The sequence below is a fragment of the Meriones unguiculatus genome, chromosome 6 (assembly GCF_030254825.1).
Source record: "Meriones unguiculatus strain TT.TT164.6M chromosome 6, Bangor_MerUng_6.1, whole genome shotgun sequence".
In the NCBI taxonomy this organism is placed as follows: Eukaryota; Metazoa; Chordata; class Mammalia; order Rodentia; family Muridae; genus Meriones; species Meriones unguiculatus.
This window is the reverse complement of record NC_083354.1, coordinates 30,571,415-30,640,946: the sequence shown is the minus strand read 5'-3', so window position 1 is coordinate 30,640,946 and position 69,532 is coordinate 30,571,415. Positions and strand designations below refer to the sequence as shown.

The following is a 69,532-nucleotide window of genomic DNA, read 5'->3' as shown; positions in this document are numbered from 1 at the left end:
AGGGCCTGCACTGTGCAGCCAGGCGACCTTCCCAGCCTTGCCTAGCACCAGGGGACAAACCCAGGTCTCCACACGCTCAAGACAAACCGCTGACTTGTACCTCTAACCTCCTGTTTAATGTGGTTTTTTTTTTTTTTTAATGTATATCAGTGTTTTGCCTGGGTGTATGTATGTGCACCATATGCATGCCTGGTGCTGTGGAGTCTAAAATTGGGCATCAGATCCCTTGGAACTGATGTTTTCCGGTGGTTGTGAGCCACCATGTGGATGCTGGGACTAAACCGACGCCTTCTGTAAAGGCAGCCAGTGTGTTTTTGTTTGGTTTTTCAAGACAAGGTTTCCTTGTGTAACCCTGGCTGTCCTAAACTCATTCTGTAGACCAGGCTGGCCTCAAATTTACAGAGATCCGCCTGCCTCTGCCTCCCGAGCACTGCGATCACAGGCGTCCGCCATCACTGCCCGGTTCAGCCGGTGCTTTTAACCATTAATCTCTCTCCAGCTCTTTTCTTTTCTTTTCTTTTTTCTTTTTGTTTTCTTTCTTTTAATTTGTAACATTTTTAAAGAGCTATTAAAACAATAGCCAAAAGAATTTCAGGCACCAGTAAACCCTTCAAAGGTTAAAGTTTTTCATTGGGGAGCTGAGGAGGTACTTGGGTGGTAAGAACAGGTACTGCTCTTGCAGAAGACCCAAGTTTAGTTCCCAGCTCCCCAAATCTGCCACCCCCCAACTCCTTTAACTCCAGCCACAGGGGATCCAACACCCTCTCCTGGCTCCCTCAGACACCTACATCCATGTACACAGAGATAACTTAAAATGAAATGAATCTTTCAGACATAGTGGTGCATGCCTTTAGTCTCAGCACTTGGGAGGCAGATCCTTGTGAGTTCAAGGTCAGCCTGGTGTATAAAATGAGTTCCAGGACAGCCAGGACTGTTACATAGAGAAACCCTGTTTCAAAAAACACGCAAAAAAGTTATTTCTTGTTGAGCTGCTTACAGAGCTAGTAGGCTGGCTTCTAGTTGAAAATAATAAAGCACACCTAAATTCCAAACCAGAGACCATCTGTATGTAAAAATCTGTCAAATCACTCATTTACTGAATTAAAAATAACTTTTCAGCTAACAGTTTTGGCTCTACCTTACTAGCAGTCCATCTAAATTTGGTGACAAATTATCTTCATTTTTATCAGCTCTCTTGGATCTCAGATTGGAAAACTATAAAAGGAGTGAAAACACATAACAGTCTTCCATATTAAATTAACATTTGGAAACCTTTTTCCAAACAATGAAATCTTTTTTGTTTTGTTTTGTTTCTTTCTGTTTGAGTTTTGTTGAAACAGAGCCTTGCTATAAAACCCCAGGCTAGCTTTAAACTATCAACAATCTTCTTGCCTCGACTTCCTAAGTGCTGAGCATATGGGTGTGAGCCACATGCCCTATACTGTCTTGAGGGAAGACACTTAATGCATAAGATCAACAAAAGGGGAAGTACGTGTTGGTTCAGGGAGGGGATGGTTAATATGAGATACAGTTCTTCTCCTTTTCCTTCTTTCCATCTTTGTGACCAAACAGGAAAAGCTTAAGCAAAGTCTTGGTGCAGTCTGACAACTGTCAGTCCAGCGTAGAGCTTCAGACTGGTAACTGTCTTCTGCATGGTGACACTGACTTTGTGTCTCACATACTGTAAGTGAAGGATATTTTGTGTTCTTTATTTTATTCCAGGGAAGGAAGGTCTTAGATATACTGTATGAGCTAAAAATACATTTTACAAGTTTAAAAGGACTTATAGGACCTGAGAAAGTAGCACCAAGATGTCAAATTGTAAATGTTGCAGCAGAAATTTTTATCAAAAGTGGGAGCCTGGATGGTGCCATCTGGGTGCTGAGGGGTAAGTTCTGACCTGAGTGGACACTCGTGACTGTTACTCTCCTTGTCACCTGTCTGTGTAATTACTCTCCTTGTACCCTGTCTGTGTAATAATTACCGTGGTTGATCCTGAGCTTGAGCTGAAAGCTTGGTCTGAGCTTCAGTGAATATGTAGACAGGAAAAATCACTGTGTATAAAATGATTGAGAAAGTAGCTTTAACTTAGCCTTGGTTGACAAAGTTTGTTCTTAATATGGCCTAGTTGTCATAGAAACCCTAAGTCTGAAACTATTACAGTTCCATTCTACAGATCAAAAAATTGAAATAGAAGCCAGGCAGTGGTGGCACACACCTTTAGTCCCAGCACTTGGGAGGCCAAGGCAGGTGGATCTGAGTTCAGGGTTAGCCTGGTCTACCAAGCAAGCTTCAGGATAGCCAAGGCCACACAGAGAAACACTGTCTGGAAAAAAATGTAATTAGATGTGTTAATACTTTGAGATATAAGCTGCCACATTGAACCCAAATAGTCCAGCTTCAAAAGTCCAGGCTCAGCTGCTGTGGGGAATGTTGACCATGGCTTCATAGCCCCTGTTCAAAAGTGGCATCAAGCCAAGATGTTCATCTTCCCAGTTGTGATTACCCTGAGGCGTGTCATCTTCATGGTGTGCTTGTGTTTTTCTTTTGGAGAATCGGAATGGATAATCAACACACCACTTTGGCCTTGTGATAGATTGGATATGCGTAATCGGTATCATTTGCTCTGCACCATTGCCCGAGAAATCCTGGGAAAGAATCTCTATAGACAGACATTTGAGGTTTTGCAGAATCTGCCAGGCTTTCAGGATTCTCAAGGTATGTGTTTTAAAGTCTACATTATCTTAGAAGAGATTCATTTTTATTTTATATGTGTGAGTGAGTGGTGTGTGTGTGCGTATGGTATGTTTGTATGTATCACATACATGCCTGCTGCCTATAGAGGCCTGGAGAGGGCATTGGATCCCCGTAGAACTTAAGCCACAGTCAGTTTGTGAGCAGCCTGATGTGGGTGCTGGGAGCAGAACCTAGATCCTCCATAGGAACAGCAAGTGCTCTTAACTGTGGAGCCATCTCTCCAGCACAACCATCCTTTTTTTTTTTTTTTTTTTTTTTTTTTTTTTGTCAATCTGGTACTTAACAGTTAATAAGAGATAATTTTTAATTATTTCAGTTCATAAGAAATAGATAGGTTTTATGTCCCAGTGTTTTTAATGAAGTCATTTTCTACAGTGTGTTCTGCTTAAACTGAGCACATGGTTTTAGATGCTTCTCTGGTTGTTTGTCAGCAGCTCTGATCAGCGCATCCTTCCTCCCTCTTCTATCCTGTGTACACCAGGAGCATGTTCATGCCTTTTGTTTGTTTAGTGGTTGGTCTTTGAAGACGGGGTTTTTTCTGTGTAACAAAGCCCTACTTCTCCTGGAATCAGTTTGTAGACCAGGCTGGCCTTAAAGTCACAGAGCTCCTGCCTGTCTCTTAAAGGGTACATGCTTCATATCTTATTCTGTTTAGTTAGTATTTCTCAATTTATAAATATATGCCTTAGTAATCTTGGAATAAATGACTTCTCTTAAAAGTTCAAGTTCAAGCTTTAAGATAAGAGAGGAGTGAGCCTATGAGTAGAAGCTTTGGTCAGGAAAACTGACAGGTTTAGAGGATGATTTAGGACCTTCTCCTGATCTCAACTCAATCCTCTCAACCTCATTTTCCATTGATTCATGGAGATGCTGTTGGTAGCTAGCAATGGCAGGAAGTGCCTTCCTCATAGTGATACTTTCTTTAATTCAGTGTCCCTAAGGCCTGCCACCCGGCATGTCCTTACTTTATACAGTCGTGTTGATAAGGTATGGAGATGGACAGACAGTTGTGCGAGATTTTAGAAGTCCATGAGTGACAAACTGAAGGAGCTCCTTTCTCCATATGTAGAACATGGTGAGGAGTGATAGATTAAGTTTGGGGTTTTAGAAAAGTGTTTAGGAAGATATTAAAGGGAAAGAGATTCATTTCCTGATAAAGTCTGGACCACTTAAAGATCCTACAGTGACATGGACCTAGGGCATAGGTCACAGACCCAACCGAGTAAAAGAAGTAACAGAGTTGGAACTCTCCGAGGGGACTTTTTACTCCTAGAAATTACTACTGTGATAATAATTAAAGGGTTGGTTTGGGGGTTTGGTTGTTTGTCTGTGTGTTTTGAGTTAACATTAGGAGCAAATATATTTGAGTCATGAAAAACTGAAGGCTGAGGTGTAAACTGTTCAAGCAGAACCATGAAAATTTTCAAGATTGCATCTTTAACCCCATGCAGAGAAGCTAGTGCACCTTCTGAAGTCTTTGTCAAGCTTTTTATGTTATTCATTGCAGAGGAAGTTATGGTTTTGCTTTTGTCAAAAGGTTTTCTGTTTCTTACTTGAAGAGTATGAAAGATGACTGTAGTTCTGTGAGTCTGATTCCTGTGGTGTGAAAGGACTGGGGGAGGGAGGAGGGAAGGAAATTGAAGATGAATATTGGTCTTTATGTCATGAGTCATGTTTCATTTTATTGTATTGTTATTTTCATTTCAGAAGCTGTGGAGGATTCCCAGTGTAGCCTTCTTTTCAATAAACTCCTTGATGCCTGCATAGAGAGTAACAGCCTGGGCATGTCATCTTCTGTAGCAGAGTTCATGGTCTCTAAGAACATCCCAGTCGACTTCTCCTTTCTCAGGAGACTCATCACTTCCTTAGGAAGGAGTTGTTTGTGGCTCAAAGCCAGAGCCCACTACAAAAGTAAGTTCCGTTGACACTTCTTAATATGTTGCTTTTGATTATTTTCTAATGCAGGATCCACCTATAATATTTAAAACCTGCTTTATTATTGTTTGTTTGTTTGCTTGTTTAGTTTTTCAAGACAGGGTTTCTCTGTGTAGCCTTGGCTGTCCTGAACTTGCTTTGTAGCCCAGGCTGGCCTCACACTCACAGAGATTCGCCTGCCTCTGCCTCCCCAAGTGCTAGGATTACAGGTGTGCACCACCACTCCTGGCCTAAAACTAGATTCTAAATACGCAAACACAATAGTTGGTACATAGTCAAAGGCAAAAGTCTGACAGATTTGTGTTGTCTTTCGAAACCTGCTTTTTTGTCTTTTGTTTACAAGAGCCATTTTTTTTCTTGGTATGTTATCAATTCCAGTAGAGGGTAAGTGAAGGAAATAAAGGACAAAATTTGAAATTGTTTGACATATCTTACAATCCAGGACTAAATGAGTTGGGTAAATTAAAATTAAAATTTCAGATGTGAGATAGCCTAGCAACCCCACCTGATGAGAAATGTTTTCAAACTCCCAGCTATGATCACTTTAGCAAGTGGTAATTCTTCCCAATAATATAGAAAAATAATTAGATTGCATCATAGGTAATAAGTTTAAGTGTTTAATACACTTTTTTGTTTTTTTGGGGGGGTTCTTTAGGTTTTGATTTTTTAACAGGATCTCATGTTTTATGCACATGCACAGACAAACACAACAATAAGTAAAGTTTAAATGTTAAATTTACTGGACGTCTTTGGATTATGCTTAGAGTTGTCGAGGTTAGCATCATCACCTATACTGGAGTGGTTCCTTGAAGGAAAAACCAAACATCTTAAACAAAATCTACACATACATTTAATTTGATTATGATAAACTGTATGTAATATTGTCTGTGTCTATCTAGGTATCCTAAGAGTATCAACTATCATTTCTAATAATTAGACAAACAGTTTAAAGCTAAATCTGTTCTCTTGAACCATGAGGTTTTTAGATGTGACCTGGTGAGTACGGCAGCCATGTAGAGGATGGACCTGCTCGCTTATCTAGTGCTCAGTGCTTGCCAGGCAGAGTGGGAACAGTAATGGCCATGTGGTATGATGGCACCTCTAAGTAAACACAGACTGACACATGAGGTATTTAACAGCAAGTGGCACCCTTACACTACAGTCTTTTTTATTATTCATAATTCAAGGTAGACAGTGACCACAAAAGCATAGTTGTTTATAGATCAAATCTCATTAAAACCTAAGTAGCTGTTCTGGTTGGGAATATTTTTTTCTTCTTGTTCTTTTGTTTGTCTTTCTGCTTCAGCCTTCCAAGTGCTGAAATCACAGGCATGTACCACCTGACACCTGGCTACTTTACAAACTATTCTGAAATTATGTCCTATTTTTCACAGTAAAACTCAAAGGCCATTTATCAAAGGTCTTGTAAACAGTCGTGTCAGATGTACCAAGATGCTTACTATGGTAAAAGGTGCAGTTAATCCGCAGCTGCGAAAAGTTACACTGGCCCATAATAGCTGCCCGTGGTGGACACTTAGAACCTTAAGCCTTACCCTTGGAGGTTTGGGGAAGTGTAACCTGTTGTTTGATTTTCAGGCGCTCTGTCACTGGGTTGCTACCCACTCTCAGAGGGGAACGTACACCGGAAACTCCTCCTGGTTCCCTCTTACCTATCCGAGATTGAAATGCTTTTAGCTATCGAAATATTTCTGGTGTCTAATGCTAGTAGTATTCAGAGCGCGGGAGCTCCCACACAGGTGCTGCAGATCGTTTTGAAAAGGTGAGTCAATACAAGTCCAGCCGTGTTCTGAGCATAGATGTGGCTCTACCCCTGCCTTGAATGCACTGTGGTCATGTGGTGTTTATTATAAACTTGGTGACATTCAAACTCACAAAGAACAAGACCTCCTTGAGGCTTAAACCAAACAAGTTAAGGAGCCAGGAATGAACTTCAGGGGTAGAGCATGCTCGTCAGAGCCTTGGCCTTGATTCCCAGCTAGTAAACACTTCAGCGACTTCAAAGATGTTATTGCACGTCTTAAAGTACGCATCTTCTTTAAATAGCAACCTTTCTTCTGTTACAGAGTGTGGCATCATAAAGGGTCTTAAAAAAATTTAGCAGTGAATCTTTTCCTTATACCTTAAAATCCTGAATGACAGTCTGACATAAATGCCATTCCAGTGTGGACACTTATACAACCCTTATCTCTGGGAAATGCTTCAGGTTTTCAGCTATAGAATCCTAATAATTCTTAAATGTAAAATTTAACATAAAACACTCATTTTAAAAATAAAAAGGCAGGGAGATGAGAGGGACTGGGAGGAGAGAGGGGACAGTGTGATCGGGATGTAAAGTAAATAATTAAAAAGAAAGAAAGAAAAAGGCTATTTGAGTGCCACTTTCTCCCAGAATGAGTAATACAAGAGAGAAAGGGCTAGGAGAAAGCCAGGTGCCCTTCTCTCAAGAAGGGACTGTGGAGGCCTGAGGTTTGACCCTTTGTAGCTGGCCTGCCACTGGTTGGTGCCTGCTAGCTTAGAACACAAGCGTGCTGTGCTAGAGACACTGCAAAGAGCCAGATGGTCCACTATCCACAAGATTCTTTCTCACCCCAGAGTCCTACTGATAGCCCTCAAGCACTCCTGAACATGTGGAGGTTCCCTGGCAGGAAGGGAAGGCCAGGCCTAAAGAACCCAGTCTTCTTTCCATTTCTCTACAGGAAGACACTGCCTGAAGGTGTCAGCAAGCCTAACTTTTGCTCCAGGAGAAACTGTCTTTGTCTTCCAAGGTTCTTCACTATTTAAAGATCCTTGAAAATTGGAACAAGAAATAGTTTCTCTAACAGAAGTATCCCAAATCTAACTGGCTCATGGCAAATGGCCCCCTAACATCCCATACTCAGAAATGCTGAATCTGCTTTCTTTGTTTGATTTAGTATAGGCCCCATTTAACAAAGGAAATCATTTTACTTGCAGTTTTTGTTTTGTTTTGTTTTTTGAAAACCCATTTAAACTATTGTTCTTGCTGCTGTAGTTTCATAGGGGATGGGTTTCCTTTATTTGACACTGTACAACTGTGTGACATGAGGGGGTCTAGGTTTAGGTTTTATTCTTAAAAGAATTTGATTTTCTTCTTGTATTTCATTTCCCACACTTGCAGCCTCTCAGTTCATTGTTAAATATGATGGTAGTTGTAGCCCTCGTCCATAACTAGTGACATACCTAGATCTTGGATTTTATAAAGGCCAGTATGTTTTGTCTCGCTGGTGTGCTGAGTTCTGCCTCAGGGTAATGTTAACCTTTACAGAATTGTATTCGTGTTCAGACATTGGGAACATGCCACCTATGCAGTTTTCAGGCTGTCGGGCTCTAAAGTGCCTCATCTAAGTCAGGAGACCCTAGAAGGCATTTGGATTCTCGTTCCTGTCTTGAAGTGGAAGCCTCACCTAGGTCACCCCGTGGTCTGCACTGATCTTGATTTAACTAGAATCATTCTTAGAACCTGATGCTCATGGACACCACCTCCCCCTCCCCGACCCCACCCCACCCCGACCCCTGCCACAAGGTACCAAGAGTAAGAAGGAGTAAGCAAGAAAAACATTGTCTCATATTTTAAATACTTTCAACCATTTCCAAACAGAGGAAGAGCTACCGTAAATTAAGAATTTTGTGTCAGCAAACACAGTCACACTTGGTGGCAAATGGAGCTTGAAGAAAATTAAAATAATGAAGTGCCCATCAGGACCAAAGAAAACTATGCAGCTCTACAATTTGTTACTAAATGTTAGCTACATATTAAGTACTTGCTTGAAACTAAAACCAACTAATACCAAGAGAAAACTAGTGAAACTGTTAATCATTCAAGCTGTATTGTACTTAATACTAACCTATACAGCTTACTATTTATAGTTATTAACTTTGTAAATACAGACATATAGGTAACTATCTGTGTTGTAGATCCGTGTTTCCTTAACCATTGCTACTGGGTCCTAACATAAAATGCCTCTTGGATTGCAAGCCATGGTCCAAAAAGTTTGAGTCACTGATAAAATGATAGTTTGGAAGGATAAATGCAGGAACCTTCCTACAGCAACCACATTGCTTCTGACTTTGTGTTTTTCTGACTTTGTGACTTTCTGAATTTCTGACTTTGTGTTCATGTTATAGATGTGAAAAAAGCAAATCTCGAAGCAAGGATGACTATCAAGCTGCAGTGGAAAGACTGATCATGGCGGCTCGCATATCTGACCCCAAGCTTTTCATCAAGCACATGACAGTCAACATTAGCCAGGAGCAGGTGTACAGTCTGGGGCACTGCTCTGCCCTGAAGTGGCTGAGGGAGAATATGAAGTGGGCTGGGAAGGTTTGGCTTTCCACTAGCCGTTAGTTCACAAAGGCGGTGGTGTTGGGCCTTTTTTTCTTCTTAAGTTCAAGTGGTCATTGTTGAAAAGACAGATAAACATAGTTTGTTGTATTCAGCATTTGTATCTTATTGACACTAGAAGTTATCAAATAGTTTTCAAGCAATAAAAAAATCATTTGTTATGGGTTCAGGAATAGCCGCACACTAACCACTCGAACACCAGACTCAAGACTGATGGAAGTTTATTCAACACTAAACAAAACTGACCAGCCAGGGCTACCTCTAGCCTCAGGAGCCAGACAGTGACACCAGTCTGCTTCTAAGGCAGGTATATATATATATATATATATATATATATATACACACACATACATATAAATGTGTGTGTGTGTGTGTATATATAACCATAACCAGGTAACAACCAGGTAACCAGATGTAGGAATCGAGGGCTGGGGGAAACATTACATCATTTTGACTAGCTAAATGTAATCACTTTTGTTCCAAGTATATTGTATTGTATCTAGGTAGCTAACAAAGTACTTTAAGCTGATTGGCTGGGGCTAGTGTAGGGGAGCTTTCCAGCTTTCTGAGAGTAAGAAACATAGTAGCATGTTGGGGTCTTAACTCCAAGAGAACATGCATTTATCATCTATTGTTTTATTCTGAGCAGTGAGTATTGAACTGTTGAATTGTATCCTAGTCTCAGGCACATAGGGCCTGAGAACTTGAACTTAAATTTCACCTTATAATCAAAATGGAAACTTGGGAGGCAAAATGGCTTCTGATACGCTAAAGATGATGGCAGGTGTTGACAGAGGAGCTACAGTTAAGCTAAGAATTAAAGTAGCTCTCAAAGGGGCTCCAGAGTTCAAGCAGGTTAAGCAGGTTATGACACATTTGCTTGCAATGGTTTTATTAATAAAAGGTGATTTTTTAAATTGCTTTTTTTACCTAAGTATGGTAAAGTCCCCTTTCAGTAATGTAATTCGAAGAGTGAAAAGCCACACACCAAATGCTACCCAGCACTTAACAGGGGTGCCCACAGAGTGCTTAGTGTGGCAGCGAAATCACCAAATGCTCTGACTTAATACTAGTCAGGGTTACTATTGCTGGAATAAAACACCATGACCAAAAGCAGCTTGGAGATAAAAGCACATTTGCGTATGCTTCCACGCCATAGTCCATCGCTGAAGGAAGTCAGGGCGGGAACTCAAGCCAGAAACTGGAGGCAGGAGCTGACACAGAGGCCATGGAGGCCCCATGACTGGCTCAGTCTGCTTTCCTATAGAATCCAGGGCCAGCTGCCCACGGGGCTGCCACTCACATGGGCTGGGCCCAGTCAGTCACTAAGATGATGCCTACAGGGTTTCCTGTGGAGGGCTCTCAGGAGCCTTTCTCGGTTGAGGCGAGCGGGAGGGAGCACACATCATGTGGAAGTTGCAGGACAGCCTTTCTCCGCCTTTATCTGGCTCTGGTGCTCAGATGCGGTGGTCAGGCGTGTGGGCCTGCCAGTAAATGGCCTGAGCAGCGCGCTGCTGGATGGTCTTTGGCCATGTGTGCCTAACGTGTGTTAGGTTAGATATTGCTGGAGGAAATACTTTAAACAAACATGCCAAAACTTAAATATCTATCAAGAGTTGTCCCAAAACACTTCGGAAGGTAAAACTTAACAAGTCGCTAGGCAGAGGCAGGCTGATCTCTGAGTTCAAGGCCAGCCTGGTCTACTGTGAATTCCAGGATAGCCAGGGCTACACAGAGAAAACCTATCTCAAAAGAGAAAAACCTTCAAAAGTCATCTACAGTATCTGTAGTCTGTTCTCTTTAATGAAATCTTCATTCTTGATACTGAAAGCCACAAATTCAAGTCTTTTGGGGGAAAAAAGCTCAGAATAGGGTAACAGACAAGTGGTGCGTACAGGGGCAAAGTATTTAAAGGAGTTCTCAAAGCTGGAGTGAAGTGTGCGCGCACACGGCCGCGCAGACACGAGGGCATCCGCGTGTACAGCTCTAAACCTCACTCCTACAGTGGAGGCTGCAGCGATGCGGACCGACCCGCAGGTCGCCTCCGGGAGAACGAACGAGGGATGGGGCTGGACATGGCGCTGGAAAACAGGCTTCCTGGCCTGGCAACCGAGCCAAGACACAGCATAGCGAAAAGAGCAGCTTCCGTCCCCTGCGGTAAACACAGTAAAAGGCCCAGGCTGAGAACACGACCTTTAAAACTAGCCTAGAAGCGAGGCCTGGCGGGTCAGGCTGAGGCCGAAGTTCAGGGCCAGCGTCCGTTACTGTGAGACACCGTCTCAAGCAACAAGTAAATCCAGAGAAAGCTTGAGGTAAAGTGGAGTGGGAAGTGTAAGCGGAAGAACGGGATCTTCCGCACCCAGCTACAACTGCGAAGCCGACCGGTACTGCCAACGGCCGCTGGGCAAGGCCCTGCTTCAGCGGATCGCCCGGCCCCGCCCCGCCTCGGCCCCGCCCCGGCCCGCCTCGGCCCCGCCAGGCCCCGCCCCTCCTGCCCCGGCCCCGCCCCCCGCGGGCTGCGCGCGCGTTGGCCCCGCCCCACCAGCAGCGGGCTGCGCACGCGCGCCCTGGCCCCGCCCCTCCGGTCCCTGCTCCTTTAATTTTGCTCTCGGTCTTCCCACCTGCCCGCTAGTCGTCCTTCTGCCTCCGACCTAGTGGGCGCGGACACCCGCCTTGTGTCTCCCGAAGCGCCCTTCGGAATCCCGCAGGTAGCGGGGTAAGGACACGGCCCAGCGGGGCTTTGAAGCGGGTGGGGAGGGCCCCACCGAGAGCCCACGTCCAGGCGCGGAGCCCTGAGGAAGGCCGGCCCGCCCTGGCCAGCGAGCGTGGTTCCTGCGGCTCCGAGTGACAGGCACTCGGGACCCGGGCCTGGGCAGCGCTGACGCCGTGGGCCAGGCCTGTCAGGAGTCCTTGCTTAGCCCAAGCTGTCCAGGGACTCCACGCTTTCCCAGAGGCCTTGGCCTGTGAGTGCCTGAGGTGGGACTCTTGAGGCTGGCGGCGCCTTGGGAGGAGCGCCACCTCAAGGTGTGGGCCAAGACCTGTAATCAGACTCCTAGTCCATGAGGCGGTGCATTGCAACGCTGAAGAGCTTACTGAGTTTAATATAGAGCTCATCTAGTTTTTAAAGGTGTCAAAAGGTTGGCTGGTTGGTTGGCTGAAGCATTTGTCTAAAAGGAGCTAGAGGTGCCTGATGTCCCTTAGCTTAGTGTTGATGGAGAGATTTTAAGGTCAGGGAAATTGCAGTACTAGAGTGGATATGCTGAAAAACCTAATCCTCCGAATTGGGAAGTATAAAGGTATTTTAATTCAGAACGTGGCAGCTCTGGCAGGAGATTCCATTCAAACACTTCCTAGGTCTGTGTGACCCGGCTGGAATAGGCATGCCTTTAGTCTCAGGAGGCCAGCCTGGTACAGCAGGTTCCGGGTAAAGAAATCCCAGCACTTAGGAAACAGAGGCATACAGATCTCTGCGTTCTGTCAGTTCTATTCAGGCAAGTCAGCTGAGTCAGTGAGTTGAAAGAGTGCAATAAGGATGACTTTGTGGAAGTTCAGCTCTTGGAATTCAGAGGCAGTTTTTACCAGGAGAGTTTTACAGAGACAGGTTGAAAAGAGAACGAGCCAGAGAATGAGGAGCCAGAAGATTAGAACAGGTTGCTAGAGTTGGTTTGAGGCCAAGCAAAGCTCTTCAGTGAGAGATTGAGAGAAGCCAGGCTGAATCAGTCATCTTTGGAGAGGAGTTTGAGCCAGAACAGCTGAGTGAACCAGCCAGCCAGAGTTCAGAAAGAACTAGAAAGGGTGAGTTTATTCAGCAGTAAGTGTCGGAGGCTGGAAGCTTCCAGGACTAGGCCTAGGTGAACAGACAGATGCAGAGAGACCACATAAAAGATATTTTTAACAGGGAAGGCCCAAAAGGCATCCCTACACTAGTCCTCTGCAGTGCAGAATGGTTTGAGAGACAAAACAGGTTTGAAGAGCTTTGTCTTTTTATCGTGCCAGATGTACTGAAACATTTGGATGAATTAAAGTTAGTGGATTTAATCGGACCCTGGTGTAGCACCAAGGCCTGTATATAGGTGAGCCTGGGCTAGAAGTACCTGTATCCTTCTTGAAACTAGTATTTTTTCCCTGTACCTTTAACAATCAAGATGTAGTTATGATTTAAATATCCAGCAAGAAAAACAAAAGGAAAATTTAAAAAATAACAACAACTTATTATCCAGCCAGGCGGTGTTAAGGGTTCCTTTAATCCCAGCACTCAAGTAGAAGCAGGTGAATCTCTGAATTTGAGACCAGCTTGGTCTAGAGAGTGAGTTCCCAGACAGCGGGGGTTGTTACATAGAGAAACCCTGAAAACACAAAACAGACAAACAAAACAACTGTTATCCATTGATTTTTCTAATACTGTTTCCTGATTTTGCTCTTTTTGCTTTACTTTTCTTCCCTACTGTAAATAGGAAACCTAAAGGCAATGTGGGAAAAAGCCTGCATCTGGGTGAGAGGGTTCCTGCTTTTAATCCCAACACTCCACAAGCAGAAGCAGGCAGATCTCTGAGTTGGGTGCCAGCCAAGTCTGCAAAGTGAGATCTTGTCTCCAAAAACAAACAAACAAAAAAAACCTTGAGAGATCATTTTTTTCTAAAACTTTACAAGAGAGTTACAAAAGAAAATTGTAAAATGAAAGTAGAGTGACATTAACTTAGTGGAAATACACATTGTGCCAGGAGTGCAAAGCTCAGTAAGGCCTTTCTTTGCCAATTTCTGTACTTGTCAAAAGTAAAGGACAGAGGCAGCTGCATTTACATACCAGGTTCTGGACCAGCCTGAGCTACAGAGAGAGTTGCAGACATCAAGGGAGGAAGGGGAAGGAATAGAACAAAAAATAATACAACTATGAAGTAGATTCAAATAGTCATTTATAATGGTTTGTAAATGAGTTCTCTCCTTGCACATCTATCCATACAGTAAACCATTTCTTTGAAACAAGGCTTTCCAGGGTGTCCTTCCTCCTCTAGGTGTTGCCCCAGGGAGGCTCCCATTGCTCTGTTCAAGTCTCCTCCTCCCCTACACCTTTCTCATAAACTAAGTTTGGTGAAAACAACAATTGTCCTTTTTTTTTTTTTTTTTTTTGAAACAGGGTTCCTCTGTGTAGCCTTGACTGTCCTGGACTTGCTTTTTAGACCAGGCTGGCTTTGAACTCATAGAGATCCACCTGTCTCTGCTTCCCTAGTGCTGGGATTACAGGCAGGCACAGTGTCAGGCCTTATTCACCAGTTGTCATAATACTCTATTTTTAGTGCTTCGCCCTGGACCAGGAGTACTGAGTAAATGCCTATTGATAAAATGGTGAATTGAGGGCACAATACCTTCTAAGTCAGATTAGACAGTGAGTGAGTGTCTTTAGTCATTCCGTAGTGTGCCTGAAGTTTTCTCTAAATAGAAGGGTGGTGTATTCAGTGGAGTATACAGGGATCTTCAGAACTCCTGCTGGCTGACATAGCTACACTAGGCGTTTGGAGCTAGTGTCACTAACATACCACAGCACCCAGTCCATGTTCAGCAACAGCGTGTCTTCAATCTTGAGATTGAAGCTAGCTGTCTGCAGCAGTGGAAGAGACAACCCTTTGCTGCTAACTGTGCAGACTGAGTTCTTTCAGGGATTTTACTCGGTTGAAGCTGAGGTCTTGATTTACGCTGCTGTAAAAGTATCTTTTATTTGCCTGGTGTAATTGTCTTCTCCGGCTGCTAACCTAGGCCTAGTCCTGGCAGCTTCCATACACTCTTACCTAGGCCTAGACTGTTTTCAGCCCCTGAGACATACAGCTGAATAAGCTCATCCTTTCTAGTTCTCTCTGAACTCTGGCTGGCTGGTTTAACTCAGCTGTTCTGGTTAAAACTCCTCTCCAAGCTGACTGATTCAAAATGGCTTCTCTCACTTCTGACTAAAGTGCTCTGCTTTACCTCAGACTAACTCTAGCTTTCTGGCTCCCTCTCATTCTCTGGTTCGTTCTGTCTTCTCCTGTGGTAGCTGTTCTCTCTTCAGCCTGTTTCTGTAAAACTCTCTTGGTAAAATTGCCTCGTCTCTCCCTCTGCACTTCTCTTTCTTAAGTTGTCTTTCTTTCCACTCAGGAGAGTTGGGCAAATCTTTATCTGATTCATCCTTTCTCTGCCTCTCAATTAGACATCACTTTCAAATATTGCTGCTTCCTTCTGTTAGGCCCATCATGAGCCTAATTTTCAGAAAGGATGTAGAGAGCTCAGGAGACCAGATCTCATCGATGTAAAATCGCAAGAGGTTTATTTTAACCATTGCACAATGGGGTCACCCCTGCCGGTCAGCAAAGAGTGGCAATGGGAGACAAAGACCTTGGTTTTTTTAAAAAGAAGGCGTGGGGATTTTGAAGTTGCAGTCTTGACAATTCAGGATTGGATGAGGAAGCTATAAAGTAAGATAATTGGTTAGTCTTAGGTGCTCAAGGTTGGCCAGTCCTGCCAAGTGTGGATGCAGCTGCAATTAAAGGTGGGGGTGGTTAGCTCATCCTTGAAGATTGGGGCTGCGGGCTTTTGGCTGGTGGTCAGGGTCTACTCAGAAGAAGGATTGAAGCCATCTAGGTTGGTTGCTAAGAAACACTATCTCGAAGACCAGGGTCTGGTCATTCTTTTTGCTGAGTAAAGGTCATTGCTTGCTCGCTTTTTTTATATCTGTCCTCACAGATAGGGTCACATTCCTCTGTTCTCTGGAAAGGTACTAAGAGGCCTTAACTTGGACCTAAAACTGAAAACTATATAGGTTACAAAGTTAGTCTGATTTTCTCTTCCTTCTACAAACTAACCTTACGTACATTGTTTGTGATTAAAGGTTTGTAATAAGAACATGTCTACATTGCAGCCAGATCACACAGACCTAAAAGATGTTTAGAAGAGATAAGAGCAGCCATGTTGCTGGATTAAAATTACTCTGTACAATGCAGGAAAAAAAATTTTCAGCATAAAACAATGTGAAGACAGAAGAGAGTTTATTAATAAAAGGTTTTCATATATAGTTAAGGGTGTTAACAGAAAACATCTCTTCCCGCAAAGGTAATAATAATAGCAGTTTTATATTGTATATTAACTGTGAATGACCATAGCCTAGGAAGATAGATTTATTTTTTTCCTGAATGATGTGTTACAATACAGAAGCAGTTACATGGTCACAGAAGAAAAGAAAGTCCTGAGTAGCTGTGGCCCTGAGAAAGTTATGGAAGGTTGGAAGCACCTCAGCAGGGGCAGCCATGGGAGTCTGTAGTCTATCCCACTTCCTGTTCTCTTCTGCTCCTCCTGCCACGTGCTTCCTCTGCCTGTGTCTACCCTAAGAGGCCGTATCCCCGCCTGGGCCTAACCAAAACAGACACTCTACCTTGTGTTGCTTTTGTCCAGGTATTTTTTTTTCCAAAGCAACAGAAAAGTAACTAAAATACATCCTCACATGTGTAGTTTATAAATACCTTTGTTTGTTTGTTTGTTTGTTTGTTTTTCAAGACAGGGTTTCTCTGTGTATCAAGCCCTGGCTGTCCTGGACTCACTTTGTAGACCAGGTTGGCCTTGAACTCACGGAGATCCACCTGCCTCTGCCTCCCAAGTGCTGGGATCACAGGCGTGCACCATCATCACTCGGCTAATAAATATCTTATTAGGTTAATACCTGAGCATTTCTCTTTGAGGATAGTAGCATAATGGTAATATGTAATTATTTTTAATCTCAAATTTCACTTGTTCAGTTCTTCTGTTCTCTTAATCTGTTAGGCAATTAATGGGTGCTTGGAAGTTGGCGTGCATATTCAGAAATGTTTTGCCACCTGAGGCCTTTAAGGAGGTAAGCTCTGTGGTCCACTCTGTGTTTGTTTAGGGGAAGTCTGTTATGCATTGAGCTGATTTCAACTTGTTTTTCAGGTCTTATTCTATGGCAGGAACAAGAAGAAAGAAAGAAAACTCATATGAGCAGCTAAATTGGCTTCATTGAGGGCTGGAGATAATAGATCCTAACAGAATGATTCTATATGAAGTACTAAGAAGAAAAAGCAGATTAGATCACCCTAGCACAGTATTATGTTCCCAAACCCCAGAGCACATAGTTTGATGTTTTAGTGTTGAAAAGAAAGTAGCTGTAAGAAGAATACAGATTCTTCCTCCTGGTGGTAGATATGCAGCAATGTCATAAATAAGTACAACTCTGATAGGTGGGAGTTTGTGGCACAGGGGCAGTATGGTGACTTAAAATCATGTAGAAGGGGAAGAACAAGGAAGGTCGGAGGAGCTTGGCTGAAGGGTCTGTGGAAGTGAGGCAGTCTCATGTAGCCCAAGTTCATTCTGTCACCATGGCTAGTCTTGAATTCCTGATCTTCCCTCTTCCACCTCACTGGAACTTCAGACTTCTGTCACCATGCTTGATTCAGAGTTTTTATAAGGAGTATTTGAGAGCAAGTTGGAAAGATTGGTTAAATACTGAGTCTCTTAAATATAAGACTCAAAACCATGTAGGAACTGTGGAAACCATCAAACGTGTTTGTATAAGAAATGTAGTTGCTGCCCCCTACCCTTCTCCTGGGAGTGTCGGCCCTGCTCCTCGCTGGCTGCAGCACTTGGGGGCCTGGGCATCACTGTAGAGCTGGCCCCAGTTGTGAAGATGCTTGTGAACTGGACTCAAAGACATGAGAGCAGGACAGCTGACCCTGCCCCTTGTCCCTGGCGGTGTAGGCGTAGGGGAGCTGGCAGGCCAACCAACTGAACTACCTCCCAGGCCCACCCCAACATCTACCCCACCTGTAATCTGCTTGAGCATGTGAAAGGGCCAGTCTGCAGATCCAAAGCTGCAGGGTCTCCATGACACAGGGCATCAATAGGCTATTAAGAGGAGGCCCATGAGGATCCAGTACAGATAGTGCAGCAGAAGCCAGAGGCCTTGAAATAGGCCAGTGACTCACTGCAGGGAGCATTTACAAGTAAAGCTGTTAGGCAAAAAGGGTATACTCTGTGACTCACTGTGACACACTGCAGCTTCCACAACCTGATTTTTTGATTCTATTTTATTTGTTGGGGGAGGTTGCAAGGGCAGAGAGTAGATATGAAGAGACAGGGAGATGGGTGGGATTAGGGTGCATGATGTGAGAGTCACAAAGAACCAATAAAAAGTTTAAAAAGAAAAAAGAGGAAATACAATGGCATGCAACCCTACATGGTTTGGGAAAGCCAGACAAGTAGACTGGTGAGGAGGCTGTGCAAGATGCTTCAGCAATAACAGTCTGGCAGCAAAGAAAGACAGGACCAGTTTCCAGAGACAGAATAAAGAGAAGTTGCCAGGCTAACTTGAGAACAGGTTTAAGTGGTGACCTCAGGATTTTGTGCTTTGGCAGCATTGAGAAAGGATGTTATGCTAAAGAATCAAAGCACTGTGAAGCTGGGGGATCCAAAGCAGAAAGATCTCAAGTTTGAGACTGTCTAGGAGAAGTTTAAAAGGTGGCGGTGGGGTTGAATTGTCTCCTTCCTTGCCATCTGTCTGTCTGAACAGGTTCTCACTGTGTATCACTGGCAGGAGATCAGATTCAAATTTTCTTGAATAGCACTTTACCAGATATGCCATCTGTCTGCCCTCCTTTTCTTATTAAACTCCTGCTATAATACCTACTGAACCACCTGTATACTTACTTCATAAAAGGTTCAAATACATGCAACAAATAAAACACAAGGTAACCTGAAAATATGCTGGTGTTTTCCAGACTGATAAGAAATTTTATGTAGACTAGAGGGATGGCTCAGAGGTTAAAAGCTCATGCTGCTCTTACAGAGGATCTAAGTTTGTTTCCCAGCACCCATGGCAGGCAGGTATTCAGTGAACTCTTCTGGCCTCTATAGGCACCTGTGCTTATTTCTCATTCAGTCGCACACACAAATACACATAATGAAAATGGTAAAAATCAACCTTTAAAAAAGAAATCTTCAAAGTATAGAATCTCCATCACAAACAGTATAAAACATTTCCAAGGACTCAGCATACGTGATAGATTGCAAAGAATGCCCAACACCTGGAGACTTCTGTGTAGTATAAGTACAATGAAAGATGTAAATTGGAGTATTCAAGGAGTTGTTCCCCGAGAATCAAGTCATTTACTTTGGACTAAAAACCATATTATTATTTGAAGTAAATAAACAGTACTTTAAGAACAGTCCCGACAGTCTGAGACGTAGATTAAGAATTAGAATGTCTGCTGGCCCACCTGTAATCCCAGCACTCAGGGAGGCAGAGGCACTTAGCTCTCCGTGTTTGAGCCAGCCTAGTCTACAAAGCAAATCCAGAATAGCCAAAGCTACACAGAGAAACCCTCTTCCTCTTTCTACTTCAATCCTCAGGGCATTCTCCACCGCACAGGAAAAGTCCACTGCTGTAAACTAAAGAAAGCAAAGCAGAACTTCAGGGGGAAAGCGTCATCTGCAGCAAAGCAACTCTTGGAGAGTTGTGTAGGGAAAACTATTATGGCTTACCACTGCTCAGATTGCATTAGGGGGGCCTACAATCACTGTTCCGAAACCAGACAAATTGCAGCACATCAGTGTCTGTCTTGTTGCTGTGGTTGTCTCTGCGGGTAGCTCTGGGTTGGCTGTGTGTGCGACGCTGAATAATCCTCCTGTCTCTGACAGGTTCTGCCTGAAGAAGACCCTCCCACCGTGGCTGCACTGCTCTCGAGCTTTATCAGGAGCAGAAGCCGTCAATGCCTTGAGGCCTTTCTACTTTGCAGTTCATCCAGATTTCTTTGGCCAGTACCCCAGGGAAAGGGTAAACACCTGTTTTTTTAACTTGTTTATAGTCTAGTTGATTTACTTGAGCCAATATAATGCAGAAAGTTGTGTAAGTTTATATTATTCTGTCATGATAATGTTTGACATAAAAACAATACTAAATTGAAAAGTAATAAAGTTTCAAATTAATACATGTAGTGAATATTTGTAATGTTAGTTGAAAACATTTATTCAAAGCTGTCATTACTTATATAAACAGTAAAGTTGCCACATAAATTCAAGAGTATACTAATCATGTTTTCTCCTGGTTTTTGGAGTAAACTAGAAAGCTTAAGAGAACAAAGCCTTTCTGCACTTCATGGAGTCTGTCTTCTAAAGACGCCCTAGGTGGATTTCCCTGCATGCTGCATGCACTGCTACACACTCCTGCCAGCCTCATGCTCCGGAGTGCAAACTGAAAAGGCCCTGGGGCAAACTCGGAACGGCAGCATTTTTTAACATTAGATAATATTACAGAGCTAAGTGCATTAAAGTTATCTCATTGGTTCCTTCGTTTTCCATTAACACTGATCTCTGACTTAACCTGAAATAATAAAGCCTGGTACCAGGCTCAGGCACACACACCTTGAACGTTACGGCACATCACTACTGGGGAAGCCCTGGCTGTGATCTGCACTGTGGAGCAGCCAGGACTTGCCTTCTGCTCTGTGTACTTGTCCACTGCTGGCCATTCTTCTGCTTTAGTAAACCTTGACTGAGCACGACAGCTTTTCTGAGTTGTAGGAATCCTAGCAGGCCATTGATCCTGAGTGTGGTCTTGGGGACTGTCACCCAGTGTTTCAGGTCTGATCATGTGTGTTTTCACTTACCCTGTCAGCTGGTGTGCTCTGAGCACTTACTGTTTGCCAGGCCTTTGTGCTCGTTGCTCCCTCACCTTGGACTGCCTCTCTGGACCTCACAGAGACAGTTCTCCTCTGCCTTTCAGTAGCCTCTCCCAGGCTGCTTCCTTTCCAGTGTTTCCCCTCTTACCTATCAGTATTTTCTCTGTGTCTGTTTTTCTTCCCATGCTGCTTATTTAGTAGGTTTTTTGTTTGTCTACTGCCATCAGTGAATTGCAGCCTCTAGGAAGGCTTTCACTCTACTGACCATTACCCACTGGGCTCTGCCTCAGTGCAGGCATGCCCCTCTGCTGATGACAGGCTTGGGGCTGCAAGTGCTCCATCCTGCTCTAAAGCCAGCGTTTCCCACTGGCGCTCACTGCTGTGGTTCTTTTAATACTCTAATTTTAAATTATGGGATATTAACAGATTTCGAAATTCACAGCTAAATACAAAGCTCACTTAAAAATCTCAATCTGGTCCCTATTTCCCTTACCCCATTCCTCTTCCATTTCCCAGTGATCATTGTTTTTACTGACTTCTGAGTTATACTTCCATTATTTCTTTTGGCAAAAGTAAAAACATCAAAAGTAAGTTTGAAGCTTTTAATTTTATTTTGGGTAGATTTTGGGTTCGGTTTTTGGTTTTGAGACAGGGTGTCACTCTATGGCTCAAATCAAAACAATCCTCCTCCTGCCTTAGCTTCCCAAATACAGGACTTTCTGGTTTGTACCATCAAGATCCAGCCCATTTGCTTTGTTTGTTTGTTTGTTTGTTTGTTTGTTTGACAGTGTCTCACCATGTAACTCAAGTTGACCTCAGACTTGCTGTGAATTTCCAATTGGACTGAAACCAGCAATTCCTTTGGGTAGTCTCACTCTGACGTCTATCACACCATATATGATCTGCCCAGTTAGGCAGATGTCCTCTTTCTCCCACTGTACTTTATATACATCCCTCCCAAAGCTAAGTGCTTGGTTAAAAGGATGATCTTCTCTGATCCAGGTAGAGTGTTTTATGGTCAAGGATATCCCAGTAGCTATGCTTTCTAACTAGAACTTTCAAACAAACTCTCAAGGTCCAAATGCTGGGATTCAGGAGTGCACCCCTGAATTGTACGAAGCAATATTTAGTCTCTCAGTGGCAGGAATGGACCCAACTTGTTTAGGGAGTTTCCTGACCAAGAATGTCATATAATAAGTTCTAGAAACAAAGTGCAAAATAATTTCTACTCTCAAGACATTGTATGCAGGAAGAGAAATTTAAATAATCAAAAGCAATTGCACATGACTTTAATTCCAGGATGGCAGACAAGGCCAGCCTGATCAACAAAAAGTTCCAGGCCAATCAGGGTTACATAGTAAGACCATGTCTCAAAACTAGAAACAAACAAACAAAAAAAAAAAATAAAAAAACAACAGATGTTATTAATCTAGGATTAGAAATGTGCAGCTTAATTGAACTCTGGAGACTCAGGCCTACAGACATTAATTTTAGCTCAAGGCCATCCTAAGCTTGATAGAGACACTTAAAATAAGGCCAGAAAAATGGCTCACCCAGGTGCCATTGGCTCAACCACTGCCAAGGTGATCAACCTGAGTTCGGTTCCTAGGTTCCACATGGTAGAAAGAAATAACGAATTCTGGGAAGTTGTTCCCTGACCTCCATACATACACATAACATGCACACAACACACACACACACTTGCAAATAAATTTAAAATATAATAAAGGAAGCAGCTGCTGCTCATGCCATTCTGTTAACAACATTTCTTCTTTATATAACTATAAGAAATGAAGCCCCTCCGTGTCTGCTCATCTATACTCTCTCTCATATGCTTCTCTTCTTTTGGGGACTATACAATGCTCCAGTAATCAAGAAGTTGTCATATACATCAAAGAGCACATTACAGACCTTTACTATAAAATTAGCTATATTTTCTCCTATTTAGTTATTTGTCTATGGCTTTGTTTAATACACACATACATACATATATATATATATATATATATATATATATATATATATGGGGGTTCCTAATTTTTTTATAAAAATGAATCTCGGTCTATCATGGAGGTACTGTTAGGTATAATAATCACTAAGTTCTTGCCTTGGGGTAGTCCTGGAAAAGCTGCTTTTACTGCTAAGTGATAGACTAATGCCTTCGACCCTGATGCTTACATGGTTACATGTTCTGTATCTCAGCTTCAGTGCTAATCCACTGCACTCTAATAGGAAGCTAATTCTTTACCAGATAGTGGGAAACCCCAGTGTTCCTTGAAGTGCTTATTTTATGCTCTGTGATGTTCGTGTCTGTGTTGGGGGAGTGAGGGCAGGTGCCCACGGAGGCCAGAAAAGGGCGTTGCATCCCCAGAGCTGTCGTTACAGGCAGTTGTGAGCTGCTGTGTGGGGCCTCGGCTCTCTGCAAGTGCCGCCCCGAACCATTAAGCGGTTTTTCCAGCTCTCAACTTTGATTTTTCAGCAAGGTCTCAATGTGTAGCCTTGGCACTCAGAGATTTGCCTGCCTCTGACTCTGAGCGCTGGGATTAAAGGTGTTTGTCACCATGCCTGTTCCCTTAACATTTTTTAACAGTAGATTACTTAATATCTTCAATATATTTAAAGGCAGCATATAATTTCTTCTTTCTTTATTCACATGTAAATGCCCTTAATATTTTTTTCTAGGAAGTCAATGAAAATTCTCTGAAGAGATTAAGTGTCTACTTAGAAAATCTCCAGAAACCAGGCTTGAAGTCTCTGAAACCAACTCAGCTTACATTTTATATAAGGGAAAAAACAGCCCAGAACTGCCCTGAAGGCCAGGAGTCTGTTAGTGCTTCCGGTGCGTTGTTTTATTTCTTCTGTGTCCCTTGCCAGCTTCATGTGAAATGTGTTCATTGATTCTGATGTTGCCAGAATGCTTTTGCATTCAAGCCTTTGATTATTGAAAAGTATTTTCCTAGAATTAGTTTCTGCTCCTAGCTGTATGAGTTTAAACAAGTTATTTTTGTGTGTTTAAGCAATTGTTTCCTGAAGTATCCCAGTCCAGTGTTGGGGTTCATGCCTTTAATCCCAGCACTTGGGAAGCAGAGGAAGGCTCTGTGAGTTTGAAGCCAGCCTGGTCTACGTAGTGAGTTCTAGGCCAGCCGTTATGGTGTATAGCTGAACTGTATTGTGAGGCCTTGTCTCAAAACAACACAGAAACCCCTGAAGTATTCCTGTTTTTGGTGTTTCAGATTCAGTGTTGGCATGAGTGTTAGGCATGTGTGTTGCATTTACACTCTGAAATCTACAGTGTTTCTTCTCTTCTGTCCCTGTGAGGAGAGAAATGTTTAACCATATGTGACCTAGTGATTTCTGCCCACTTTTCAAAGATCCCAGAGACAGAGGATGGTTCTGAAAACTCAAGTCTCTAACCTCCACCTAATGCTTTTTTCTGCATACCCTTCTTTCTAAGCACCTACTTCTATCTGGATGTAGTAAGGTTAATAGCTAGCCCTCTAGCTGTGGGTGTGTAGCTATAACCCTAGTCCTTGGAATATTGATGCAAAGAAGACTGAATTTGAAGCCAGCCTGGGTTGTCAGAGCAAAACCCTGACTCAAAAACAGATAAAAAATGTTTATGAAAACCTATATATGTTAGCATGCTTATATCCCTAACACTCGGAGGCTAAGACAGGAGAATTGCTATCAGGTGGAGGCTGGGCTATATAACAAGACCCTGTCTTGAAAGAAAGGAAAGAAAGAAGGAAGGAAGGAGGGAGGGAGGAAAGGAAAGGAAAGGGGAAAGAGAGAAAGAGAGAAAAAGAAAGAAAGAAAGAAAGAAAGAAAGAAAGAAAGAAAGAAAGAAAGAAAGAAAGAAAGAAAGAAAGAAAGAAAAGGGGTAAAGAAAAGAAAAAAAACAGGTGGAAGTAGTACATACCTGTAATCTCAGCACTCAGGAGGCAGAGGCAGGGGGATCTCTGTGATTTCCAGGCCAGCCTGGTCTGGACAGCCAAGGCTACACAGGGAAACCCTGTCTCAAAAAAAAAAAAAAAACAAACAAAAAAAAAAAAACAAACAAACTCAAAGACTTTACTAGGCCTTTGAGACACAAAGCATACTTGTAATTCTTCCCATGATTCCTCACTTGATCTTTGATTATGAAAATGAGAATTGCAGTAGTTTGTAGAAAACTCCTCACAGTACCTCAGGACTTCAGATGGAAAGGAAAGGCTCTGTCACAAAACCAGGAGAAACACCATGATCAGGAAGGTGGTTTCTCAGGGTGAAGGTCATCCATTGAGTCTTGAGTGTGCTCACCCTGTGATTTCCCAAAATTCATGAAAATCAACCACATAATTTGTGACAGTAGGGGACTGCATTCAGGCTCTTCCCTTAATAAATAAATAAATAAAACAAAACTTCTGTCTTTTGTGTTAAAAACAGCTTCCTGTCCAGTCTCTCTAATGTATTTTCTTGTCTTTTATTTTCTCAGGGAAAATAAAAAGTCAGAAATTTCTCTTCTCAGTGGTTTCTCCATCTGACTTAGGGTTTTATTCAAAATAGCCTCAGCCAGGAACAATAGCTCTAGTAATCTCAGTGTGGGGAACTTAAGAGAGAAGGACTATGAGTTCCAAACTAACCTGGGTTACAGAGCAAGACCCTTTCTCAAAGTTTAAGAAGTTTTTTAAAAGATTATGAATGTTCTTAAGAGTCTCCTGAGATGTATTGTTTATCATGTCAGGCTGAATGCTCATAACTATTTAATAGTCAGTGTTTCTGCTCAGTATCAGGGTACAGCAGGAGCTACCACATTCTACATGATGACCTACCCTGAATTCATGATTTCTCCAGACATGGGATTTATAGAGACAAACTTCACCTTCTCTAGCTGTTCATAGAAAATAGCCTCACTTTAGTTTTTATTGCTAGGTAAGTCGTAGCCTCTATCTTTATGACAAAGATTAACAGTGGCAAAGATTTGAAAATTGTATTTCTTCAGTATTTTTGGTGGGGGGTGAGATAAGGGAAAACAGGGTCTGTCTACATAGCCCTAGCCATTCTGGAACTTACTGTGTAGACCAGGCTCAAACTCACAGAGATCTGCCTGCTCTGCCTCCCAAGGGCTGGGATTCATAGTGTTCACTGCTGTGCCCAATTTTCTTCAGCTTTTTTATCTGCTTGTTGTAAGGGAGGATACAATGGAACCATTGAACTATGTCACTCTGAAGGTAGAAAGAAAGAGTTTTTGGGGACTAAATTGCTAGGGCTGTCTCTGGAGTAGAGGAGTTCAAAGAAAAACAAAATGGTGGAAAAGCAAGCGCATTTTATATGACAGCAGGGTGAGGTCTTTGAGCTGGTGCAGTCTGTTCAGAGAAACCGGAGACTAGATGCACTTGCCTGAGGTAGTTGACTTCTGGGTGGGTTAAGGGAGGTCTTGTAAACAGAAACCTATATTAAAAGAGTCCCTCTGTTTACCCAGTAACAGTCCTCTGTTTACCTGTCAGTCCTTCTGTTCAGGACATTGTTACCAGCGCTGCCATTTTTGGAGGACCACTGTGGAACTAAGGCTTATTAAATTAAAGTTGTTCTTTTTCACTACTGAATTTTCATGAACAGTTTGACATTACTAACACTGACTTTTTATTCTTTGTCAATTTCATGCATATATAATGCATTCTGGTCATTTAAACCACTGATCCTCCTTCCCACCCCAGCCATTTCCACAGAGCCTGCTTTGATGCCTTATTTCATGGCGATACATTAACCTCCGAAAGGCCAAAATCATGTCTCCAGCTCTAGGTTCTTTTGGTCCAAGAGGAAGTGAACTTTGTTCTCAAAATCAGCATTAGAAGGAGAGAATCCTCTGAGAATGTCTAGGAATCAATGCTTAAGAAAGCAGCTGTGGCCCGGCTGCGCAGTCCAGAAAGCCTGCCCTGTTTTTTTTTTTTTTTTTAAGCCTGCCCTGTTTTGAGGATTAACTGGTTCACTGACTATTCATAGCAAGAACAGGTAAAGAAAGGAATTCAACTGGAAATGGGAAAAGCATGATTTTTAAAAGATATATATACCAGGAGAAATCAGATTGCCTTATAAGACGGGATGTAACAATAAAAAGCAAACGGAAACGGTCAGGTTCTGTCCAGCGCTCTGCTGCCCTCTTTACATTGATAATGGTCCTAGTGTTTCTGCAGACCAGCTGTGTGGGCTCACACCTGCCATCCCACACTGGAGGAGAGGCCAGCCTGGTCTACTAGTGAGTTCCAGAGCAGAGCTGCATGGTGAGACCCTGTCCAGACAGAGAGAGAGAGGGGGGGGGGGCAGGGGTGCTCTGTGGTGGGCTGTGTAAATTCACAAACTTCCTTTTCACTGCTGGGGATTGATCCCAGGGTCTCACCTACTTAGACACGTACTTTACAAAGGAGTGGTATTCTTTCCAATCTCACATAAGCATCTAGAGTGTACCTTATAGTGATCATACCCAAAACAGCAAAACTGTTATTCTCAGAGGAACCCTAAGGAACTAAAGGGCATGTCCTGTCGCACGGGTGAGGTAGACTCAGTGATCAGAGTTTATAAGCTAAAATGGAAACTACGGTTTATTTGACTTAGTTTAACATTTTTATTAGATTTCATTTTTTTTTTTTTCAGTTTTGTTTTTAAGACAAAGTTTCTCTGGATAACAGCCCTGGCTGTCCCGGAGGTCACTATGTAGACCAGGCTGGCAGCCTCACCTGCCTTTGCCTCCTAAGTGCTAAGACTAAAGGTGTGTGCCACCATGCCAACTAGACTTAATCTTGTTGGTTGGCTGGCTGGTTGGTTGGTTGGTTGGTTGGTTTGGTTGTTTTTTGTTTGGTTGTTTGTTTTGGTTTTTTACCTTCAGGTATTTCTGTGTATCATACACACACACTTAGGGTCAGGGTCAGAAGAGGACATCAGATACCCTGGAACTGGAATTACAGATTGTTATAAGCCACCATGTGGGTTCTGAGAATCTGTCTCTTCAGCTCTCTCCCCAGCCCTGCTCTGTACACCAAGTAGATTCTCTTACAGAGAGTCCTCCAGCTTCTGCCTCCTGAGTGCTGTGGGATTCTCCTCCTGCCTGGGGGCACTTTCCTACCAGCACACAAAGGCAGGAGGGGAGCAGACACTCCTGGAACCACACTCCAGGAACCACTTCAGGGAGCTAGTTCAACTTTAACTCCAGAGAACAAAGGCTATACACCCCTTAGGGAGGGGGGGCTCCAAGGATAGGAGTACATAATTGGTTGAAACTAGGCACTTCAAGGATGCTTGATTTGCATTAAACAGCACACTCCTATCATAGGAATGGGAACACAGTACCTAATTATCCTATAGGCACAGGGAGGAGCGAGCCAGCAGGGAGCTGTGTCAAAGGCCATATATCAAATGTAGTTGGGGACATCTGTCTAGAGACACTCTCCACGTGAAGTCTGGCAGAGAGCAGGACGCCCTGCTGGGGAGGCCTGCGCCTTCATGAGGAGCTCAGGATGGTAGCGGACTGGGAAGACGGCAGCCTCGGACAGCAGGCTCCTTCCCGCATTCCTACTAAGCATTAACTTAGCTAGTTTAAGTCTAAGCTACTTCTTCCTGACCTTCAAGGAAAAAGTTCGATTTTTTTTTTTTCTCCTGCCAGTCAAATGATCCTGTTAAGAAAATTTCTTGCCCGGTGCAGTAGCACATACCAGTAATCCCAGCACTCAGCCTGTGGCTTCTCTGTGAGTCCAGGACAACCAAGGCAACACAGAGAAACCCTGTCCTGAAAAACCAAAGGAAAAAAAAACGTATTTTACTTGTTCTGTATTGTGTATGTGTGTGTCGTGCAGAATATATCTGCAAGAATGAGTTAAGCACTGGTTCTTATTAAGAAAACACATCTGGGGCTAGAGAGATGGCTCGGCAGTTGAGAACACTTGCTGCTCTACCAGAGGAGCCGGGTTCAATTGCCAGCACCCACATGGCAGCTCACAACTGTCTGTAACTCCAGTTCCAGGGGATCTGACACCCTCACACAGACATACATGCAGGCAAAACACCATGGCACATGAAAAATAAATAAATACTTTTTTTTAAAAGAACATAGATATCTCAGGAATGTTGAGGAGATAGTTCAGTCAGCAGAATGCTTACCATATAAGAGTGAGGTCCTGAACTCAGTCTCCAGCAACCCACACACACACCATAAATAAATAAATGATAAAAAGCCAGCTGTGACAGCATGCCTTGTAATCCCAGCACTAAACAGATAACGAGAGGATCCCTGGAGCCCACTAGCCACCCAGCTTCCCCTAAGGGATCACCCAGATCCCTCAAAATAAGGTGGACAGTGGCAGAGCAATGCCCAAGTTGATTTGCCCTGTGCCATGTGCGGACAAGAAGGTACACATGTGAACACACACAGCCATAAAGGAGGGAAGTCGGGCCAGGCCAGCAAAGTACACTTCCACCTCACATGCAGATTTGAAGATGGCTTTCAAGCCCGTCGCCACTGGGAATGAGAAACGCCACACTGTGCTTATTAAACTAATCAGCATGTGGCTGCTGGAAAGAATAAGGCTCATTTCTGCACACAGAAGTGGAAGTCACTGACCCCACCAAGTGAAAGTAGAGACCACCAAGCTCTATTTTCTACAGCAGTTTGAAGAATAGCATTGAACACAGGAGAAAGTAGGAGTTATAGAGCCCCAGACTGCAAGGCAAGGCTTTCCAAGACTTGAGGGATTTGTGGTCATGTAGGAAGTTAGCTGAACATCTCAAATTTACTTGGCAGATATCTTAGGAGGGCAGAGGTCAGGGAATAGTCGTTGTATAGAGTGTGGAACATGTCAAAGTCCAGAAACTGGGTCAAGACACGCTCGAATTCAGGTTTTGGAGAAAACAAGAATGAACATATTTTGGCCCCGTAACAAGATGGCTTTTAATCTTCAGATGGAGCCAAGCTGGTCACCAAGTTAAGTGACAAAAGGTTCAAATAATAGATTCTAATGATACCATCTTTAAAAGGAACAATTCAAAATAAGTGTGTGTATGTTTATAGAAACACATTACCATTTGTCATAAAGTTCAGAGAAGCACAGAGAGAAGGCTTAGACCAGCCCTGTGCAAGAGAGCCTGTGTGAAGAGCATTCCACAGGTGAGCCCTCACTTAAAGCAAGCACTAGCCCCGTAACTGCTGAGTATTTGAATGGCTGCTCACAGGATTCTAAGAGAGATTCTAAATTTTAGTTAAATGTGGTAGTGGTGGTGATGGTAGGCTTGGGAGGGTTGGTTTTTATTGTTTTGAGAAAAAGTTTCATAGATATTCCATGCTGGCCTTACACTCACCATGTAGCTGAGGATAACCTTCCATCAAGAGTTGGGATTATAGGCCTGCACCACCATGCCCAGCTTAGTTTTAATTAATTAATTGTGACCGGCCACATGTGCACGGTTAGCTGTGTGATTAATACATGTTTTTGGAAGACTGTACAGCTGTTAACAGTGATTTTGTCTAGTAAAGGTATGAGATTGTATACCTGTTAGCAGACTTTTGCTCATATGTGTGTGTGTGAAACTTTACAATGAGCAAGTGTTTATAGAGTTTTTTGTGGTCCAAAGTGATAGAATACGCCTTCAAACCCATCACTCAGGAGGCAGAAAAAGGCAAGTAACTATCTTTGAGTTTGAGGCCAGCCTGGTCTACATAGTGAGTTCTTGTCTAAAAACTAATAATACTTAACAGAATTTTATTTTTTTGTCAGGGCTATGAATGAAACATAGAGCCCCATGTACTTTAGGCAAGAACTCTGCCACTGAACTGTGTCTCCAGCTCCCCCCTTGTGTAATTTTCAAGCTACTTTTAAAAATTGGGGTTGGGCCTGGAGAAATGGTTCAGTGGTTAAGAACGCTGGCTGTTCTTCCAGAGGACCTGGGTCCAATTCCAAGAACCCACAGGACAATTCACAACCATCTGTAACTCCAATTCCAATGGCAAACTTACACCCTCTTGTTCCCTCTCTCTGGGCACCAGGCACACATGTGATGTACATACATGCATATATGCACACACACTCACACACACTCAAAATGAAATTTGAAAAGTTTGTGTCCTGTGGGCGTCTGTGACCGCCAACAGCAGGTTGCTAGCCTGGGCCTTCCCTGGCATGCACTGCCAATGCAGGTGTCCCGTGCACCCTTCCCTCTGCTGGAAACGTGGTGGTGGGCATGGAGCACATTCTCTCTTTAGTGACAAGATTTACAGGCAGTAATGAAAATAGTCTCCATCCCTTCACAACTGGGATGAATGTGCTCCCTGGTGCCCACATAGGAAGGAATCCATGGAGCTGAAAATACTGCAGTAGAGTTTGGAAGAGGAAGTGTTTCTCCATTTGCTGATGATTTACCAATGGGGAGATTTTCATGGGTAAAAATGTTTCTAAAGATTATAACGTTTTGATTGTTTCATGAGAAATGATTGTGAGGTAAAGCAGTAATGGCCTGTATTAACTGTCTGGGGAATTATATTCTCTAGGATTTCGAGCAGTCAGATTTACTTTGCGCACCAGCGATCTGCTAAGCACAGTATTGTATATTCTCAACTCCTGCAGTTTGTCTGTTGAGCATGTCCAAAGCTTGAACACGAGTGTGCATTCCCAGCCTCCCAGGGAAGCCACAGGGGAGCCTGACAGACCCATCAAATGGCACAGGTCCTACTACTCCTTTACGGGGTTCAAGGGCCCTGACGAAGACCTTGAACATGTCCCAAAAGTGGGGACAACCTTAACGTAAGTAAAAGGTTTTATGTAAACAACCTCATATCGTTTGTGTTTAAATGTAGTTCTGGTTTTTCAGGAAAAGAAAATTTAGTAATATATTTGATGCAGAAACTATGAGAAAATATATTTCATGTTTCTTGCTTAAAGTTCCGAAAAACACTTCCAATTTTTTTGTTCTTGATTAATACCAGATACATGCAAAAGACTGAAGTTCTTTAAATCAGTTCTTTACATGTTAGACATTTCCAATCTATTTGGAGAGTTCAGAGGTGATTCGCTTTAATAATCCATACTTACAGAAAAATAACCCAGGTGTGGTAGCCCATGGCTGTAATTCCAGCCTTTTGGAAAGTAATTAGGAAGACGAAGGGATCAAGACCAACACAGGTTAGTCTGGGCTAACGAACCCCTGTCTCAAAATAAGCAGACAGTCGTACCAGTGGCTTTCTAGAGTATTATCTTGAGTAGATGATGGAAAAAGAATATTTTTCAATTATAAAAATTAGATATTTTGAGTATGGTATGTAGTGGGTTTCTTTAATTTCAGCATTTGGGAAACAGAGGCAGGAGGATCTCTGTGAGTTCGAGGCCAGCTTGGTCTATGTAGTTGATTTCCCAGGCCAGCCAGGACTACATAATGAGACCCTGTCTCAAAAAAAAAAAAAAAATGGATATGAAATAGTTGGCGGGCTGGAAAGATGGCTCAGAATTTAAGAGCTCTAAGTGCTCTTAAAGAGGTCCTTAGTTCAATTCCTGGCAACCACATGGTAACTCACAACCATCTATAATGAGATCTGATGCCCTCTTCTGATGTGCAGGCACACATGCAGGCAAAACAGTATAAATTAATAATAATAATAATAATAAGTAAATAAATATTTTTTAAAAAAAACATCTTTTAGCCAGGCACAGTGCCACACTCCTGTAATCCCAGAACTCAGAGAGGCAGAGGCAGTCGGATCTCTCTGAGTTTGAGTCCAGCCTAGTCTACAAAGTGAGTCCAGGACAGTCAAAGATACACAGAGAAACCTCGTCTTAAAAAAACAAAAAAAAAAACTAGAGAGAGATTGAGATTTGGCATGCTTTGTTTAGTAAGCTGCCATTAATGTTTTGATAACTTTATGATTTTGTACTTGTTTTTTGATTGGGACAGATGATCAAAACATAATGTTAAGTGTAGAAAGCTGATTGTAAAACATTGCATAATATGAGCCCATTTTTATAAAATATATTTTGCAAATAATAGTTATCAAAATATTAGCATTGGTTTGTTGTTTTGTTTTGTTTTGTTTTGTTTTGTTTTGTTTTGTTTTGTTTGAGACAGCATTTCTCTGTGTAGCCCTGGCTGTCCTGGACTTACTTTGTAGACCAGGCTGGCCTCAAACTCACAGAGGTCCACCTGCCTTTGCCTCCCGAGTGCTGAGATCACAGGCGTGTGCCACCACTCCTGGTGGTAGTATTGGTTATTTCAACATGCCAGTTTGGTAATTTTGTGTAAGCCTGTGTTTGTGGTTTGTTTTGTTTTGTTTTGTTTTGTTTTGTTTTTCAAGACAAGTTATCACCTGGAATTTACTATGTATGTAGAACAGCCTGACTTTAAACTCACAGAGGTGTCTCTGCCTCTATCTTCTGATAATGGGATTCAAGGCATATGCCCTCACACCCACCTAAGCCAAATGCTGTTTCCTTCTTTCTGAGTAGTCTCCTTAAAGACAGTCCCATTCTGCTTCAGAATTTGTATCCAAAGAAGCCAGTGGCTGACTTGCTGTAACTTAGGACATTAGCCTTTGCTCTCCACTGCCACTGAACCTCCTGTGTGTCACCTGCTCTAATGGGGGAGCTCTGGTCATCTCACTACATCCCGAGGTTAAGAGGGAGTTAGCAGAGAGAAGTGTGTGACCAGGGCGGGCATGCGAACAGGGGCCTAGCTGTGCTACGTGCCTGCGTTCATGACTAGTAGCTTCCTCTCTCCCAACAGTGTATCCCATCGTTCAGATTTCCCTCTGCAAGCGTGCTGGAGGAAGGTGGAGCTCGGACAGTGAGGATTTAGTGAGCAAGCAGAAGTAACGAGGCAACAGGAAGTGAGGGTGGGAGGGAAGAGCAGTGGTGTGGTCCAGGGGGCGGTGCCGTAAACCGCCGTGGGGGTGCGCTCAGCACCTACCGCAGCCCACCAGAAATCTGAGCGTCCCTAATGCTGTTTGCCTGCCCTGACCTCTGTGTTGGGAATATCCAGCCTAAAGGATATAGAAAAAATGAAGTTGCTTTGTCAAGACAAAAAAAAAAGAAAAATGATGGTGTTGGGCCTTGCTCAGGCTAGGGGTCTTAAGGGCCAAGCATTAAAGAGTTTCAGAAAGCATGAAGTCCTGTGGAGTGTTTTATAGGGGACAGTGTTTTTGTCTCGGCTGAGTGAACAGCCATTGTTTAAAGATTGTCCCAAGGACCCAGAACTAAGCTAGCTGGCAAAATAATGAAATTCGACTGAAACCAGAAAAAGATAATTAAGTGATATTCTTCAGGGCTTCTGTATAAGCTGATTTTTAATAATCTTTTCATTTAAATATTCAATAAAATTCTCATCTTTAATATTAGCTAGACCTTATTTCACTGTCTAGATCGTGAGCTCTCAATAGCAGGCAGCTCAGTGGAAGGACACTGAGGAAACTGGGCTCCAGGCTGTGCGTGGTGACACGTTTTTAATTTCAGTACTCTGCCAGGTGAGGCAGCTGGATCTCTGGATGTCTGAGGCCAGCCTGGACTGCACAGTGAGTTCTGGCCTCGCCCAGTAACTAGTGAGACCCTGTCTGAAAACAAAACAGAAGGAAACAGGAGTACAGGTGTCATAATGGTAGCATCAGCTCCGAGGCACTGGCTCTGCACTGCAGCTCACCTTCAGGGTTCCTGCTCTCACTGTCCTGCCCTCTCTCCTGTTACTTGGCTATGGGAAGGCTGTGCTGTGCAATCTGCAATGCAGCCCCTCCTTACAGCTACCCACTCTGATCCTTAACACGTTCTTTAACATTTATTTCCCCTATAAGGGTATTGAGGAAAATATTCTAAGAAATAAGATTAAGGGAGTGTCTTTCCCACTGAGCCTGTTTTACTGTGTAGTTGATGAAGCTGAGACAAGACTTCAGCTGGGCACTGAGGTGGAGGAGAAGAGACAGACCTCCAGGATGAGAGAAAGGCCCACCTGATGTGCTCTGTGAACTCTGGTAAAGAACTAGAGTGATGCAGTCTGGCCAGAATGAGCAGAGAGATGAAGGAGCGCTCTTGGAGAGCATAGCGCATTGCAACCCAGCATTAAAATTAGCAGCACAGTTAGGTGTGCCAGGGTAGACTCCACAAGCAGTCTTGAAGCTCCTTCCTCGGACACATCCCTCAGTGTGTCTGTCTCACAGCTGGGGTGCCCCACGCTGGCTCACTTGCTGCGTGGTTCTCCATTCTGCCCTCTCCTGTTGTGTGACTGTGCAGAGTGAAGAGCTCACGCAGCCAACAGGGTGCTCCAGTAAACAGACCCTGAGAAGAATCTTCATGCTCTTCATGATTGTTTCATGTCTAGAACTGGGAACAGGCCTGGACCTATTAAAATTTTAATTTTTTTGCAATCCTTATAGAAGTTGCCATAACTGTAACATAATTCAGCAAGGCTTGGCAGTGTCTTAAAGTAGGCTTGTTAGAAATAAATGTCTGAGCTGGGCAGTGATGGCTCACACCTTTAATCCCAGCAATGGGGAGAAAGAGGCAGGCAGATCTCTGAGTTAAAGGCCAGCCTGGTCTACAGAGTGAGTCCAGGTTAGCCAGGGCTCTGTTGCATAGACAAACTCAGCTTAATTGCTGAGTTTCTGATTAAAAACTCAGCTTAACAGCAGACTGTTCTAAGTGTGTTTGGCACTGATGGTGTTTGTTTTTTGTTTTCTTTTTGTTTTTGTTTTGTCTGCAAGTCCTAGATGGAGCTAAAGCCTCGCTTGTTCTAGGCATGTGCTCTCCCACTGACCTCCACTCCAGCCACGTGTGTGTTGTACTGGTAGAAATGTAAAGTGTTTGTCTGTTTTGGGTCTAGGTCCTGGTTAGGTATCAATGGGAAAAATGCTGTTAAAAAACTGAAGAACAGTTTGCCACTTAGGAAGGAGCTGGATCGTCTGAAGAATGAGCTGTCTGAGCTTCTGCAACTTTCAGATATCAGGTAATAAAGAAAATTTCCTAGTAGTCTTAGTGGCTGTCCTGTTCCTGTAGAGACCCATGACCAAGGCAGCTTACAAAAGAAAGAAAGCATCTAGTCGGGCGTTTGCTTCCAGTTCAGAGGGTGAGTCCGTGATCGTCGTCTGGGAAGCGGATCAGCAGACTGTCAGGTGTGGTGCTGGAGCAGTAGCCACGAGCGTAGATGCTGAGACGACAACCAGGAGGAGAGAGGAGACTCACTAGGAATGGCCTGGGCTTTTCAAATCTCAGAACCATCCCAGTGGCGCACCTCCTCTAAGAAGGCCACACCTCCTAATCCTTCTCAAATGGTTGCATCAGCTAGTGAACAGCCATTCAAACATGCGAGCCTGGAGGCCATTCTCATTCAGACCTCCACACTAGTACACACACTCAAATGTGCGGGGGTGAAATGCAGCCCAGTTAATGATCAGACCTCCACATAGTACACACACTAAAATGTGCGGGGGTGAAATGCAGCCCAGTTAATGAAGTGCTTGCCTAGCACACACTGGACCGTGGTTTTCACCCCAACACCACAAACACCGGGCATGGTCATGCACCCCTGTAATCCCATCGCTAAGGAGGCAGAGACAGGAGGATCAGAAGACAGCCATCTGTGGCAGTGTAACAGCCATGGAAGTACAGGAATTACTTGGTGTTAACTCTTTCTAGTAGTCAAGGATGTGGCACTTTAATTTTCTCTGATAATCCAATATTCAGTTGCATTTTGTGAAAATCATCAATGATATTTGTAAGAACACTATGATGACTTTTTGTTTAAAACACAGAAGTAAGATTTAAGTTCTGATGTTTTGGGCCTAAGAGTTTATTTGTGTGTGTGTGTGTGTGTGTGTGTGATCTGAGGACTGAACCCAGGTCCTTGTTCAAAGTATATGCTCTAGCATCAAGCTCTGCTCCAAGCCCTACCCTCTTATTAAAGCAGAAGCAACACACTTGCTTTTTAAATCTCTACTACAGTGACATAGTAACAGTGTTTTCACCCTGTATCTTAGTCTTACTCTGTTGCTGTGAAGAGACACCATGGCCAAGGCAGCGCTTATAAAGAAAGCGCTTAACTTAAGAGTTCAGAGGCTTAGTTCATCAGTGTCATGGTGCAAGCAGGCAGACACTAGAATAGCAGTAAGGAGACACTAGTCCTGGTGTGGGCATTTAAAACCCCACAGCCCACCCCAGTGCCCTACTTCCTCCAACAAGACTCTGTCTAATCCTTTTAATCCTTTCAAATCCTGTCAGCCTCTGGTGACTAAGCATTCACATCTGTGAGCCTGTGGGGCTCATCCTTACTCAGACACCACACCTGATATTTCTTTCCTTTTTGTCACTTGGGGCAAGATGGTGCCATGGAAGACCATCTTGTGAGCTGACTCCACCGGTAGAGTCCCTCACACAGGTGGAGGGAGAGCACCCAGTCTACATACATACAGCATGTGTCCATACACAATAATACATTTGAAAGTTTATAACTCCCCTAACACAAGTATAGTGTAGTAGCACATGTCTAATCCTCAGGGTCTAGTCTAGCTGGGCTACATAGAGCATAGAGGTTTCAAAAAAAAAAAGGCTGAAGGAATGATTCACTGGGTAAAAGTGTGCATGTGCTCACACATGCATCAAAGCCATAAGAACAGTGGGAATGATTTTTAAGAACTTAAGAAAGGCAGTAGCTATCTTGGAAATCAGTTAAGACATTGTGTGTGTCTTCTTCAGGAAGAGGCTGTTGACCTTCTAAGAATCAGGTGTCGGGGTGAGACCCCGCTGACCCTTCCAGGTGCTGCTGTTGATGGTGTGTCTGTTGGCACAGGTGGCAGAGGGGCTGGGGAGTCGCTCACCGCTGCAGCCAGCTGCATAGTCTGAGCCGCCTAGCACAGCAGAATTTGGAGCCACTTCAGAATGCAAAAGGTAATTATTATCCACTCTCTTTCAGAACTTCAGTTAGCTGCAGGACACGGTTATAAAACAGTAGCACAAAACTCAGTGACTTCGTCAGAGTTAATCTGGGAGCCGTGTTGGTACACACCTTTAATCCCAGCATTCAAGAGGCAGAAAGGGACAGGCAGATCTCTTGAGTCAAGGATAGCCAGTGCTATGCAGAGATACTCTGTCTCAGAAAAAAAGTTTAAATCTATTCCTTTGAATAAAGCAGAAATGCAATACTGGTTTTAGGGCGTATTGGCTCTAACCCCGAGTGTATGCACTAAATCTAAGTAACTATTTGCAGTTATGATAAGGACAGATTCTCTGGCTGTAACCAAGGCTTTGTGTTTTACCATCAGGGTGTACCATCGTGTTCACAGACCGCTCTGGCATGAGTGCACTGGGCCATGTGATGCTGGGAACCATGGATGTCCACCATCACTGGACGAGGGTGAGGACAGGCCAGAGCGAGCATACCTCTGACTTTCCTCCACACACGCCCATTCCACACCACAGCATTTGCCAGCATGGCTCCCGTTTTCCAATCCAATAGTGCCACGTAGCTAGTGCTTGAAAGAGAATAGAGCTTTCCTTTAAATTCACTTACTTGGTGCGTGTGTCTGCATGCATGTGCACGGAAGTCAGGGGACAACTGTAGCAGATGTTCTCCTGTACCCTGGGATCTGGGGATTGAGTGTAGACCCTCACACTCAGCAGGTGCTTCTGCTCCCGGATCCCTCTCACAGGCCCATGCGGCAGTTTTTGAATATTACAAATAAAACAGATGTGAACTTTCTTCGTTGCTAAATTTTATTTTTTAGATTTAAATTCTATGTAAGTGTTTTGTCTGCATGTATGCATGTCTGTACCACATGTGTGCCTGGTTCATGAGGAGGTTAGAATAGGGCATGGGATCCCCTGAACCTGGAGGTACAGTTGTGAACCACTGTGTGGGGGCTGGGACCACACCCGGCTCCTCTGCAAAAACAAGTGCTGTCTTTCCAGCCCCTGAAGTCAGCATTGGGCTTAGTTTGGGTTGCATTTGTTTGTTGTTTGTTTGTTTTAGAATCTCATTATATAGCGCTGGCTGGACTAGAACTATGTAAATCAAAATGGACTGAAATTTGTGGCAATCCTCCTGCCTCAGCCTCCAATGTCCTGGTGTTACAGGTGTCAGCCAGGATACGTGGTTTATACAAATATGGGAAATGCATTTTTCATCTTGTGTGTAAATTCCTGGGGTAGAATTGCTGGATTATATCCTTTGATCATTTCAAAGATAGTCATATTTTAAATTCTGGTGAAAACATGTGATTATGACTCTAGAAGGCATGTGTGTTGTCTTACCTTTAGTTTAATTTGTATTTAATGATAAATGGCAGTGACCATCTTTTTTTATAGATTTTTTTTAATTTGTTTTGTTTTTGTTTTTGTTTTTCATGACAGGGTTTCTATGTATGGTCCTGGCTGCCTTGGTACTTACTCTGTAGACCAGGCTGGCCTCAAACTTACAGAGATCTGCCTACCTCTGCCTTTCGAGTGCTGGGATTAAAGGTGAGCACCACCACTGCCTAGCTATCTTTTTATGTTTTTATTTGCCAGCTTCTTGTTTTTCATCTTTGGTGAAGTATCTGTTCAACTAAAATGGTTGGTAGAGGGGCTGGAGAGATTGCTGAGTGGTTAAGAACACTGGCTGCTCTTCCAGAGGATCCGAGTTTGATTCCCAGCACCCCTTGATAGTTTACAACCATCTGTAACTCCCAGGGGCTCCAAGGGCACCAGGTGCTAATGTGAGGTACACATGCAGACAAACTCACCCATACTCATGAAATAAAGTAGATATTTAGTCAGGCTTCCTGGTGTACACCTTTAAATCCCAGCACTCAGGAGGCAGAGGCAGGAAGATCTCTAAGTTCAAGGCCAGCCTGGTCTATAGAGTAAGTTCCAGGACAACCAACGCTACACAGAAAAACTCTGTCTAGAAAAAAAAAAACTGATAATAATAATACTTACTATTATAATTTCAAACCTATTTAATAGTATTTTGTATTTTAAAATGTAAGAACTTGGAGTGTGGGGAAAAAATGTGTAAGCACTCTTAACTCTCAACAGTTTAAAAAAAAAAAAAAAGCCCAAATAAAAAATGTGCCAAAGACACATCACTGAAGAGATGTTGTGGTCACCACCATGTTCAGGCTGGGTGTGGCACAGAGAGAGAGTGCTTGCAGGCTGAGATGCTGATTAGAACGGCTGAGTGGAAGCAGGAGGCCAGATGCAAAGGTGCTCTACACCGGAGCACAGCATCGGGGAGAACTGACCGTGCTTGGCATGTGACCCACAAGTTCCCTTCTGGGCATTTAGAGCAGAAAAAGAAAAATTATCTTGGAGAAATCTATGCATAAATATCCATGTGTTGAGTGTAAGCCCTGCTCAGAAATGAGGACGGACACTGATGTGTGCAGAGCCAAGGTGGGAAGGTCGCAGCTGAAGCCTATCTGTGTGACTCCCATTTCTGTGCCAGCTGTGAAGTCACAACATACCAGGCTGCCTCAACCTAGGAATCAGCAGCAAAGGCATCTGGCCGCTGAGGCCCGTGTGGCAGGTCCTGTAGTGGAATTCTCAGTGCTGAATGGAGCTCACATGGATCTGCGCTTGCAAAAAGATGATATAAAATGTAACAAGAGTTGACAGAGCCCAGATGAAATCAAATATGTTACATCCTTACGGTCTCACTAGCGTGTCTGCACATGCAGACACATGCATAGTCTACACACCACAGGAAGACATGGATTCTGCATGTACTTAGTTAGATGCAGAAGTTACCCAAGAGGAGAATCAAAGCAGGAGGTAGTATTATTTTTTCCAAAATGTCGTATGATGATGATGGATGGTTTATAGAAACTTAGTTCCTGCCTGCTGTCTTCTTATTCTCTTAACGTACAGATCACAGCTTTCAACAGGAAGCCTAAGTCCTTGGCGTCCTCTGACGGGTGTCCTCGGCTTCTTGTTGGTTTTGGACATGGCCTATTTTCCTCCCCAAATTATCTCACATTGTCTCCTGTTTTTAAGCCCTGTCATACTTCTGGTGAAATCAGGAGTCCTGGCAGCCTCGTGGGCACTTGAGCTGATGCGGCCCTGCTTTGTTTTCTTGCCCCTCGAGCTCCAGCTGACAGACAGATGGCCACAGCACACATTGCAGTTTGTGCTCACACACAGGCGATGTCGGTGACGCTTACTGCTGGGCCGTACATCAGCTTCCTGAGAGGAGGCGGTGAGCAGAGCGCACAGTGAGGCCCGCTGACCATCAGTAGCCGGGCTGTTTTCCTTTTTGGCAGCCTCTTCTCAGTTGCTAAGACCCCTAGACTGATAGTTTCTTTTCAGTGTTAGTATTTCCAGGATTATATTGAATATTCCATCTACAAAAATAATTTTTAAAACTTTCTTATTTATTCGGGCAGTGGTGGCACACACCTGTAATCCCAGCACCTGGGAGGCAGAGGCTGGCGGAGCTCTGAGTTTGAAGCCAGCCTGGTCTACAGAATCCAGAACAGACAGGACTAAACAGTGAACTCCTGTCAAAACAAAATTAATTTTTATTATTAATCAATTAATTAACTAACTGGACTCCTAAAGTTATAGTAATACAAAACTAAATGGTTTTTTTTTTTCCCAATTCTACAGCTTTTTGAAAGCTTGCCGAGCTATTTTGACCTTCAGAGGAGAATGTCGGCCTTAGAGGACCAGATAAGCAGTCTTCTGGGAGGAATCCAGGTGGTTTACATTGAAGAGCTGCAGCCAGCGCTCACCCTTGATGAGTACTACTGTCTCCTCGACATTTTCTGCACTCAGCTGCTGAGAAGTAGGGTGCCTCCGCCCCCTCACAGCCTCAGGGGCTTGCAGATGGTCCTCAGCAGGTAAATGTCTGGACTGGGCGGGGCACGCGGACCTCAGTGCTTTGAGCTGGGCTTTATTTCAGTGTGGTTCTTACAAATTAAAAAGCATATAGAAGAAGAAATGAGTGGCTGCAGAACTGTTTCCGTGGTTAAAAATAGATCCTCCTTTTGTAGAGGATTCAAATTCAGTTCCCAAGCCCTATGTCAGGCAGCTCACAACCACTCATAATGCCAGCTCCAGGGACCCAATGCCTTTGACCTCCTCAGACACCGCGCTCACATGCAGAGACATAGATAGATGGATAGATTAGATTAAATATTTATATATATAATCTTAAATGATGTTTTTAAATGGAGGCCAGGCATGCAGTGCACACCCTTAATCCCAGTACTCAAGAGGCAGAAGCAGGAGGAGCACTGTGAGTTCAAGGCCAGCCTGAGCTAAAGACTATAACCCTGTTGTGAGAGGTGTTTCTTCCCATCCCTAAGTTCCTGGAATAGTGACTTATGAGATTCAATTGTTATTTTACAAATACCTCTAGGCCATATAGCTAGGTTCTTCTCGGACGAGCTCAGAACTTAACCCGTTTATTCTAATAGACATTCTGCTGTATGGAGAATGTACCATACGTCCATCTTGCTCACATCCTGCTGGCTGAATCTCAGGCACCTGGCTCTATCCCAGTATCCCTTTGATGTCCCACCTGTTTCCTGCCTCGGCCATAGGCCCCAGGCGTTTTTAGTTAACAGGTGTTGCAGACAATACATGAGAGATTCCTTCTACACCCTATCTCAAAAACAAAACAATGTCACTAGTCAAAAGAATTATGTTCATATCCCTGTTTTGCGTATGTCAGAAACCGAACTGAGGGCCCGAAGATCTCTGGAACATTCTTTGAAGATACAGCCACTGCTCAGCAAAGTCAGTCATATAGAAAACTGGTGTGTGTGCGCGAGCGCATGCATGCAAGTACTTTCTACCTGCACTTTGCCATTTGCAGACTCACCTCGAGTAGGTCACTGCCGTGTGTCATACAGAACGGTGTCATCCATCAGCTGTGTGGCTGTACTTTGAGGTGGATTTTTTCCCTTTTCTGTCTTTTGTTCTTTCTTTCTTGTATTGTTGTTTTAAGACAGGGTTTCTCTGTGTAGACCAGGCCAGCCTCTTAACTCAGAAGTCCACCTGCCTCTGCCTTCCAAGTGCTGGAGTTTAAGGAGTATGCCACCACCACCCAACTTAAGGTGGATTTTTCTGATGTCTACTTTCCAGTCACTGGAGATTAAAAAGTATTGTTCTGTCTCAGCGACAGGTATGCGCCAAGCTTGCATGAACTCGGGCATTTTAATATCCCAGCTCTGTCGGATCCAGCAAGCCTGCAGTCATTTATGAGAGCCAAAGCCCAGCAGGCAAGAGAAAACATGACAAGAAGGGAGACGTAAGTACCCCCATTTTCAGGAAGTTCCAGACCGACTTGCTGTATGAGGGCCTGACTTTTAAACAGATAATAGAAAGCACTCTCTGCATTTTAGCTGTTTGATTCCTGTCTAGGTATTATGCCTCTGGGTGTCAGTGTGAACCAAAGAGGACGTTGAACCTCCTGAAGCTGGAGTTACAGATGTGAGCCACCTTGTAGGTGCTGGGAATTGAACTCGGGACCTCTGGAAGATCAGACAGTGCTCTTAACCACTGAGCCGTCTCTCTAGCCCTGATTAATACTTTTAGAGCTAACTGTGGAAATAAAGCAGCCAGTACTGGGCTCAGGCAGCTCCTGGTGTCTTTTCACATGACTGGCTTATGTGGACACTGCCGTCACCCCCACATTTAAGAATGTTTGTATTCTTTTATCTAGTAATAGCTTATGGCAGTTTTTTATTTAATAGGTTAAAAGTTATTGAAAATGAATTGATACAGGCTTCAACAAAGAAGTTTTCTCTGGAGAAGTTATATAAAGAGCCCAGCATTTCTAGCAGACAGATGGTGGACTGCTGCAAGAGACTTCTGGAGCAGTCGCTGCCTTACCTCCACGGGATGCACCTCTGTGTGTCACACTTCTACTCTGTCATGCAAGACGGGGACCTGTGCATCCCGTGGAACTGGAAGAGAGAGGTTACGAAGTAGCAGGTATCTTGTCTCGTTCTCTAAGGAGAAGGAGAACTTGAATTTATCTAAACTCAGTTTCAGATACCGTTAGTATTTACATGTTAGAACAAAGTTTCTAATGCTGCTATAAAAGTGAGGTGGGGTTTTCTTTTTAGTGATTTTATGCCAAGAAACTTGTTTTGAAAGGTTTACTCTCCCTAGTCTTACGATGCTGATTGCGATGCTGGAAGGAAAAAAGAATATTTTAAAGCTATGTAATAGAGGGTTCTGTAAGTTATATATTTTTATATGAGTGAATGTGTGTATATACATTGGCTTCATTCAGTATAGCACTTTAGGACTAGCACTCACTTCTTACATGCAACATAGTTCAACATGCATCTTGATAGTTATTGCTTAGACACTTACACCTTATAGCCACTGGTGGGAAGTTGCTCAGAACAGATGATTGCCAGTAGCAAAAATTAAGTAGCCAAATTTTGCCTATGAGAAAGATTTTAAACCCCACTAAATACATGTCAACACTGTCTGATACTAGGTTATTGGAACATAAGTGGCAGAGAACTTAACCATGATTTCTTCTGCCAGTTAAAATATCGGTAGAACATGTGCTCAGCAGGCACCAAGAGTAAGAATCAATGTTGTAAGTTAGCCCAAAGCTCCTTAGGAGCTTCCGTCATTCCTCAGATCTGGCCAGGAAGAGCCTTGTGCTGTGGCTCATGCTCAGAAGCGCAGCCCTGCTTTCTGTGGTCTCTGCTATCTCCTGCACAGTGGGAGGCCTGTTCTGTACTCAGACCATGCCCAAGCTTCATGGCACTTTTCTTCTGAGGAAGTCCAGGTGAGTTCTTCCCACGGTGCATTAGAACAAAGGAGACACTAAAAAGCAGTTTTTCCTGTTTTGGGTTTATAAAATAGCACTCTTTAAACAGTGCAAACTGTGGTCAGATGAGAGCTGGTTTAGGGGCTGTTTGTGCCAGTGCTGCTTTTGACCCATGCGGCAGAGGTGGCCGTAAATACTTTCTGTAAAAGAACCCTCAAGCAGGGTGTGGTGGTGCAGGCCTGTGATCCCGCCATTTGGGAGCCAGAGCCAGGTGGATCTCTGTGAGTTCCAGGCCAGCCTGGTCTACAAAGTGAGTTCCAGGCCAGCCTGGTCTACACAGAGGAAGGGGAGGGGAAATTTGTAAACATGCTAGTTTATTGGAAATTTGTTTGGATTGTGCCATTTCTAACATCACCTGGCACAGACTCTCCTGTTGTGTGTGTTGAATGGATTTTTCTCAAAACTAGTAATAAACAATACCTTGTCGACCACATGGCTGCTCCTCATGTTTTCCAGCTGTTAAAAGTTTCACAACTAGGGATGGTAGGAAACTTTTAGACTCCATCTTTGGATGTGGGCGTTCCCTCCACCTCAGAGAGCCCAGATGGCCCCTCTACAGCAAAATGGTCTCCAAAGAGAGCTGGGGCTAGACCCTTAACTCTAGACTGTTCACAGCCTGGGCTGCAGACCCTTCTTCCTCTGCTCCTTAAAGGCCTCTGCCCCTACGCAGCCTGAGCTAATGAGGGAGGGAGGACAGGAAGTTTGTCCTGGAGCCTGCAGACTGAGCACCCAGCAGCCACAACTTCTGGAGGGCAGACTCTGGGGCCCTGGAAGCACACTGGAGGAAGGAAGGCAGCCTGCGCTTTTCAGCACCACACTTGCGAGTGTGGACTCACTCGATGGCTTCGAGGGCAGACCAGCCCAGTCTCAAGCCCAGAGTGCACAGCCCTGGCTTGGCCGGCAGCCAACTTCCTTTGGCTCACATCACAGTGAACTTTCACCTCCTGCAGGGACACAGCCTGGCAGGGTCCGATCTTGTGTCTACAGCACCTGCCCCTGAGAGCTGCTCCCTGCCAGCCATACTGTGGGCTAGCTAAAGTCCCTGTCACCCCCCACACACCCCTTTTCTGAGTGTAGTGCTAGAGGGACTTTGTGCCTGTTAGGGCCAGGATTCTGCTGAGCTACTTCTCCAGCCAAGACACCTATTGTGCATGCCACAGTGTGTCCAGCTCTGGTGCAAGCTTGGTGGCTGTGGCAGGTGCCTTCGCCTGCAGAGCCACCTTCTAGCCCTAGAAGTGCCTCTTGGCTCTTACGGAGGAGTTACATAGAGACCCTCTCACCTTCTGGCCTTTTATGTGCGGCTCTGTGGGCTACTAGGGGCCCCAGATGGCCAGAGCCCAACTGTTAAGGGGTAGGGATCCTGCTCCGATTTTGGCCTCTTGTCTCTACGTAAACTGCTTACTTCGTTGTCAGTGTCGGCACCTTGTAACACAGCTGCTTCCAGTCAAGACCTCAGACAGCGGGCTCTCCATCTCCCCAAAGCCTTTAACGTCTTCACAGACTTGAGCACGCTGCCTGTGTCCTTGTTAGCCAACCTCAAGTTCTTCCTGGCTAACCAGTACTGCACCTGACTGTCCACCTCCTCAGGAATCAGCGGAAGGAGGCCAGGGTAGCTCTGCCCTCCTCAGAAGAGGACGTCCTAATTTTATCCAGGTGTATTTGCCGCCAACTAAAGCTATGGTGCCATGGCGCCTTCAGCTTGCCGTCAGCTGGCTGGGATCCTTTTTTCTGGTAGAAGCTCTTCAGAGCTGGTCACCGGCAGCCTTTGAACCGCCTCTAGCAGCACGCAGTGACAGCTGGCTTCGGCGGGCAGCCTGAGCAGACCATGCCACGCTCCAGCCTTCACGACACTCCTGTTCGGAGTAGCTGGTGAGGCTGGAGATGCCTCCGTGCTTGAGAGCATTAGCTGCTCTTCCGGAGGACCAGGGCTCCATTCAGCGTGGCTGCTTAGAGCTCTAACTCCAGTCTTCTTACCTTGGTGAGTACCAGGCACAGATGTGGTTCGTTTGTGTGTGCGTATGCATATATATATATATATATATATATATATATATATATATATATATGTATGTATGTATGTATGTATGAAAACAAAACACCCATGCACATTAAATTAAAGCACTTGTAAAATAACTGGGAACCTCACACTTGGGAGGCAGGGGCTTGTGGGCTGGTCTACACGGTGCAAATGGTGAAAGACCCCGAGGTGACCACCTCTGAAGGAGCCGAGTTGGGCCTGTCCTAGCGTGAGCGGAAGACAGCAGGCGTGTCGTGAGCCTGAGGCCGCCGCCCTGCGCCCCTCCGCGAATGCCACCCACGCCTGCCCGAGTGGCCCGCGCTGCGGCGCCCGCCCTCGCCGTGGAGGGCGGCTGAGGAGGTAAAGGAGGCCGCGGGCAGTCTGGAAAAACCTCACAAACGTGTATTGGCGGGCAGGCGCGCGCTCCCGCCCGGAGGCCGCGCTCAGAAGGAAAAGCGGTTGTTTCGGGTCAGGACGTTCCGCAGCCGGCAGGGCAGCGCCCAGGGCGGGGGCGGGCTGGCGGGCGCGGCGCGCGGCGGGCACGCTCCCGGGGGGCGCTGCCCCGGCTCCGGGCCCGCAGCCTCCGGCCGCCGCCGCTTCTCCGCCGCCCTGCTCTCCTCCCCCGCGGGGACGGTGACCTCTCCAGTGACCTCATTCACCCAGACAAAGGAATCCAGAGCCGCCTTCTCCTGGTCGAGCTGACTCCGGGACATACCTGAAACGGAGGACGCGGTCAGGAGGCGGGCACGGCCGTTTCTCCGCTGTGTAGCCCGGGCTGTCCTGGAGCTCGCGGTACACACCCGGCCAGTCCGCCTGTGCCTCCCTCGTGCTGGGACTCCCCCGTGCTGTGCACCACACCGACTCAGTTCCTTCCTCTGGAGTAAAAGAAAACACTCCTGCACGCCCTGCCTGAGTTTCCACGCTGAGGTGTGAGGAAATGGAGCCTTTCCTCCCCACGTTGCAATAGAAACCTGAGCTGTGCGGATGTGCTGGACACAGACTTCTCGTTACCCTGGCTCCACAGCATGTATGTGACATCGCGGCTCACGGACGGCTCCGAGTATGTGAGGTGAGAGCACACTGGGTGGGAATACTAGGGCATTTTCTTTCCGGGATTTGAGCATCGCTGACTTGGTCTCTGTCGAGCGTGCTGCTGCCAATCCCAAGATAATGAAGGGCAGCTCTACACGAAGCGGATTTTGCCTCTTCTCCTGACCAGTTCAGATAGCCATGTATGTGTTAACAGTGTCAGTGGGAAGTAAATGATTACATTTCTACACAATAAATTCTACTGTATTCTTTGAACAGGCTGGTTACCATTCCGTGAGTTCATTTTATACGGGAAAGCAACAGTGATTAAATGGCTATAGCTTGACATGAAAAATAGGGCAGACAGAAACAGAGCATCACGGGCATGCCTAGGATCCAGGCACTCAAGGGCTGGGACAGCTGAGGCCAGCCTGGACTACAGTGTGTTCATTCCCAAGCATAATGAACACGGTGGCATATCACAAATGGCCATACACTTGGAAGCTGTGACTTAGTTCCTTACAAGGCCAAAGGGCTACACCACTCCTAGGCATATATCCAAGCATTAGTACTGTATTACAGACCTTACAGCGCAGAGATCTTCATGCTTTATCTAGGTGACTCGGTCTCATCATTTGAGCCCTAAAAGAACAACTCTGCCCTGATTTAGAGGTGCAGAAGCAGGTGTGAGAAAACCCCTGAGGGGAAGGGAGTGCACAGGTGCCTCTGTCTTGTATTCTTGCTGAGGTCATTTTAGGTTTAAGTAGAATTTTATCTCTTTGATGGAACGTCCTGTGGAGAATTACTCAACCCTATTTTAGAACACCAAGGTCAAGATGTCCCAGCTAATTTATCTTGGCCTCTGTAAACTGCCTGCTTTTGCAAAACCTACCCCTGAAGCTGCCAAGCAAGAAAAGAGGATGTAGTTTTGCCTTTAAAAGCCCCTTGCTTAGTCATCATGGAAATGCAAATCAAAACGACCCTGAAATTTCACCTTACACCCATGAGAATGGCTAAGATCAAAAACTCAAGTGACAACATATGCTGGAGAAGATGGAGAGAAAGGGGAACACACCTCCCTTGCTGGTGGGAGTGCAAACTTGTAAAACCCCTTTGGAAATCTGGCACTTTCTTAGACAATTAGGAATAGTGCTACCTCAAGATCCAACTATACCACTCCTAGGCATATACCCAAAAGATGTTCGTATACAACAAGGACATTTGTTCAACCATGTTCGTAGCAGCTTTATTCATATTAGCCAGAAGCTGGAAACAACCGTCCCTCAACTGAGGAATGGCTACAGAAATTGTGGTACATTTACACAATGGAATACTACTCAGCAATTAAAAACAAGGAAATCATGAAATTTGCAGGCAAATGGTGGGATCTAGAAAAGATCATCCCGAGTGAGGTATCCCAGAAACAGAAAGACACAAATGGTATATACTCACTTATAAGTGGATATTAGACATAATAGGATAAACATACTAAAATCTGTACACCTAAAGAAGCTAAGCAAGAAGGAGGACCCTGGGTAAGATGATCACTCCTCAATCAGAAGAGGGAGAAAACAGGTAACAGGACAGGAGCCTACCACAGAGGGCCTCTGAAAGACTACCCTGCAGGGTATCAAAGTAGATGCTGAGACTCATAGCTAAACTTTGGGCAGAGTGCAGGGAATCTTATAAAAGGGGGAGAGAGACCTGGAGGGGGACAGGAGCTCCACAAGGAGAGCAACAGAACCAAAAAATCTGGGCACAGTGGTCTTTTCTGAGATTGATACTCCAAGGACCATGCATGGAGACAACCTGGAACCCCGGCACAGATGTAGCAAATGGCAGCTCAGTCTTCAAGTGATTTCCCTAGTAAGGGGAACAGGGTCTGTCTCTGACATGAACTCAGGGGCTGGCTCTTATCACCTCCCCCTGGAGGTGGGGGTGGCAGCCTTACCAGGTCACAGAGGAAGACAATGCAGCCAGTCCTTTTAAGACCTGATAGACTGGGGTCAGAGGGAAGGGGAGGAGGACCTCCCCTATCAGTGGACTGGGGAAGGGGTATGAGAAGAGGAAGAGTTTGGGAGAGGATAAGAAAGGGGGCTACAGCTAGGATACAAACTGACTAAATTGTAATAAATAAAAATAAAAGCCCCTTGCTCTAAACAGTCAGGATACACTTGGGTCCCAAATGCCTGAGTATAGTCCCAACCAGCTGGAATCAAGACTTTCAGTTGGCCATAAACTGAGTGGTCATCTATGGTGGGCTTCCCACAACAGTGTAAACAAGGATTTGACGTGCTGTTGCTAAACTGAACATGAAAGGGTTTAAGTAGAAACCAGTATAAGGAAATTGTTAAAGGCTCCTCCATTTCTGCCTTCACTATTGATTTTTTAAAATGAGTTGAATAGTTTATTTCATCTTCTAAAGACAACAGGGCCTCCATTTTTTTCCTTTCCTTGTTGTTTCCTTGATCTTGATATTTTTATTTCTTAGGGGAAGTGAGATGCATGTTCCTATTGTTCAGACTATTTTTCAAATCAACAGACCACAAAGACCTTCTGAGAACTAGGTCAACTTGAATTGAAATGGAGCCTCCTGAAGCTGGCCAGCCACCATGACATCAAGAACTCTTGACGAGGTGTCTGTGCTAAGCCTATCTGCCGAAGTTCCGCTTTTGTATTAGACTGTGCTTGATTGCAAAGATCAAAGACCTACAAAAGATCCTCTGCTGCGGCTGATGGCTGCCCCCTTCTACTCGCATGATAAAACTTCCCTTGCTTTGTAACATCGCTGTCTCTGAAAATGCTTGGACCTCGACTCTGACACTACAGAAACAGCTCTCAATATAGTGAGGGAAGGCCAGGCACGGTAGCACAGTTGTGACTCAACCCTTTGAGGTGGACGCAGGAGGATCAGGAGTTCACAACCACTAACAGTAATAAATCAATTGTTCTAGCACCAACAGAAAGCTCAGGAAGTAATGTGAACCCTGGCCCCTGGCTGGTGCAGGAAGGGCTGCCTAGTCTAGAGGCTCAATGCCTTTGCTTTCTTTAGGATGGACACAGCAGCTACGGCCTTGAGAAACTTCAAGGTAGTCCACAGGACCACCCAGGCCAACCAGCAGCATTCTGACTCCTGGTTCCCGGTGAGGCCCTGCTTGCACAGCAAAGGCGCTGCCTCCCATACGCCCCACCCTGCCCTCACAGGCCTACAAGGCTGACCTGCAGGAGGACTGAAGCTCACCTGCTGGAAGGTTATGGGGTGGTGCGGTCTGTGCAGACAGCTTCACAGTAGAGATAGTATCAGAAGCTGGTGTTCCTAGCAACTGGTCTTTGTTACGTAAAGCATTCCATCCTGGCCAGGCCCGATTCCTTCTGGGGACCACACAGCATGCGCTGGGCCTCTGTCGCCAACTTGGAGGTGGCCCTGGCCTTGCTTCTCATCGCTCCTGCTTTGGGCAGTCCATCTCATAGCTTCTCTTCCAGAACACAAATGTGTAGCAAGCAGGAATGTGGCGGGTATGCATTCAGCACAGGCCCACGCCCACGCCTCTCCTGCCTCACAGCCCATGAACTCATCAGAACTAGTCCCTGCCCACCTGTTCACCCCAGTCTAGACTCTGCTCAGCCTAGGTGCACCTCAGATCCACAGCAAGCTGCCTCTCACCTGGGGTGGCCTAAACCCTTCAAGCCTCACGTCAGTCACCGACAAATGGTGCTGAATAACAAAAGGAACAGAACATAACTTCTCCAAGATCCGGTGGAAGAGAAAGTTTATTGTAGATAAAAAAAGAGTGAGCAAAGCCTGAGGCAAACACATCTTGGAGGGTCCAAAAAAACAAGCTCAGCCTGCTCTCATTAGAAAAGACAATTTGGGAAAATTTTGGGTCAATTTAAACAAACTAGTAATAGCCTCAGGGTACCCCAAATGTTATCAGTGTAATATTAAGGGGAAAAATATCAAAGTGCTTTCCTTTGGAGTAGTTTAACCAAGAATGAGATTCCAGGTCTCTTCTGTCTGTAACTTGTTGGCTGCCTATGGCAACTCAAGCAGCAAGGAACGTTTCCCTGCCCTAGACTCCCTTTGTAAACTTTGTAAACACAAAAAGTGTCAGGCCCCTCCACCAGACATCTTTGTCATAACATGGGTTCCAGTCTCTCTGTCACAAAGGTCATCTCCAGCCCCTCAGTATCATTGGTTATGCTAATTTTAGGTGAGAAGTCTGAAACCCCACCATTCCCCCATGCTCAGGACTTGAAAGACCAATTCTCTGGAAATCTCTGCCCTTAAAAGTTCTACCCCTTAGGAAATTATTCCTAAAGGCTGCATCTGCTCAGTCCCCTGCTGTCCTCCCCTGGGAGCAGGGGCACCCACCCCTGGAGCCGTCCCCTGCACCCTGGATCCTCCCATTAAATCTCTTTTGTGAGATTTTCTGCCTGTGACTCACTGGAAGCAATCAAGAGAAGAGAAAAAGCAAAGCAGTGAAGTGGGGCTGAGGCTCCGGAGCTCCTGATTGGGAAAACCCTCCTGGGAGCCGCAGTGTGCCTGCTGGGGAGGCCTCCTCTCAGAGCTGTGGTTCCTGGGCTCCGGATTCCCAGGGTATCTCTCCATCTGAGCAGGGCCAACAATCCCTGTGTTGTAGTCTGAGTCTGCACCTGCTTGAATGCTGCCTTGGGTATCTGTCCACGTGCTTCTAAGAAAGGGCTTTGCTTTCTTATTGGGCAACACAGCACCCCACGGGGAAGACTGGGAGACGCTTTACAGAGTTTTACACAGGATTAAATATTACTGGCTTCACCTGACTCAAAGACACTAAAAAAAGCAAACATTCACTTAGCAAACAGTAACTGTGCTGTTTCTAGCCACGTACAGCAGGTGTTTATTGTGTAAGGGTGCTTTCAAACTATTAGCATTTATGCCAGGGCACACATGCAAACACACAGGCATTTTCTCTAGGTCAGAGGCATGGAAGAATACATAATCTAAAATTATATTAGCTTACGTTATAAAAGGTGATTGCCAAGGCAAATAAAATTGGTTGTTACAGTGCTACCTTAGGGCAGGTTAAGCATAGCTGGATGGTAGTACCATGCCTTTAATGCCAGTACTGAGGTGGCAGAGGCAGGAGGATCTGAGGGCAGCCACAGCTACACCAAGAAATCCTGTCTTGAAAGCCCAAAAACAAATGAAAAAAGGCAGGTTAAAGGACAGCACACAGTAGAAAAGGCCTCAAGTGACCAAAGTGTATTAGTTGTTGGGCCAGGAAATTCAGCAGAAGTTCTAGCCTGGAGAGATATTTTCCTAATGTACCACCACAGCCTTTAATTGGACTTGGGCCTCACCACCAGAGCAGTGGCTGAATAGCCTGGACTGTCCAGTAGAGGATTTGAGAGGAATGCAACCGAGGGAATGTACACTGTCCTCCAGTCACATCACAGCTAGAGGAGGCTCCCCACACAGACACTATAGACCAGCGTCAAGGCCATCTAAACATCGAGTCTGAGAAGCCACCCTGGACTAGAGTGGTTTGCAAAGCCTCACACCTCCTAGGGCAGGTGTGACTTCTGAGACACTCTGTGGTCCTTGGCGCTACAATATTCTGTGTGCATTTCCTCCTGGTTGACAAGAGACGCTTGGCTGCCAGAGAGCTCTGGGCTGCCAGACAAGATGGAGAAGTCTATTCACTGCTATTGAAAAGCTTCAACTGTTGGCTCCTAGCAATTTCCCTCATTCACAGGGGATGGGGGAATCTAAGCACTTGTAAAAGCTTGACAACAAACGAACACAACAGCACAGAACAGTTTTTAATGTGCACCAGTGGCTAAATCCTGCCCAATACAGACCAAAGCTGAGCCCCTCCAGCCTTCCCTCAGCCACACTCCCCCAGCCTTAAAGTCCATTCATTGCAGAATATTTGATCCTATGTGAACCTATTCTGGCCTCTGGAGCAGCTTGTCCTCAATACAGCCTGACATTCTCTCTCTCTCTTTACCTCAACATATACAGTCAACAGTTCCAAGTTGTTGCAATGATTAGTACAGTTTTTGGATTTTCATTAGACCCTGGCTGACACAATTTTGCCATTTTTAGCAGTGTTAACTTAAAAAATGTGGCACCTAGCACATAAATACTCATTTCTTCCATCCACCAGGAAAGGAGGATGCCTAACAGGCATCACTGTCCCAAGTCCCATGTCATCATCACAACTGTCTGTCTTCTAGTTTCACTTTTTTGGCAAGAGCTAGTGTGGCAATAGCTCACAATCTCATAGGTTAGAGATGGTGCTGAGACACAAAACGCCCTGGTTTTCTTCAAACTGGCACACTGCATTGTCACACTGCAGCTGTTTAACCATTCCTTCGCCAACAGCTATTTTGTGCTATTTCAAATTGAGCAGATAAGAATGCTGAGAATTTGAGAGATGAAGTAGGCCAGGTGTGGTGGTGCACACCTCCAATCCCAGCACTCTGGAGGCAGACAAATCTCTGTGGACACCCATAATGACATATCAGAGTGAGAGAGAGAGAGGGAGAGAGCGAGAAAGAGTGTTGGAAGGGAGGGGCGAACACAGACCACTTCAGTAGCAGCACAGTTAAATCACAGCTTTAGAGGATGTGTCTGCAAGAACTTTTAGAAAAACAAGTGACGGCCCCACGTATCCATTCTGATTTCACCACCACCTCACACCGAGATAATATGGAGCAATGGTTAGCACACATCATCCTATTTCACAACTTTACTCTTATTTCACTAACTCTGTAAACATCAGGGATGTTTACAGGACAAGTCTCAGCGTCACACATGCATTTCATTACTGACCCCCACACCCTATCAAGTTTACTCCTCCGTCCCACTTACAGAAATCCAAGTGACACGTCCACTTCATACACGGAATCCCTATGTACACAGTATATTATACAGAGCCGCTGCATCTCACAGTGCAGTTTTCCAAACTGGAGTTCACTCTTCCATAGCCACCATTTTGGCTTTTTGTTGTGCTGCTGTGGGGACTGCTGAGACGGTCTCCTTTTGCTCCTCCTGCCTCAGCATCCCAGGTTAGGGCTACAGGCATGTGCCACCACCCTGAGCTTTGTATCTTCCCGAGTGCCCAGTGGCCGCTGCAGTTCTGCTGATGGCCCACCAGTCCCACCGTCCAGACGCGCTGCAGTGACTTGCCTCACACTCATCATTCTTCACACTGATCCCAGACCGACAGACAGAACTCCCCGGCGGGATTCACAGTCCTGTAAGGTTTTCCGAGTTGCCTGGCAGTCTGTCTTCATTTCCACTTACAAAGGACTCTGAATTCCAGGTGTTGTGCCCATTTCACCTAAGCTTTCAAAACTAACTTTCCTAAGAGTGGCAAGATAGTCCGTCTGGTCTCTTCTCAGCACACCGTGGTCTGACAGTCTTCCAAGGATGGAGCTTCCCACACTGAGCAGCTCGGAGGCCACCTGACATCACTCCCCCAGGATGGTCTCCATACACCTGTCTATCCTCACTCCCACTCCAGTTCCTCAGAGAGTGGGGAGAAAGCCATGCTGAAAGAAGCCTGTGCTTTCCAGGCCAAGCTCAAGTGTACGATTAGACAGTTGCCAAGACAACCAGAAGCTGCCAACCAGCACTCTACTTAAAACCGGCTACAGCGGCACTCCTGCCTAGGAGCATGACTTTTATCTCCCGGCCTGCTTTCTGAAGGACCCCAACCTGTCTGATCAAGGCTCCACCTCTGATCTGGCAGAACTAGAATCCTTCAGCGACGCAATTTTAAAATACAGATTTTTAATACTTTTCTTGTTTTTGGAAATAAAGTTTCTCTTTGTAGCCTTGACTGACCTGGACTCGCTTTACGGACCAGGCTGGCCTCGAACTCAGAGATCCACCTGCCTTTGCCTCCCTGAGTGCTGGGATTACAGGTGTGTATTTTTAAAACGTACTTCAGTGTTTTGCTTGCACGTATGTCTATGAGCCAACTGCATGTCTGGTGCGTGTGTAGTCGGGATAGGGCGTGGGATCCCCTGGCACTGTAGATGGTTGTGAGCTGCCACGTGGGTGCTGGGAACCGAACCCAGGCAAGAACAACGCACACACTCTGAGTGCCGATTCATCGTCCAGCATGGAGAAGCAGTGTGGTTTGCTTTGCAGTATCTGTCACCATAAGCACCCAAGCTCAGCTTTCCCACGTGCTTAGTCAGGCTGCAGCGACAAGTATAACTGGGAACCCACATGACACCTGCAGTTGAGGCACAGGCCTTAAGATGGCAGCAGAGATTACAGGAAAAGGTCCCAGCGTAATCCTATAACAGACGGATCCACCAGAGACATCATCACAACTAAATACCTCTGTAAAAAGGTTGGTCCCAGGACTCACTTCAGTCCAGTCTTCAGACAGCTCACTCAACTCCACCTGAGGGACTCTATACTACCCCCTAACATCACCAGACAAGATCCTATATCCTCTGCCTGAAGCCAAGAACTCCCAAACCAGAAGGACTGGGCCTTTGCAAAGGTTTCCCCAGTGCCTGCCACTTATGGTCTCTAGAAATTTAACCAAGAACTATTCCCCAGCCCCACTGTCGGAGAGCCCGGGCTAATCTCTAACATGGTTTTTCATATGACGCGCCAAATTGGAAGACCACCTGAAGGTCTTCCCACACACTTTGCATTTGAAGGGCCTCTCTCGAGTATGAAATCTCTTGTGGCTAATGAGGTGTGAACGCTTGCTAAATGTCTTCCCACAGATGCTACATTTGTGGCAGTTTGTCTTGGAGCGGACATTCTGGAACAGAATGAGCCTGGAGCTCTTGTCAGAAGGGTTCTCGCGTTTCTTACGGGGCTTCTTTCCACTTAGCTCTGCTTCCTGAGCACTGAACCGTGCATCCCGACAGTAAGGTGTGCCAGGCTTCTCTGAGTGCAGGCTACATCCAGACTGCAGTGTTCTGCTGTGCTTTCTCTGCTCAACACAAGGGGCACGCATCCCAACAAAACATTCATCATGCCACGGAGATTGAAGAGGTCTCTCTGTAGTATGGATCCTCTGGTGATTAACAAGACGATAGTTCCTATCGAAAGATTTCTCACAAAAGCTGCACTTAAAGCGCTTCTCTCCAGTGTGTATTCCCCTGTGATCTAAAAGGCCTCTTTTGCGTGTAAAGGTCTTCCCACATTCTTGACACCAAAAGGGCTTCTGACCAGTGAGGATTGTTGACTCGAATCCTAAAGTCTCTTTACTTTCATGATACTCCCACTGTGGAGGCGAATAGTGTTTCCTCTCATGTCGAGAGAGATTGGAACTCCATCGGAAGGCTTTTCCACACTCCCTGCATTTGTAGGGCTTCTCTCTAGTGTGAACTCTCTGATGAATGAGGAGGAATGACAGAGTGCGGAAGGTTCTACCGCAGTATTTACATTTGTTGGGCTCATCTGTACTGGGACTGCTCTGAAGAAACACTGTGTCCTGACTCAAAGGGAGATCACTTTCAGGTTTTATTTTAACAGCATGACGCTTCATGTGAATAAAATAAGATGACCTATAGGTGAAGGTTTTCCTGCATGCACCACACTGGTATGGCTTCTCCCCCGTGTGAATCCTCTGGTGCTCAATGAGTGATTTCTTTTGTGTAAAAGTTTTCCCACAAGTCTGACACAGAAAAGTTTTCTCCACAGTGGAGACAACCTCAGACTGACTGCAATTCTGCTTGAAGTCTTCTTCACATTTCTCTTGTTTACCAAACTCTTGTCTTTGGTGCAGTCTCTTATGACGAGAAAAGTTAGACTTCCACCGAAAAGTTTTCCTACATTGGGTACATTTGTAAGGTTTCTCCTGTGTGTGAAGCCTTTGGTGTTGACGAACATAGGACTTACAGCAGAAGTTTTTACCACACTGGCTGCAGTCCGAGTGCTTCTCCTTACGCTGGTTTATCAAACGATGACTGCGATCCAACTTGCAGCTGGCAGCGTCTCTCAACTGCCTGGATTCCATTTTCTGTTTAGTGTGGGTTTTCTGGTGCAGATGGTAGGCTGATCGACGTTGGAAAGCTTTCTCACATAAACTGCATTTATAAGGTTTCACTCCAGTGTGAATTTTCTCATGTCGCACACAATTTGAACGCCACCTGAAGGCTTTCTCACACACCCTGCATTTAAACTGTTTCTCTTGACTATAATATCTCTGATGATAGTCAAGATGGGGGCTTTTACTGAAAGTCTTTCCACTCTCTTTCAGTCTAACACTCTCATATATACCAAACCCTTCAATATCTTTGAGCTCTTCCCCATATTTCTTTTTATAATGGTATGATCTTTTTCTGAAGTTTCTGTCATGGTCACGTTTAAAGGATCGCTTTTTCCTAGAAACATTCACACACTTAACAGGAGTTACGTCAAGAATATCACTGCTTTCCAATACTCCAGGTTCTCCTCCTGTCCTGTAACTAATGTCAGCTTCTTCCTTCACTTGTATGGGGCTTACACAGAGCTTCTGTAGCCTGCTCTTCTGTTCAAAAGAGTCTTTGAGCCCTGTTCCTTCAGAAACGCTTGTCTCAGGACATACTGATAGCACAGCAAAGGTTTCTGTGTATTCTGAAGGGTCCTGTTTCAAGATGAACTTGCTTGGTTTAATTGGGAGATCACCTCCTGGAATAAAACAAAAAACAAAGACACGCATATACACAAACAAGAAAATGTACTTTTTCTCCACACTTGGAACTGGGAAAAGCAGCAAGAACTATAAAGTAAGATTCTTGAAGCAAGAATCTTGCCTGACTGTCATTACCGTTTTACAGCATAGTAAAGGATAAGACAAAAACAAGAAAGGGTATCCAAATTACAGGAAAGGGAAGAAGAAGGGCCATTACAGCAGGAAACAGCAAGTGCAACAAACAGAGCTAAGGAAGAATATGAACAGCAAGACACTAGAGGAAAAGGTAATCATGGCACAGGAGCACCACACAGAAGTCCCCAAAAGCGAAGACGTGGTGCTCCAAGGAGAGCCTAGCTGAAAGAACTCATCGCCATGAAAAAGAATGGAATGGAATGATGCTCCTAAGAATAGGAGGGATGAATACAGACAATGCCAAATTAGTGCAGGCCCAGGGATGAGGAGCATGACAACTGGGTGGAGAGAGAACAGGCCCTGTGATGAGCAACAGCTGACAGTGAGATGCCAGGGAAGGGCACAGCTGGAAAGAAATGGCCAAACAGGAGGGAAGAGGCTCAGGGTCCTAGGAACTCCTAGCAAAGGCTGGAGTAAGCCCTAGTGATGCATTTAACCATATGAAAGAGAAGAGGGCAGAAGATGGATGGTTTTACACAACTCACCTTCGGAGGCGGCCTCTGCCTCCCTCTCAAGCTGAGCTGTGCAGATATTCGCACCCCATGGCTGCTTTGCTTCTAGCCAGGAGATCAATGCAGGTTTGGGAGGTGACCCCACTGCAGAAAAGAAGGACGGGGATGTGAAAGAAGATAGGCCACACAGAACTATTCCCTAGGACCTAAAGTCCTGCTAGAGAAGAGAGAAGGCCAGAAAGACAAATGGGAAGAACCTAGGGCAGGGCACCTGACAAGCCATTACTGATAGCCCTAAGCCAGTGGCTCTCAACCTTCCCAAAGCTGGGATTCTTTAACACAGTTCCTCATGTCGTGGTGACCCCCCAAACATAAAATTATTTGTTACTACTTCATAACTGTAATTTTGCTACTGCTATGAATCATAATGTAAATATTTTTAGAGACAGACATTTGCTAAAGGGGTTGCGACCCACAGGTTGAGAACTGCTGCCCTAAGCAGAGATGAGAGGCAAAAGAGCTTCAAGAATTCTCCAGAGCTAGGATCAGAAAGATGCTTCATCAGTTAAAAGGCACTGGCTGCTCCTCCAAAGGATCTGGTTCAATTCCTAGCCTCCACATGGTGGTTAACAACCATCTGTAACTCAAGCCCTAATGGATCTGAGGGCCTCTTCTGACTGCTGTGAGCATTCTATGCAGGTGGCACACAGACATACATGAAGGCAAAATACCCACACACATAAAATAAAATGTCAACAAGAATAAATACTCTTCAGAGGTGAAAAGCATACAACTACTCAACTGGTGACATCAGTTCATGATATCTGACTGCCTAAATGGACTAGAAACTTGAAACAGCCTCAGTCTTTTCAATAACCCCACATGACAGACATTACCATCTCCATTATTCAAGAGGGATGGTTCAGTGACAGATTAAGTAATAAGGTTGGTGGTTACAGTGCCAAAATCCAAGGCGAGGCCCTTTTCACACATATAATAAAAGCCAGGGGCCAGCAAACATGGCTCAGTGGGGAAAGGCACTTACAGCCAAGCTTAGCCAGTTTGATCCACAGGCTCTACATGGCAGAAAGAACAAAAACCAGTCTCATCACCTGTCTTCAGACACATGAGCCATGGCACGCAAGCACTTATACGCACACACATCCAGACACACAAATCAGTCAAAAAGAAAAAAGGAAAAAGTGGAGGTAGCCAGGATACTAAAGACTTACCCACAGAAACTACATTCTCATAATTCTCCAGCATAACATCCCGATAAATATTGCGCTGAGCTGAGTCCAAACATCCCCACTCCTCCTGAGAGAAGGTCACCTCCACATCCTGGAAAGTCAAAGCTTCCTGGGAAAATAAAAAAAAAAAAAACTATGGCTTAGAGCTGATCCACAGCTCTTAGCTGTCAGGAGGCTCCCAGGCCTGACATAGAGTTAACACTGTGTGAACTTGGCGAAGCAGAGAGACCATCACGGAGCAGATAGCTCTGTGCTCTATGAAGTTAAACAACAACCCAGCATGAAGAGCTGCACTACCCACAAGGCAGCACGAGACACTGGGAAAGACCCCAAGCCCCAGCGGGATTACCAGAGGCTTGCTGGCTGTTACCTGGTACCCTATACCCTCTTCTGTCTGGAAATGGGCAGGCACTGAGACATCAGAATCTGAAAGAAAAAAGAGCCGTAAGAGAGTTGTCCAGCTCTGGACACCCATGAAGTTTACTCTCCTCACTCCTAGATAATTCCTGGGCCTACAAGCAGGCAGACTGTTATTCAAGATGCACAGGCATGTCTTCAGGGTCTGCTGGGGACCAGCAAAGGGAGAGTGGAATGGAAGAAGCCAACCAGATATAAATCTCAGAGGCATCCAAGAGAACATGAACTAGGTGACAAAAGATTCTGTGAGAGAATAGATGGTAACAAGCTGACAGTATAGGAGGCACAGGACACAGAGCATAAAGCTAGGGTCTGGGCAGTGAGTACCATCTTGCCCAGCCAGGAAGTCACAATCTCCTATTCCATGTGAAGGCTCCAAGTGGTCCTCTAGCGCGGAAGCATTCCTGAGACGTGAAGCAGGGGACCATATCTGTGGCGACTGCAGAGCTCCAGTGCCTATCCAATGCACATCTGGATCCTGAGCAAGGCAGGGGGCCTGGCAAGAAGAAAATGTTATGAGAACATTCCCATAGAAAACAAACTCAGAGAATACTCCCATGGCCAGTCTGTAAAGGTCTGGGCCAGCAGGTCCTCTAATCACTTCCTGGCAGAAGGGACGCAGACAGGTAAGAGAAGCTTCGCCTCCCTCAGCCTCCACACCAAGGAGAGGCCGACAGGTTCCCCCCTCACATAAGGGTGCACCTGGCAAGTCAGTATAGCCACCCTCACGTGCCACAGTGAAACCTCCCTACTCCACACTACCTGACTCCTGGCTGACAGTGAGAAAAGAGAGGAGGGAAAATGAACAGCAGCTTACAGTACAGGGCCAGACAGGCACTGACATGGACAGTGGCCTCAGAGAAGGCTAGCTTTCAGACTGTAAACCTGACAAAATAGTATCACCCCTACAGAGACAATATTAACTTTAAGGGTCAGCCAAGAAACAAACCACAGACAAAAACTCTCCTTTGTTCATCCAAGCAAGAACAGCAAGGAGAGCTTGGCCCTCAGACGTCAAACAGCTTTGTTTCTGAGACAAGGCTTTCCTCAATGTAGAGATAAGTGCACAGACTTCAGTTAATGAACTTAGAGGAGTCTGCCAGGCACAGTGGCTGATACTTTTTCTACACTGCCGTGACCAAGCCCTCAACTGAAGCCACTGAACATGACAAGAGACGAAAACCTTATATCTACCCCTAAATGAACTGAGTCATAACCAAGACATACTTCTGCAAATGTTCTATCTTATGTCACTTTATAAATTACACAAGGTCAGGTCCCTATAACTATCTTATCATTGTAGTAAAAATGATACATATACTCTCAGATATTTTAAAGACATTTTTTCTTTAATAAGCATTGCTTATGTTGACTTTCAGCATTTACCACTGCTAGACTATGGTCAAGTGTAACTTACTTTAGTTCTGTAACACATTTGAGGGATGAGCTTCAGAAATATTAGTTATTGTCAATGCATGGGCTGTGCCAACAGGCTCATGTTTTCTATAAACTTTGAAAACCTAAAAAATGATAAACAGTTTTTGAAAAAACTCAAAAGGTGCCAGATGTGGTGGCACAGGCCTTTAATCCCAGCACTTGGGAGGCAGATGGCGCTCTATAAGTTCAAGGCCAGCCTGCTCTACAAAGTGACTACCAGGACAGCGGGGTAGAGACCCCTATCTCAAAAATAAAAACAAACAAAAGCAAAACCTCAAAAGGCAAAGGACCAGTTTTCTGTGTGCAAAAAGCATTAAGAAAGAATGCAGGAAGCAACCCAGCACCCCTCTTCTGACAGGCCTGGGACAAACAGTTACTGAACAAATGCTCATAATTACTTCATTCTGCATTTCTTTCTCAAATTGAGCTCCTGAAAAGTTGACTATGGTGACTCCATTTTAGTACCTCAGATAAAATCTGTCTTACTGAACAAAGTGCCAGTAACTAAAATAATTCTAGGTTTCAAAAGCCCACACCAGGCTGGGTCTCTCTCTACCCATGGATCAGGACATAGCTCTCAACTGCTGCTCTAGCTCCCACCTGCATGTGACCCAATGATAATGGACACCTCTGAAATTGTAACCAAGCCTCCAGTTAGGAACTTGCCTCTATAAAAGCTGCCTTGGTCATGGTGTCTCTTCAAAGAACTAGAATAATGACTATACAGGCTCTTTCCAAAAATCAGCAAGACCACCATTTTTGCTAGTTGCATATTTTGGCTTTTGTAACTATCTCCTTAGCTTATGACAAGAAAGAAAGAAAGAAAGAAAGAAAGAAAGAAAGAAAGAAAGAAAGAAAGAAAGAAAGAAAGAAAGAAAGAAAGAAAGAAAGAAAGAGAGAGAGAGACAGAGAGAGAGAGAGAGAGAAAGAGAGAAAGAGAGAGAGAGAGAGAGAGAGAGAAAGAAAGAAAGAGAGAAAGAAAGAAAGAAAGAAAGAGAGAGAGAGAGAGAGAGAAAGAGAGAAAGAGAGAAAGAGAGAAAGAAAGAAAGAAAGAGAGAGAGAGAGAGAGAGAGAAAGAGAAAGAGAGAGAGAAAGAAAGAAAGAAAGAAAGAAAGAAAGAAAGAAACAAACAAACAAACAAACAAACAAACCAACCAACCAACCAACCAACCTTGGGGATCTTCTTGCCAAGATGTGCTTTTCTTGATTCAATATAAACCCTTGGGACTACAACTGGGTCCCAAACACCCAGATGTAGCCAGCAGCCAGCTGAAATAAAGACTTTTAATTGACTCACAGACTGGATCTGAGGGGCCTTCCCTGATGGCAGGCCCAGAGTACCATCTCTGAGACTAGTAACGCTGTAAGGACAAAGCTTAAGATTGAGGTCTTCCAGTCTCCCAGCCCAAGGATGCCTCCCAGCCCTTGTGCTCAAAAACCCCCTGAAGAGGAAACATGGTACATGCAGACTGCTCTTTTGTTCTTCCATCCAAATCCTTCCAGTTTCCCCTCTGCCCCACCACTCTACAAGGCTGTAGTCAGTACATGCAAAACCGGCTCATACGTGAAGACCTACGACATAAAGCACTAGCTAATTCTTTATGAATACCTGCTGATCCTATTCTGGAGGCAGTCTTCATCTATAAGAGGAAACAGTCCTTGCTAAAGGCTCCACAGTCAGAGTCCAGCTCTCATGTGCGCAAGTATCAAAGAGACTTACAGAAGGAGGCTCCCCTACATTTCTCAAACTCACAGCTCAAAGGACCATCTCATCTACAAACAGGCAGGCAGACCGCGCTGGGCGCCACATACCCACAGTGTTTTTCCATCAAGATCCCTCTGCACTTCTTCCAGCAAGGCCACGACCTCCGCACCACTCTCAGGGCAATGGAGCTGCACCCATGTCCGGAGCTCTCCGGGCAGGATACTCAGGAACTGCTCCAGCACCAGCAACTCCAACATCTGTGCTTTGGAAAGAACATCAGGCCTCATCCACCATCGGCAGAGCTCCTGGAGCCGGCTCAGAGTTTCTAGGGGCCCAGAAGACTCATGGTAGCGAAGCTGCCTGAAGAGTTGACGGAACAGCTCCTGGCCAGGGCGGTTAAGTGTCTGCGGCCTGGCAGTCTGCAGTGAAATATAGTCCTCCTCCTCCTCCTCCTCCTCCTCCTCTTTCTTTACTGTGCAAAGGTGCCTTTGTTGCCTTGAAGCCTGTGCTGAGTGGGCAGCACAGCACCTGCCTGGAGGCATCCCTCCTGCCAGAGTCGCCCAGATGAACACAGAGCTGCTGCTGCCTTCTCCCGAGTCACTGCTGGGTCCTTGGATCTTCTCAGCACGGCAGTGCAGTCTCACGTGCTAGGTCGTCAGAGGACACTGGCAAGAGACTGAAACACCAACATATGGAGCCAGTCCTTTACTCCTTGGAGGGTTTTTCTTTTCCCACCCTTCATTCCCCCAGCCTCAACCTCTCACACTTAGGCAGAAGAGAAACAAGGACAGAAGGCAGAGAGGAAATAGAAAAGTCCCTGAATTTAATTTCTTTCCTCGTGTTTCTTCTTTGCGCACGCCATAACAAACCTCAACCAACCCCCCCTGAAGAACCACCACCACCAACCCTACCTCTCGGGTCCCGGCATTTACACCACCAAATAGTTCTGTGGGTTTTTTCCCCTTTTTTGGGGGGGGGGATCTTTTGTTCTGTTTTTGTTGTTTGTTTTGTTTGTTTTGTTGTTTGTTTTGTTATTGAGACAGGGTTTCTCTGGGTAGCCTTGGCTCTCATGGACTCGCTTTGTAGACGAAGCTCACCTCAAATCTACCTGCCTCTGCCTGTTTTTTAAAGAAATCAAACTTCCAGAACTGTTACACACATTCTTGTTCAAAAGAGAACAGGTAAGAAATGATGTCCATCACACACGACAGAGCCATGTCCCCCAGGTGGGGATCACCTGGATGTGTGAGAACACACACATGCAGGAGCACCTGCACAGCCTGAGACCTAAGAAAGTTCAGACACGCACAGGGCTAGGAAACACAAGTGGCAGATACAAAAGGTCAAAGAACAGCTAAGGAAGGAGACAGACACAGCGTATTACATTCATGTACTGGTACACATGGCATGAAAACCTTCAATTCTCACCAAGCTGATGTTTAGTTTCATTCCTATCAGAATCTCAGGAAAATGGAAGGGAAGGAAGCTAGATGTGCAGTTAGTGGTGGAACAATGGCCCAGCACACACAAGTCCCAGAACCACAGAGAATAGAGATGATGTGTGCAGGAGAGCTATGCGAAGATACTGCAGTTTACACCAAAAGGCAAAGGGAAGGAGCTAAAAGTTACTTTGAAAACTACTCTCCTGCCATATGGGATCCAAGGACCAAGCTCAGGTGCTTTTACCCACTTAGCCGTCTTGTAAGACCACTCTACTTGATTTCAAGACATATAGCTACACAGATAGCTTCAGAAATCAAGCCAATGTGTATTGGTAGAGAACAAACATAGAGATTAAGGAAAAATATATTATGGAAGGCAAAATCTGTAGGAGGTAGAGCCTTCACAGACTGCTTTACTTACATCATTAAGGTTTTTTTTTAATAAAATAATGTTGAAATTGATGCAGCAACTAAGAAGTGAGATTATACGGGGCTGGAGAAATGCCTCAGGTGTTAAGAGTACTTGGGACGCAATTATGAGGACTGAAGTTCTGATCCCAGCACCTACCTAACAAGCAGGCACCGTGCCAGCTCTGAAGGCTCACTGTTCTAAACTCTGTGTGTACATATAAACACAGAACTGCAAATACTCGTTTGCATACACTCACACAAAGTCTAGAATAAGATGAGCATGATCATGATCACACCCAGAATGTCCAGAACTTGGTTTCTAAATACCGTCTCCACTAAAGGAATAAGGACTCTGTGATGTTAAGGAACTTTTATTTACCTGCCTCAATTGTTGTCTTGGAGGCTCACTGCCTCTGTCTGCTAACCTAGGCCTAGTCCTGGAAGCTTCTAGCCTCTGTACAATCTAACCTAGGCCTAGAATGTTTTCAGCCTCTGAGACTTACTGCTAAATAAACTCTCTCTTTCTGGGCTCATAGCTGGCTGGTCAACTCAGTTCCAGCTCAAACTCTTCTCCCACTTATTCAATGGGACTTTTCTCTCAGCCCCAAAGTTGCTCTGCTTTGTCTCAAACTAACTCCAGCAATCTGCTCTAATCTCCTGGCTCCTTCTCATTCTCTGGCTCGTTCTGTCTTTACCTGAGTTCTCTTTGTGCAACCTGTCTCTCTATTATTGTCCTGGTAAAACTGTCTCCTGTCTCTCTCTCTCTCATAGCCCTTTAAGTGGCCTTCCTTTCCTCTCTTCTCATGAGAGTTGGACATGTCCTATTTTGTCAAATCTTCTCTGGTTCGTCACTGTTTCTGCCACTCAATTAGACATCACTTTCAAACACAGGTGTCCTTCTACAAGCTAACTTCACCGTCATTGTTCGGGGTTAAAGGCGAGTACCACCACACCTGGACTAAGTTTTCTTTACCTGAAACTTGCTCTATACCATGCTAGCCTTGAATTCAGATCTCCTGAATTAAAAGCATCCCACAGACCTAGAAGGTCTTTGGATGTGATCTCTTGCCAGATCAGCCATGTTCTGAATTAAAATTTCTCTATACTGTGAAATACAGTGTTAATGACATGTCACACAGAGAAAACACAAGTGTTTTTGCAGTATCAGAAAATCAGTGAAATTATACACTTAAAGCAGGGGCAGGGGCAGGTAGTTCAGCAGGTAGAAGCATTTGCCTCACCAGCAACCTGAGTTTCCATATAAAGGTGGGGAGAAATGACCCACGCCCACAACGCACTGTGCATATGCACACAAATAATAAATTAAATTTTAAAACAAAAGGCCAGGCATGCTGATGAATGTCTATTATCCCAGCATGTGGGAAGTGGAGGCAAGAAGATAGGAATTCAAGGCCAGGTTGAGCTGGGCACATTAGACTGTCTCAAATTGGGACAAAAACAAAGCAGTGGGGTCAGAAATTCACACTGATATAAACTGACCACATTTTTAAAGCTCACCCACTCAAGCCAGCACAGTGGTGTGCCTTTAATCCCATCACTCAGGACACAGAGGAGAGCAGAGCTTGGTGACTTGGAAGTAAGACAATAAAGCAAGTTCCAAGCCATCAAGGCTATGTGAGACTATCTCAAAGTCGCCAAAGTAGAGGAGCCTCCTAATAAGAAATGTAAGAGAAAAGGAAAGGAACTCTCTGCTACAGGAAAGATGCTAATCAGGAAGCAAACATTAAGGAGAAACATTCCAAATTCTTTCCCGAAAAAGAGTACAAATTCCAAAGTTAAACACAGAAATTTTAAAGTGGTGAAACTGCCAGTAACAAGGACACATCAACCTTATCTAAGCAAACATCAGATTCAAGAACATTCTAAAATAGCAAAATACTTCAAAAAAAGAACATGTCGTCAGGACTGGAGAGATGGGTGGTGGTGAAGAGCACTGAGTGCTCCTTCCAGAGGACCCTAGTTCAAATCCCTGTGCCCACCTGGCAGCTCACAACTGTCTATAACTGCAGACCTAAGGGATCTGACACTCTCTTCTGGCTCCACAGGCACCAGGCACAACACGGTGTATACACACACATGCAAACTAAACATTTACACACTACAATAAAATTTAGAAAGAACTCTGTCAGGCCGAGCACTGTGGTGCACGCCTGTAATCCTAGCACTCAGGGAGGTAGAGGCAAGCGGATCTCTTTGAGTTTAAGGCCAGCCTGGTCTACAAAGTGAGTCCAAGACAGCCAAGACTACACAGAGAAACCCTGTTTTAAAATAATAATTTGGTCAAGGTCTTAATGGTATGGCTCTGCCTGTTAGTGACCTGCACTACATAGGAAAATGAACCAAGCAGGAAGGGCAGATAGTATGGCCCACAGGGTAAAGTTATCTAGTCAAGGCTGCAGTTCAGTCAGAGAAGGAACCCAGCAGCAAGAGACAAGTTGTCTTCCAATTCCCCCACCCCACCACCCCCGTGCTCACTGCCACAAGCATGCACATAAACAAAAGGAAGATGTAGACCGGGTGTGGAGACACACGCCTTTAATCCCAACACTCAGGAGCTGAAAGAGGTGCTCGTCTGTGAGTGTGAGGCTAGACTGGCCTACGTGCCAACTTCCAGGCCGGCAGATGTATCCGTGAGATCCTCCAGTCAGCAGAGATACAAGTTAGGGCTAATAATACCAAAACTCACAATTGCATGACACCAGGGCCAGAACCGGTGGCACTAGTTTCAAAGTCTCTATGACATAGGTTTTCAATGCTCAGTTAATTAGAACAATGCACTCCTGGTCAAGAATGAGGCTCAGCCTGGCTGCGGGGCCCTAAAGTGACGCTCACAAGATGGAGCCAACTAAAAAGCTGCATGGGGATCCGCTCACGTCAGTTCATTTCCTTCCTATCATTTTACTGTCACACAACGTTTATAAACTAGTACTTCCTGGATGCTAGAAACCACATAAAGTTTGAGGATCTGGGCGGGCAGCGGTGGTGGTGCACAACTTTAATCCCAGCACTCAGGAGGCAGAAGCAGACAGCCCTGACTTCAAGGCCCGCCTGGTCTACTGAGTGAGTTCCGGCCAAGGCCACACAGAGAAAGTCTGTCTCGGGGAAAAAAAGGAGGAGGAAGAAGAAAATGAGGCTAGGGCTGTGAGCACTTTTCACTTTCCAAGCGCGCATCAAAGCTTAGTCTCAAACTCGCTTTTTAAGCTTAGGAAACCTCTTTTCTACTTTAAAATCCGAGAGAAAGGCTCATCAAGCTGCCAAGCACCGGTCTACCTGCCTCCGCTTCCTCAGCAGCGGGGATTCCAGGTGAGGCCGCCAGACCAAGCTGTCCCAGCATTTGTCTCCGACGCTTACACCTCAGCCGTGCAACGAGCTTTCCCACCCTCTTTAGGTAACAGCATAACCGACCCGAACAATTAGCCGGGCGGCGACCTGCGGAGTTCCCATCGGCAAGTCAGACGCCAAGAGTCATAATGGCGGACGCGGAAGTTTCGGGGTCTCGGAGGGCCGAGGCCGCCGAGCCGCGCCGCTCCGCCCGTCGCGCATCCGGGAGAGCCCGGGACGGCGCCGCGGGGTGAGCCGCCGCCCAAGGCCCGCCCCCAGCCCGCCGCTCGCTCACCCCCTGACGACGCAGCCCTCGGCGTCCCGGCCAGACCGCGGCGGCCCTCTGGCTCCGCTTCCTCGGGCCTCTCTAGGACAGCGGAAGTAAGGCTGCTGCGGGCTCTCTAGGAAACCCGGAGGAATGCCGTCTCGGCTGCTCTCCGCCCGAGTTCCGCCCTGGCACCTCCTGACAGTGCTATGCCCAGTCCAAGGGACCCCAAAGACCACCACCAACACCAGGAGTCAGAAATTGTATGCAAAAGTAAAGAACCTTTATTCCTTTATTTGGGCAGTCAGAGGCTAGGAGCCCTGAGCCTGGAAAAAAGCTGGGTTTTATAGGGCTTTTAGCAAGGGGAAGGCACTTCCAGACTTGGCAGTTATAGGATTGAGGGACATTCAGCAAGAGCAAGCTTGTTACATAGTGATTGGTTAGAG

The 69,532-nt window shown here is 45.1% G+C and overlaps 4 protein-coding genes and 1 non-coding gene across 13 annotated transcripts in view; 3 read left to right on the top strand and 2 right to left on the bottom strand.

The window, feature by feature from the left end:
• Topaz1 (testis and ovary specific TOPAZ 1) overlaps positions 1 to 9,318 on the top strand; it is a 61,849-nt gene extending 52,531 nt beyond the window's left edge. The window contains exons 16-20 of the mRNA XM_021654482.2: positions 1,723 to 1,888; positions 2,554 to 2,718; positions 4,465 to 4,668; positions 6,289 to 6,472; positions 8,857 to 9,318. Of these exons, the coding sequence (XP_021510157.2) occupies positions 1,723 to 1,888; positions 2,554 to 2,718; positions 4,465 to 4,668; positions 6,289 to 6,472; positions 8,857 to 9,076 (939 nt within the window). The 3' untranslated portion in view covers positions 9,077 to 9,318. The remainder of the gene's footprint in view (positions 1 to 1,722; positions 1,889 to 2,553; positions 2,719 to 4,464; positions 4,669 to 6,288; positions 6,473 to 8,856) is intronic.
• Positions 9,319 to 11,640: 2,322 nt separating this feature from the next.
• Positions 11,641 to 44,920, top strand: Tcaim (T cell activation inhibitor, mitochondrial). 4 transcript variants are annotated; one of them, XM_060385010.1, is made up of 12 exons: positions 11,641 to 11,789; positions 16,856 to 16,925; positions 19,745 to 19,880; positions 23,407 to 23,563; positions 31,235 to 31,487; positions 35,539 to 35,661; positions 37,501 to 37,598; positions 37,973 to 38,064; positions 39,060 to 39,167; positions 41,295 to 41,527; positions 42,811 to 42,942; positions 43,388 to 44,920. In XM_060385010.1, the coding sequence occupies exons 2-12, from the start codon at positions 16,897 to 16,899 to the stop codon at positions 43,623 to 43,625; spliced, it is 1,599 nt and encodes a 532-aa protein (XP_060240993.1). In that variant the 5' UTR covers positions 11,641 to 11,789; positions 16,856 to 16,896; the 3' UTR covers positions 43,626 to 44,920. The 4 variants fall into 4 exon arrangements, with proteins under 4 accessions (XP_060240993.1, XP_060240994.1, XP_021510152.2 ...); XM_060385011.1 differs by lacking the exon at positions 39,060 to 39,167 and having other exon boundaries at positions 43,419 to 44,920; XM_021654477.2 differs by lacking the exon at positions 39,060 to 39,167 and having other exon boundaries at positions 11,642 to 11,789.
• On the top strand, positions 24,942 to 25,100 carry LOC132654968 (U1 spliceosomal RNA). Its single transcript, XR_009592568.1, has one exon. It is a non-coding gene; the product is annotated as a U1 spliceosomal RNA (small nuclear RNA).
• Positions 44,921 to 46,416: 1,496 nt separating the features above from the next.
• On the bottom strand, positions 46,417 to 48,627 carry LOC132654617 (uncharacterized protein C3orf86-like). Its single transcript, XM_060385013.1, has one exon. The coding sequence runs from the start codon at positions 47,215 to 47,217 to the stop codon at positions 46,948 to 46,950; it is 270 nt and encodes an 89-aa protein (XP_060240996.1). The 5' UTR covers positions 47,218 to 48,627; the 3' UTR covers positions 46,417 to 46,947.
• Positions 48,628 to 48,753: 126 nt separating this feature from the next.
• On the bottom strand, positions 48,754 to 69,321 carry Znf445 (zinc finger protein 445). 6 transcript variants are annotated; one of them, XM_060385006.1, is made up of 7 exons: positions 69,117 to 69,319; positions 63,734 to 64,302; positions 60,812 to 60,980; positions 60,438 to 60,493; positions 60,050 to 60,176; positions 58,851 to 58,961; positions 48,754 to 58,166 (listed from the first exon to the last, which is right to left on the bottom strand). In XM_060385006.1, the coding sequence occupies exons 2-7, from the start codon at positions 64,166 to 64,168 to the stop codon at positions 56,122 to 56,124; spliced, it is 2,943 nt and encodes a 980-aa protein (XP_060240989.1). In that variant the 5' UTR covers positions 64,169 to 64,302; positions 69,117 to 69,319; the 3' UTR covers positions 48,754 to 56,121. The 6 variants fall into 6 exon arrangements, with proteins under 6 accessions (XP_060240989.1, XP_021510149.2, XP_060240990.1 ...); XM_021654474.2 differs by having other exon boundaries at positions 63,734 to 64,291; positions 69,117 to 69,189; XM_060385007.1 differs by lacking the exon at positions 69,117 to 69,319 and adding an exon at positions 68,771 to 69,071.
• Between the last annotated feature and the right edge of the window lie 211 nt (positions 69,322 to 69,532).

Excerpts from the sequence above, each read along its gene's own strand:
- Znf445 (XM_060385006.1), bottom strand. The coding sequence starts at position 64,168 with ATGCCTCCAGGCAGGTGCTGTGCTGCCCACTCAGCACAGGCTTCAAGG. Across the intron at positions 60,177-60,437 it reads AAGAGGGTATAGGGTACCAG|GAAGCTTTGACTTTCCAGGA; the intron begins GTAACAGCCAGC and ends TTATTTTCCCAG. Across the intron at positions 58,962-60,049 it reads TGAGAATGTAGTTTCTGTGG|TGGGGTCACCTCCCAAACCT; the intron begins GTAAGTCTTTAG and ends TCTTTTCTGCAG.
- LOC132654617 (XM_060385013.1), bottom strand. The coding sequence starts at position 47,217 with ATGTCCCGGAGTCAGCTCGACCAGGAGAAGGCGGCTCTGGATTCCTTT.
- Tcaim (XM_060385010.1), top strand. The coding sequence starts at position 16,897 with ATGTTTTGCCACCTGAGGCCTTTAAGGAG. Across the intron at positions 19,881-23,406 it reads GCCAGTACCCCAGGGAAAGG|GAAGTCAATGAAAATTCTCT; the intron begins GTAAACACCTGT and ends ATTTTTTTCTAG. Across the intron at positions 41,528-42,810 it reads TTGCAGATGGTCCTCAGCAG|CGACAGGTATGCGCCAAGCT; the intron begins GTAAATGTCTGG and ends GTTCTGTCTCAG.